This window comes from Lissotriton helveticus, chromosome 4_1 (assembly GCF_964261635.1).
Source record: "Lissotriton helveticus chromosome 4_1, aLisHel1.1, whole genome shotgun sequence".
In the NCBI taxonomy this organism is placed as follows: domain Eukaryota; kingdom Metazoa; phylum Chordata; class Amphibia; order Caudata; family Salamandridae; genus Lissotriton; species Lissotriton helveticus.
The window spans coordinates 817650856-817722944 of NC_136063.1; positions in this window are offsets into that span (position 1 = coordinate 817650856).

Consider the following 72089-nt stretch of genomic DNA (forward strand, 5'->3'; position numbering starts at 1 on the left):
AACATGACTACCATCATTGAGGCGGTCCCCCAATCCAAACCCCCTGTGCAAGCCTTCAATACATTAGGCGAGGTCACCGTGACAAGACTTTACAACGCAGGGTACCTAGTTGTGAATGGAAGATCAGCAAATGACTCCCCTCCAAACTGGACCTGGTCAAACGGAAGAGCAAAATCCTACCTGGACTTTACCATATGCAACTCGGAATTCCTGTTCAATCTGGCTAACTTCTCCGTCCTGCCAAGGCCCGAAAGGGACCACAGGCCACTGGTCATTTCCTTTGCCATAAATTTAGCTCTCCACAAAAAGGCTCCATCTACATACAAAGGAATACATTCCGACAACTTAAAACGCCTGAAATGGAGTGAGTCTAACTGTCAGTGCATCTTAAACACAAGCAAGGATTTCATCAGGGGTGTCTTAGACCAAACGGTTTCCCTAACAGCAATATGGTCGCAGCTATGCGCCCATTTGATCAGAACTTATCCAGCGACAAGGCAGGGCCCAAATCGGACACCACCAGTAGGAGCAACAGCCCTCCCCATGATAAAAACACTAAAACGAACGAGAAATAACGCACTGAGGCTGCTTTTAAAATTTCCAGAGAACAGCAGTTTCCTCGTTACATACCGTCATGCCCAAAAGGCATTCAGGAGGGCAGTTACCCAAGAGAAAAAGGCTAAGCATGGGCGTATTTTGCGGATTCGCAATCCGCGGATTTGCGTATTTGCGGATTGCGACAATACGCAAAATCCGCGAATCCTCGCGGATTTGCGGATTTTTTGGGGGGGTGTGTGTTCGCACGGGTTTCTGCAAGTTCGCGAGGGTTTTGTACAATTTCGCAAATTGCGAACTTACTTGTCGGTTCGCCAGTTTTGCGAACTTGTTGTTTCTACGTGCCCAGCCTGTTTGCAAGGCTTTCTTCATCACTGCCACCCTCTGTCACCACTGGCACTCTCTTTGGTCACCCATGCCACCCTCTGGCTCACCCATGTCACCCTCTGTGTCATCACAGCACCCTCTGGTTCACCAGTGTACATTATTGGGGCAAAGCAAAGCACTGCCATCCTCTGTCAACACTGGCACTCTGGTTCACCCATGCCACCCTCTGGCTGGCACACCCATGCCACCCTCGGTGTCATCACAACACCCTCTGATTGACCAGTGAGTGTACATTATTGAGGCAAAGCAAAGCACACCTGCTAAGTGCTTTAAGTTATGCAAACCGCAACACCTGCCCTGCCTCAACTGATATTAATGAAGGCTGGCACCTGCTTGTCTGCTCCCTTTCCTTTTTGTTGCATTGTAAAAAATTTTTTACAGGATGCAATGGCATACTTGTAACTATTCTGTGACTGCCAGAGCAGGGTCACACAATAGTTGCAAGTAGGCACCCGGATTCTGGAGGGCTCCTTCAGGAAGCACTACAGGTAAATGGTTACAAATGATGAGCTCGAACTTTTGCACCTGCTCGTTGGTTTTGCGTTTGCAAAACTCGTTTTTCGGTAATTTCGCCCTATTCGCGAGGCGCGGCGTCGTGCGAAATCGATCGTGTAAGCCGCGAACTCGTGCGAGTTACCCCTAGGTTGAGTACGGGCGCCGCCATTTTGTTTGCGTGACGTATTTCTGTTTCCGCCCGCTATGTGTAATCTCGCGCGATGAGCGCCTTGCAAATACAAGTTCGCACGAGTTCACGAGAGAAATCGCGTGCGAACTTACTTACACGCACGTGTTCGGGCGGCCATCTTGTTTTTCATTCATTCCTATGTGTCTGGGCATGGTGTTTCTATCCTCTGTATATCTCTGCCATCCTTTGCTTGTTTTATTTTTTTTTTTATCTATTAAACTTGTTTTCTAGGTCTATATTTTTGTGTTTTAGGCTACTTTTGTTTACTTTTCAACTACTTTTTTAAACTTTTATTTCCTTCTTCTCTACTCTTATTCTTTTTCATGTTATCTCCTTACCTGCCCAGAACATGGTGAAGACAGCTGTCAAGCTGCCCAAAACGGGCACCGCATCCCGTGCCCGGCTCCCGTGTGGCCGCTTGAGGGCGGAAATGGTGGTGCCCAGGGAGATCTTCAGCCCTGAGGAGGTGGGCTCACTGGTTTATTATGTGCAGCGCCGTCTCCCCAGGACCATCGCGGCAGGCGGCAGGATCGCTGCCGGTTATACCAACAGCCAGGAGCGACGGAAGCGGTGGGGGCAGGTGTGCCGGGCCCTTTTTAACATCACGGGGGTCCAGTGCACCTATAATCAGGTGACCCACCGCTGGACCGATATCCTGGACCGGGAGCACGACCTGCTCGACCTGCTGGGAGTGGAGGTCCCCGGGCTTGGTGAGTAGTAGTAGCAATTTTTTCATCACTCACTACTCTGTTTTTTCTCCTGCTCTGTATGTTATATAATATTGCAAATGTTTGCTTTAACTTTTTTACAAAGAGCAATAATGCTGCTGATTACATTGATAGGAGAGGTAAATTAATATTTCAAAATCTTCTGTGCATTTCAGGTGCACTGCTCTCCTTCTCTGTGGCGGTGCCACTGCTTATTTGTTTTCTATTTTGTGTTCATCTAATTGGGCTGAGTAATGTATGAGTGTACTTTACAGAACTGCGTAATGCTAGACACAAAGGGGCAGATTTACAAGCCCCTTGCGCCACGTTTACGCTGCCTTACCTGACGCACAGCGACGTAAACGTGGCGCATCCCTGCGAGTCATGTACAACGTGATGCTTCTAAGGACATGCGCCACGTTAAGACCTGGGCCTGCGCCACAATGGGTGCGTTCCCACGCAGCGGTCAGGCAGATGTGCGCCTCGCAAAAGTGCCTGCGTGAAATCTACAAGATTTAACGCAGGCACTTCCGCGACGCTGCTACGTCAATTCTTTATGCCTGCTTGCTTGAAGCAGGCGTAAGGACTGATGCGGTATGTTGAGTATTGGGCAGCCCTGAGCATTGCTATAGTTGCATCGCGCCTGCGACGCGACTCTAGAGATGCGTCCCTCTTTCGTCACGAGATGCGTCACGCATCTGCCTACCCTTGCGCTAGGGTTTGCCGCATTGTAATTGCGGTGCATCTGCCGTGACGCAAGGTTAGTTTTGCGTTACGCATTTGTTCTGGTGCACATCTGGAGGTGTCCAGCTCAGAACTCGTAAGTATGCCCCTAAGTGTCAGATTAGCAATTACCTGCGCATCCCTGCAAAGTGTGAGGCACGCCAGCACCACCCATGGTGCGCCGTATTTTCAATGCGGCACGCCATGGTGCCAAAACGTCACCGAAGCGTTACGCATCGGTGCCGTAAAGGCGGCTCATTGATGGAGTTGCGTTGCAACGATGGCGCAGCTCCAGCAATGCTGCGTCAAGCCGTAAGTCTGCTTCATGCAGGCGCAGGGTTTCAGTGACGCATCATTGTCCTAAATGACTGATTGAAATTTTATCTATTCCCCATAGCCACTTTTAGCATGCGTTCCTGCGCAGGAACGCCCTCTCTTGCGCTGGAACGCTCCCTTATGGCGCAGGGCTTTAGAATGGGATGCATCTCCCATATGCGTCACGTTGTTAATATACGCCACACCATGGCGCCTCTCTTGTTGTGGCGCTGCGTCACAAAAGTGACGCAAGAACGGTGCAAAAGAGCTGCAAGGGGCTTGTAAATCTGCCCCTAGAGTAGAGGCTCAGGTGCAGTCCTTCCTTTGTAGCCCTCTTTTTGGCTGAAATAGTTGGTTCTTGTTCTTTCTAAATGTTTGATTTGGTTGACAAGGACATCGACAAGCAGCAATCATCAATTTTTTCTGTTCTTTCTTTCATGTTGTACGTCAGGTCCGCCCAGGAGGGGCAAGCGGACAGAAACAGCGGATGCAGTGGCTCCAAAGGAGGAGGATGCAGGCCAGGGCGGCGAGTGCTCCTTTGATGGCCCCAGTAAGTTTTCATTTAAATATAGAGGACCTATTGTTGTCCAAGCGTTCCTAATTTAATTTTTTTGAAACAGTGTTTAGATAGGAGCAAAATCAATAATACTACTGTTGCAGGGACAATTCTCCACAAACCAAACTATGGACACCAAAGACCAGAGTAATAATATTTCAGAGTGGCGTGTTTGGCACACTGTATAAACCTGGTAGTGTCAGCGGCACGGACTCCTCCTTGCAAAAATTACAAAACCTTTCGCTCAGTCACTCTAGTCTGGAGGACCAAAAACCACAGAGTCTATTCAAGTTTAAAAGCTTTATTAAAAGTAAAAGTAAACACATATATTAAAATAAAGTTAGCTGGAAAAGGAAAAGTGCTTGGTGCTGAGTTGATGAGTAATGGAACACATTTCTTGTGGTCGAGCCGAGCTTTCACCTGGTTTAGTTGATGTTGCTCTTGTCCGTAGAAGTCCAGCGTCTGTCTGTTCAGAGAAAAATGATGTGTGTTAAAATTAAGCAAGCATTCATCAATTGTGACCAAAAAAAAGCAGCAAGACAACAGCCTTCCCTGGAAGGAGGGACATTTTTACTTTAGACTAGAGTAGACAGTCAATTATTTTTTCTGTTGTTTTCAAATTTCTTCATTCCTAAACCAAATACTAGTGAGTGGTGTAATCTAACAGTCTTAAATATATTTTTTAGGTGGAACATCTGGTGGCGGGGCCAGCTCGGACGTGATCGTGATCGACTCCAAGTCTGAGGACTACTCTGGGGATGATGCGGCGCAAGAGGACAATCAGACTGTGAGGAAGCAGGCAGTGGTGGTGGCGAGTACAGGTAAGCTGGATCATGGTACTATCTGACTCTTAGATAGCATATGATGTGTATCCAGTGCTGGCCCAGTGACAAATTACAATATGGTAATTACAGCAGGCTGGGACCGACAGACAGATAGAGGCAGAGAGAGAGGAAGACAGAAGGAGAGAGAGAGAGAGGGAGGGAGCCAGAGGGAGGGTGAGGGAGGGAGACAGAGAGAGAGAGACAGCGAGGTAGAGGGAGACACAGGGAGACAGAAAGAGGGAGACAGAGAGAGAGAGAGAGAGAGAGAGAGAGGGAAACAGACATATCGCCTGGGCCTGGTGCAGATGATACGGTTGCTGGTGTGGTTAACGGCTCAGAGGAAAAGTCACTCACTTCTGCCAGATCTCTTTCATATGAAAGAGCACCAAACCAAGGATACAAGTGAGTTGTGGGAAGGGAAATGGTGATTCAAGCGCCCCACCTTGCCCCTCCATGCAGACGCCCATGATACTGGCCTGAATAGATTTGTACTGCGCTGGCTAGTTGCTAGTTGTACTGTGACACAACTTCCTGCTGAATCATTTTGTGTTAATCATATTCTTAAAGAGCATTCGTTACAGATTATGTCTTTCTTTCTTCATATAGTTGGTAATACTAAAACTGCAAAACCGAGCAGGAGTATGCTGGCTGTACTGGCCCGGCAACGGAGGCTGGATGCCACTGTTGCGCAATATCGCCGGCTGGTGGAAATGCAGGGGGACGACACGCACTCCAGTGCATCAAATGTAACATCTTCTGCATCCTCCTCCGTGACCCCACGTTCTGCCGGTAAGCCAGTGCTCCAGCCAACCAGAGCCGTGCTGGAAGACGCCACCGCCGAGCAGCAAAGGCTGCACCTCCTCACAGTACTGTAAAGGCTCGCTTGCGCCGTGCACTCCGCAGAGTGTGTGGAAAAGTAAATTTTGCCATGTTCTGTGTCCCTACGCCTCATCCATCATATGTTATGTGTGCATGACCAATATGCATATGTTATTCCCTATGTCCGATTAATGACGCAATTACAGTTGTGTCCACCTCTAGTATGCCAGTTTTCCAGTCCTCGTGAATACTACGAATATCAGGCCTAGGTAAAGTTATGTTGCCACGTTTCTTAGTGTGCACGTTATTCCATTATAAAGTCCCCGTTTCCAGGCCTCAAAAGGGCCCGGACATCAGATTCAGCTCCTGTCTCCTGAAAGCCTCGCTGAGGAGCGATACAGCCCCCACCTGTATCCTCGACCTTTCACTTACTTCCTGCCTCGCAGTGCCCGGTGTAGCTTGGCTCTGCCCCTGAGTCTGCCAAAAGTATGTTATAGTTCCAGCTATCAGTTCAGTCCTCCTTCTCTGCATTCCTAAGCTACTGAACTGCATCAATAGTTTCCGTCATTGTCTAGCCTATTCGGCTCCACGTTAGAGAAATACTGTATTAATGGTCATTTAATATTCTTCATTACGCACTACATGTAGAATAATGCATGGTCCAGTCTTAGAGTCAAGTTAGCCTTTCCCTTCATGACTTCTAGTTTATATCAACATGTTCCCTAAACATCAGATACCAGATAGGGTTTAGGTACATGTCGCTCCGACCCTCCAGACTCTAGTCTCTGCTCCTAGCACAGAGTTCATAGCCCCCAGCTTCTCCTAGTAATACGTCATTGCCAGTTTTCGCGCACCATTAGGTTAGAGGTCCCGGCTCCTTAGGTAGCCCCCTCCAATGTTTCCGCCCCATTCATGACATATTCTGTTACGTTTGCATCACATGTCTATGTATACTCCCAGTTACACCTCTTTTTACTGTTATCTTTCGCGACTGCTACGCGTCACGCCTTCTGCTCCACCCACTGTTACGCCTACTGCAATGTAATGCTATGTGTTTGCGCTATGTATATAAGTCCATGTATTGTTATTAAAAGTTAGCGCGCTCATCCCAGATCAAGCCCCGGCAGCTGCTGGGCCCCAGTTGTCCTGCTGGGCCCTGTCACCTCTGTTCTATGCAGGTTGCCCTGATCCTGTCCTTATGCTGTAATAAACCTGCAGAAACTCCTACTACCTCGAATCTTGACTCTTATTTTATTGAGCTATCTGTTATTCATTCATTCATTCAAAAATAGATCCAGTATTATTTATTTATATACCACATAATGGCGCCCGAATAGGGACTTGCCCTTTCCCCACGCGTCGGTGAAGCTACGCCGACCCCCTGACCCTCTGCAGCCGTGACGGAACCATACCGGCCACGTGCAGATATTTCTGCTCCAAGTATCCCTCAGGCCCACGGAGGAGACGGAGGAGGCGGTCCAGCATCCAAACGAGACGGTGGAGGAACGCGGCGAGTCCCGACCAGAGCCCAAGCCAAGAGTCCAAGGTCCGAGGTATCCGGAGGCCCACCCGTAACTGAAGTCCGAAGTCCGTCGTCGTAGCAGTCCAGTCCCGTCCGAGGCCTTCCGTTCCGTGCTGCCCGGTGAGTACCATTGCTGGGGTAGTATCTAGACAGGATCAATCTAAATTGACTCCTGGTCCGTGGGTTGGTGGTGCCCAGACTCACAAACGAAGTGTTCACCTAGGTGGATACGGGTCTTGATGCGTCCCTTTAAGGGACCGGTATGTTCCGTACTGTTACAGCAGTGCATCCAGTAACTCTAGTCTGTTCCGTTCTCGAGAAAATTCTTGTATTTCTGTTCTCAGTATTCCAGGTAATATTCTGTTCGAACTGTTATTTATAATGTTCTTTATGTATTTTAATGTTGTGGTATGAGTGTGATGTGATTTCGTGTTTTCATTGTATATTGTATTGTGTCCAGATTACAGTTCAGTCATGCCTATATTTTCCAAGTTACGTCAGTTAAAAACTAGAAAGGGTCTGCTGGAAGCAGCAGTTCCTGTTCCGCCTAGGGACAGTCCAGGTCACTTTATGTATCAGAAACATGGCATAAGCGCCATATTATATCTAGATTTATGGGTAGAGTATACCAAACAGTTAGAAGAAAAGTATAGATGGCCCGTATCGGGTACATGGGATGCCGAATGTATCATGCGAGTAGAAGAAGCATTATGGAAAAAGAAAGCCAGACAGTCACAAAAGGATGCCATCGAGTTATGGCGTAAGGAAGCTCATAAAAGAACGGAAAAGGAAGTCAGAAAGTCAGAGTTAAGTAGAGAATCCCAAGAACGAGCCCAAGAAAGAGAATTAATCGAGATAGGTGAACAAGTCAAAACCGAACAGTCAGACAGACAGAGGCATGCCCTTATTAAGGGTATGTATCCTCTTCTTGCCGAGGGCTTGCCAAAAGCGACCCCAGAGGCATCTAGTAATTTCCCGCCACCATTAGTTCCGACCAAGCTACGTCACAAACAGACCGCAGCTGATATTTTTATTTCGTCCTATTTGGACGACACAGTCCCAGAATATGCGAATCCTGTTCGCGCTCCGCCAGTCCCTGCAAATCAGGCACTTCCCGCTCCTCCAGACACCGGAGTACCTGTTACGGTACCCCCGGTCCAGCCTACAGTTCCATTTCCCACTCTGCCAGGACGAAGAATGTCAGTCGACGATTCTAGTTTAGGGGCCGCAGGAGGAGGTCTTCCTCAAACCCCGCCGCCACACAAGCGTTTAACATTACTCGAATTACATGCTCAAGCGTTACAGCGCACGCCCAAACATCAGTCTGTTACAGAAATCAGGCAAACCCTTAACGAATGTGTCTATGATCCAGTTCCAGGCGAATATAATATGGTTTTATATTCCTTACGTGTAAGGAGAGTGACCGAGTATCTAGTCACCTTACCGAATATGAAAGAAGATCTAGACAGAATATATCGTTTCATCCGTACAGGGGATGATCCAGAAAGTATTGGTGAGATTATGTCCCAAAGGAAAGCCGAGATCCAGCTCATGATATTAAAGTTCCTGATCAATTGTCTAATAAGAGAACAAGATTACCCGTCTAAAGATTCCGCCGAAATGAGAATCCTGACAAGGTGGAGTGATAATATAGCCGAGGGTAAGCACAAGACCGTCGGTGCTATGGAGAGTATGTACAAGAAAATCCGTAAGGAGATAATAAAGATACACGAACAACGTAAAGCAGCACAAGTAAGCGAGAAAGAAAGTATCTCTGATCCTGAAGAGGAAGACGAGAATTCCGCCAGAATAGCGTATGTAGGAAAATCTAGATTTCCAGATCGCCATTTACGTCTAGAACACAAGTCTATTTTTCATCATCCAGCACCAGAACAAGTTTCTCTAGAACAAGTATTTCAAGCTACCGATCACATTCTGAAATCACGAATCGGTTATAGTGAATTAAGTACCATGCACGAACAAGAACTAGCCCGATCAGCAGTCCGATGGATTACTGATTCTACCACTTTTCCAGACGAAATAGTGGCACAAATGTTCCTGAAATTGCCCCCAGCCGAGCAACGACTGGTGGGTATGTATATGATCCAGTACCTCATTACTCTGTATGAGGGTCAACATTCTGATCCAGGCCCGTTACACGATATCCTGAACGAGTTACTCCAGTATAGATGGAGAGGTCTAGGTACCGATTTAATTAGTGTCATTCTAGAACAGCGCCACAAATATAGAACGTTCCTGAACCCGCATTTTGTTCATGTCTCACCCCCAGAAAGTAAACCGTTCTACATAGACAGACAGAATCCGTTACGAGAAGTCCACCCAGTCCAAGGGGCGGGTGGCGAAATGCAACGAGTGTTTGTATACACTCCGATTTCAAAGATGGAACTTCTTGAAATGAAGAAATTAATTCCCTGTCATGACAAAGATCCAGCGGGGTTCCATAGAGAATTAAAAGACATGCTCCGTATGGGAGAATACACTTACCCAGATATCATTAAAATGTTAAAGGTCCTGTTACCCGCAGGGGTGTATGAAAAGTTAAAAGAAAAAGAATGGGAGGTGGGAGAGAAAAAGATCGATTGGACAGCTCTAGAAGCTGAAGACAAGGCACGAGTACCAGGTACCGGTCTTGGAGATAAATGTAAAGAATTACCAGAATTACTGATTCAAGTTTTACCCAGATTATTGACAACTAGGAAGGAAGACTGGGATGCAATCTCAGCCTGTAAACAGAAACAAGACGAAGATATTAGTGATTTTTATTCTAGATTTGAAAAATGTTTTAGTATTAACAGTGGTCTCAAGACAAGTAGTGAGTCATACCCTCACCTTTTCGTTACTAAATTAGTCGAGAATTCAAGTCCACAAATTAAAAACCGAGTTTTGAAAGTCGAAAGCACCTGGCAAGCTAATACCCCGTCCCAGATGCTCCAGATGCTCCAGTATCACCAGAATAGAATCAGGGAAGAGCAAGAGCACGAAAGAAAACGTATGAAAGACACGAAAATGAAAGTGCTAGTTGCACAATCTGTTCCTCAAGACAGTCAGAAGAGGGGTCCGAATCAAGCCAGTCAAGCCAGTCATCCTGCAGCTCCCGTTAAAGGGAACTGCAATTATTGTAAACAGCCAGGTCATTTTATAAACGAGTGTGCAGTTCTGAAACACAACATAGCTACTGGTAAGACTAAAGAAAGACCACGTCCGCCGAGACAAGAACAAGTTTCACAGACTCCTCAGTCACAGAATGCACAGCAGACAGTTACAGTACCGCAGCCTATTGCTGCAACACAGCATGTCACATCACAGATGTACCAGTATGCACAGTCTGAGTATCCGGAGTACCAGCAGTATTCATGAAACAGCCTAGAGAGGGAGGTAGGCTTGCCTCTCATCGAGATACCTGTAGATCAAGAAGGTCCCTATGTTCACAGTCAAGTATTAGGGAAAGACAGAAAGTTTTTGATCGATACAGGGGCAAGTAGGACCACAATTAGTCATGCCGAAGTTCCAGGGGCTCCGCTCTCAGGCTCAAGAAATGTTTCCCTTGGATTTTCAGGAAAGCCAATAGTTAATGAGATATCTAAGCCAGTTACTCTAGAAGTAGGTCCATTGTCCCGTACTACTGATCTGTTACTTACTAAGTCATGTCCAGAAAACCTATTAGGTATTAAGACACTGAAAGAATTAGGTGCAGTTATTTGCTGTTCCCCAGAGGGAATACGTCTGTTCCTACGTGACTTTAAGGGTCACTATGTATTACGAGATTTTGATTCAAGATTGTTTAATGTTCCACAGCACTTATGGGCGCAAGGTCCAACTGATGTAGGTTACATGCAAATCACACCCCATCGTGTGACTCTCAAACCAGGTGTAGTGTTACCCCGAATCAGACAGTACAGATTGCCACCTGAGGCTGTAGCAGCCTTATCCAAAATTATTGACGAGCTCATGGCTCAAGGAGTAGTTGTAGGAACTGACTCCAATGTATGTAATTCTCCGATCATTCCAGTCATGAAACGTACTGATCCAAATGCACCCCCAGTATATCGATTAGTGATTGATTTACGAGAGCTTAATAAATGTATTATTCCTCAGTACCCAGTTGTCCCAGACATCTCTTCCCTATTAACAGCCATTGATTCCGAAGCCACGTTCTTCACTGTCATAGACCTCAAGAATGCATTTTTTAGTGTCCCAATTCATCCAGACAGCCAGTTTCTTTTCGGATTTTGTTTAAATGGAAGGAGCTATATGTTTACACGCGCTCCTCAAGGTTTCACAGAAAGCCCTAGTATTTACAGTCAAGCACTTAAGAGACAACTAGACAATATTCATATGCCAACTGACACTGCCCTGCTCCAGTACGTCGATGATTTACTGATCACAGCCCGTTCTGAACGTGCTTGCGAGCGAGCATCACTTACAGTCCTGTATTTTCTAGCCGAGATGGGGCACAAGGTGTCACCTTCGAAGCTTCAATTCTGTGTCCAGCAAGTGGTATACTTAGGACACTTGCTGTCCAAGAGGGGTAGGCAGTTGACACCAGACCGTATCCAGTTAATAGCGAGTCTTCCCCAGCCCAGAACCCAGAAGGAGGTACGTGCTTTTATCGGCCTTACTTCTTATTGTAGACAATGGATTCCCCAGTATGCATTTCTAGCCAAGCCACTGATACAGTTAACGACACAGGAGGCAGCCGTATCGACTGTCCTCCCTTGGACATCTGAACATACACTTAGTTTCAATGAGTTAAAGAAAGCCCTATGTCAAGCTCCAGTTCTAGCTACACCGAACTACAGTAAGCCTTTTACACTTTTCGTTACTGAACGCGAAGGTACAGCATTATCTGTTCTCACACAAGATCAAGCAGGACAATACAAGCCCTGTGCTTATTTTTCGAGCACATTAGATCCAGTCGCCCAGGCGTTGCCTGCGTGCCTCAAGTCAGTTGCAGCCACAGCACTAGCTATCAGACAAAGTGATTCCATAGTTTTAGGGCATTCCCTGACAGTACAAGTCCCACATTCCGTGGAAGTTCTTTTAAACCGAACACAAACTCAGCACTTGACAATTGCACGTTTAACAGGTTATGAATTGACACTGTTCCAGCCACACATAGAAATTAGACGCTGCAACGTCCTGAATCCTGCTACACTGTTACCATCAGTTAGTTCAAATTCTGACCCACATGACTGTGTGGAAGTAGTTAACATTACGACAAAGCCAAGACAAGACCTGACAGACATTCCGTTACCAGATCCTGACCTGACACTTTATGTGGATGGTTCATGTATGAGAACTAGTACAGGAGAACTAGTCGCCGCGTATGCAGTGACTACTGACACCGAAGTTATTGAAACACACCGTATTGATACCCTGTCCGCTCAAGCAGCAGAGCTAGTCGCTCTGACACAAGCCTGTATACACGCCAAGAACCTGAAAGTCAATGTTTACACAGATTCACGTTACGCATTCGGAGTTGTACACGACTTCGGAGTGCTCTGGCAGGAGAGAGGTTTCATGACTTCTCATGGAACCAAGATTCAGCATGGTCTCCTTATTCAAGTTCTGTTAGATGCCATACATTTACCGACATCCATTGCTATCATGAAATGTAAAGCACATACGAAAGTTACTGACATTATTTCCCAAGGTAATGATCTAGCAGACCGCACAGCCAAGCTTACAGCACAGACTCCAGACACTCCAGTTAACCTGACACATACTCCAGATCCGACTACATGCATGACAGTTAAGGACCCTACACAAGATGTCATAGATATCCAGTTACATGCTACTCCCGATGAAATCAAGAAATGGTCTGAACAAGGAGGGGTCCAGACAGATCAAGGATGGTTAACGAAGGGTAGAGCCACATGGTTTCTCCCCGATTCTATGGTTCAAGTCATTATCAGTACCGCACATAGTCCAGCACATTTAGGAGAAAAAGCTATGTTAGATAGTATCCAGAACATTTGGTTCAATAAGCATTTACGAGCTGCAGCCAAGCAGAAAGTCCGTACCTGTATGATATGTTGTCAGTTTAATCCAGGTAAAAGTGTCCCGGTGGAACAAGGTGGTTTCCAGCCCCCTGACCACCCTTTTGAGGTCCTCCAGATGGATTATATTCAGATGGAGCGATGTCGAGGTTTCAAGTATGTCCTTGTAGTTGTATGCGCTTTGTCCAGGTGGACAGAAGCATATCCAGTCCCAGATTACACAGCCGCGACCACTGCCAAGCAGTTGGTTCGTGAATTTTTCCCTAGGTATGGACTCCCTAGAGTCGTATATTCTGATAACGGCCAGCCATTCTCATCTGAACTGATGAAGCACGTTTCCCTGTTGTTAGGGTACCAGTGGAAGTTCCATTGTGTACGCCATCCTGAAGCAGCCGGTCTGGTCGAGAGACATAATCAGACTCTGAAAATCCGCATTGCAAAAGTCTGTCAAGAAAAAGGTGTGGACTGGCTAGTAGCTCTGCCAGTCGCTTTGTTTTATATGCGCATGGTCGCACATTCCAGATCAGGTCTGTCCCCGTATGAGGTCGTATTCGGCCGCCCCCCTAACATGTGGGGTACTCCTAGACCCCGAAGTATTACCGATGTTTCATGTAATATGCTGACAGATTACCTAGCTTCCTTGATGTCTGCCCTCAACTCATGTCGTTCACAGGTTGCTGCCGCCTTTCCAGACAACACCGAGGTGGCACCGCATGAAATCGTTCCAGGTTCCCTAGTGATGGTCCGAAATTTTGACAGATCAAGTCCGTTGGAGCCTCGTTGGAAGGAGCCACGTCAGGTCCTCTTGACCACCCGTACCGCCGTCAAGTTGGAAGGCAGAAAAGGATGGATCCACCTTTCTCATGTTAAACTTTTTAAAGGACTGAAATCCGTTTCTAAAAACATTTCCCAGGATTTGAAAGACTGCCAGAATATTGCTCTTAAGGACTGTCCCGCAAAAGACATTATTACAACCCCTCCCTTGTTAGAGAAAACTCCGCAACAGGAGTATAAGTTAAAGCTCAGGTCTAGTAAAATAAGTCAGTCAGTTTGATTGTATAAGTCCTCCCCTAGGTGAAACGGTTAGACTGTTTCTGACATGTATAAAATAGACCCCCATAGTGAGAGAGTTAGTCGAAGTTCAATTCAATGTATCGTTTTTCTGAGTTTCGTATTATTCATCAGCATTTTGATTTCCTGCACCAGCTATGCGTTCTATCTGTATTTTCCAGTTCCTCATGTAAATATGTCTGCTAATGCTACAGTAGAGCACACGTTTAGTGATCTGCCTCCTCACGAATATTCTTACCGCCTCGCTATGCGCAACAACACATTTATCCGTATGTTACATTACTCACACCAGACCAGCAATGCCACTAATTGTTGGGTGTGTGGTCGACTCCCCCCTTTCCAGACCTCGAAGGGAGTTCTGCCACTCTTTCCTTATCCATTTTCACATAATGGTTCGTGTGGAGCATGGTCCACGTTAACGTCATCCTCAACAGATATGTCTTTTCTTAACAGTACATGTTTCCCAGACAAGCAAGGTCTTCCCCACAGAACAGGGTTAGATCTAGAAAATGAAGTATATAATTTAGGTAATTATTCGTCGAATTTCATGGTCCTGAATGTTCAGTCTGATACTACTCCAGACTTACCTGCTATTTCAGTATTACCAGTTAAAGGTGAATTATGTGTCCGTAATTATGGTTCCATACATGTAGGTCATAGTGAATGTACTACTGTTATCCAGTATAGTGACAGTGGGAAATCTGTTTTCAAAGCTTCACGTCATTCTTATTTTGTTTGTGGTCAAACTGCATATGTTCGTCTGCCCCTCGATTGGGAGGGAACCTGTTACATTGCCTTCCTACTGCCACCTGTTTTCCTAGCCCCATCTGATTATCACAGAAACACACATCTAGTACACATTAGACATAGAAGGGAGTCCCCAATTGTCGATTATACTGAAACTACTCTAGAACAGTATACAGATTTCAATAAAGGTTTCTTTTTCTTTGTAGGACCTGTCCAGAATAGTAAACTGATCCGTAGGTTAACAAGAACCCTTGAAGCTGTAGTAAATGAGACTGCCTCTGCTCTAGGTAACTTAACCGAAGAACAATCTGCTATGAGATTTGTCGTTTTGCAAAATCGTCTCGTCCTTGACGTCATACTGGCCGATAGGGGCGGGGCCTGTAGAGTCATCGGATCTAGTTGCTGCATTTTCATTCCAAATAACGCGCCGTCTGTTTATTCGGCTATAACCAGACTCCATAAAATTGCCCATCTGTTACACCAAGATCCAGGCACCTGGACATGGTCCGGTTGGTTCTGGAATATAATTTCTGCATGGGGATGGAAAGTCCTGTCCTTTCTAGGTATTGCAGTAGCGATCATATTTAGCTGCTGCCTCTGTATACAATGTGGCCCTGCGATTTGCAGCATGTGTGCTACCTCTTGTATTCCTAGTCCCAAGCCCCGTTCTAAATCCCGTTCCAAGATAATTCGAGACGAGCAAATGGTACTGTATGAAATGATAGACGGTATCATGAAAATTGATGTTTCCTGATGGAAACGTAGTGACAAGGAGGGAATGTGGAAAAGTAAATTTTGCCATGTTCTGTGTCCCTACGCCTCATCCATCATATGTTATGTGTGCATGACCAATATGCATATGTTATTCCCTATGTCCGATTAATGACGCAATTACAGTTGTGTCCACCTCTAGTATGCCAGTTTTCCAGTCCTCGTGAATACTACAAATATCAGGCCTAGGTAAAGTTATGTTGCCACGTTTCTTAGTGTGCACGTTATTCCATTATAAAGTCCCCGTTTCCAGGCCTCAAAAGGGCCCGGACATCAGATTCAGCTCCTGTCTCCTGAAAGCCTCGCTGAGGAGCGATACAGCCCCCACCTGTATCCTCGACCTTTCACTTACTTCCTGCCTCGCAGTGCCCGGTGTAGCTTGGCTCTGCCCCTGAGTCTGCCAAAAGTATGTTATAGTTCCAGCTATCAGTTCAGTCCTCCTTCTCTGCATTCCTAAGCTACTGAACTGCATCAATAGTTTCCGTCATTGTCTAGCCTATTCGGCTCCACGTTAGAGAAATACTGTATTAATGGTCATTTAATATTCTTCATTACGCACTACATGTAGAATAATGCATGGTCCAGTCTTAGAGTCAAGTTAGCCTTTCCCTTCATGACTTCTAGTTTATATCAACATGTTCCCTAAACATCAGATACCAGATAGGGTTTAGGTACATGTCGCTCCGACCCTCCAGACTCTAGTCTCTGCTCCTAGCACAGAGTTCATAGCCCCCAGCTTCTCCTAGTAATACGTCATTGCCAGTTTTCGCGCACCATTAGGTTAGAGGTCCCGGCTCCTTAGGTAGCCCCCTCCAATGTTTCCGCCCCATTCATGACATATTCTGTTACGTTTGCATCACATGTCTATGTATACTCCCAGTTACACCTCTTTTTACTGTTATCTTTCGCGACTGCTACGCGTCACGCCTTCTGCTCCACCCACTGTTACGCCTACTGCAATGTAATGCTATGTGTTTGCGCTATGTATATAAGTCCATGTATTGTTATTAAAAGTTAGCGCGCTCATCCCAGATCAAGCCCCGGCAGCTGCTGGGCCCCAGTTGTCCTGCTGGGCCCTGTCACCTCTGTTCTATGCAGGTTGCCCTGATCCTGTCCTTATGCTGTAATAAACCTGCAGAAACTCCTACTACCTCGAATCTTGACTCTTATTTTATTGAGCTATCTGTTATTCATTCATTCATTCAAAAATAGATCCGGTATTATTTATTTATATACCACAAGTGTCCAACCTGGAGGCGGAGGTCAAGAAATGGGAAGAGTACCACAAGGTGATGGAGGGCCTCCGCTTAGATCACGCCATGCTCCGGGAGGAGTACGATGCCCTGGCCCTAAGGCATGATGCCCTGGAGGCCAAAGTGAACAACCTGCATCCGTAGAGTGTCCCTTGCCCCTTTTTAAGAGACTTTTGGGGGGTGGGAATTGGGAGTTGGGTTTTTGGGGACTTTTGATGGACTATTTATTTGGGGTTAGGGAGGGTCTTGCGGGAGATTATTTTGTTAGGGATATAAAAATATACTTTTTCAAACTTTATCTGAGCATACCTGTTTTTTACTACTTTTGAGCCTGGTGGGTGGTGGTTTTGCAGTAAGTTCGTTTTACTGAACACTGTCATCGTGTTGGTTCACGTGTAATAGGCCAAATGTTTTCCAAAGTAAATGCCTGTCACAGAGTTTGTTAATTCAAGAGCCCTAGGACTTTACTGCTAGTACCACTGTCACTCTCTCGCCTCTCCTAATACTCCATTATACTACCTCCCATCCAAATGCTTATCTTACCTGTAATTTGTGTTTGAGGGCTGGCTCCACATGGAATTCACAGAGTCCTAAAGCGTTAGGGGACTCGTCAACGTAAGTTTCTTCATTGTGCAGAATCCAGGCATCAGCATTATGGGTAATGGATAGGGTGAGTCTGGAGGAGGAGGACTCAGGATAGACGACCAGGACTGAGTTCTTGTCAACTAACTGTTGTGAACCTGAGGAATGCTGCGGCATCAAAATCAAGACAGTTCTGTTGATGGGCTTGTTGTTTTATTGGTTGATTACAGTTTTGTTGGGAATGTGATGAAGCACTTGCTAAACAAAGAAAGACAGACACACAGGAATAAAAGTGAATAAGGAGGACTAAAATTAAAGGTTATGAATCATTGACTCATTTTCAGAACTCGCTGTCAGGGAAGCAGAACTCGTCATCATACTCTGCAAATTTAGTCGGTAGTACTTCTGGTAACTGAGGAGAACTTTCCTCAGGTAGGTCGGTGTCCTCTTCTTCCTACGTGGATTCTCGTACTCTGTAATCTGGTGGTATGAAGTGCTGGTTCATCTTTATCAAGGTGAGCCGCTCCACATTTGCGGGCAAGAGGCGGGACCTTTTGGAAGTCACAATGCCACCAGCAGAACTAAAAACACGTTCTGAGGACACGCTTGCGAGTGGGCAAGACAAGTAATTGATAGCCAGGTTGGTGAGCTCTCGCCATATTTTTCTTTTCCCATGCCAATACGCCAATGGGTCCTCAGTAATATTGACCTCTGTTGAGTCATCCAGATAGGCCTGCACCATTGAAAGAATGTCCTCCCGGATTCCTGTACTTTGCACTTCTGTGTCCTTTCTAGGACAAGGAAACCCTAGCTGAGTTAGCCAACCCGCTTCAGACATATCGCCTGGGCCTGGTGCAGATGATACGGTTGCTGGTGTGGTTAACGGCTCAAAGGGAAAGTCACTCACTTCTGCCAGAGGCACAGATGCAGAAGTGCTTTTTTGGGACGCCTGATGGCCTGCTGATTCACTAGTAGTACTGTCTTCTCCTACAGTTTCCTTCCGCTCTCTTTCAAAACGAATGGCTGACTGAGCTAGCCAACCTTTGTACTCTGTAACATCCGATGTTTCAAAAGGAATTATTACTTTGCCAAACAATGCCTTTTTGTAAAGTGCTGTTGTTTCTTGATATTTACAAGCCGTTTATTGCTAACTAGGCGTTGTAATAATCTCTGCGCCAACTCATGTGCTTCGTTCTTTCCAGCGTCCTTTAATTGTGAAGACACCACCTTGACTTGGTGCTCGAGCTTCAGCAACAATGGGATAGCTTTCTCAAAGAACAGTCCTCCCTGCTGACGTCACGCGTGAAGACCTCAAAAGGACGAAGCATGTCTGTCAGGCTTTTAACTAGCTGCCATTGCTCCACCGCTAGCATCATTTCTGTCGTATCACCACCCAGGTTGTAGAAATACTCATTGACTACTGGAAACAGCTCATGCAGACGCTCAAGCATGTAGAAGGTTGAGTTCCAACGTGTTGCCACCTCCTGGATAAGTGCTTTCACTGGCATTCTACGTTCATTTTGCTTGCGCCTCAGCTCCTTCCGGGCCTTAAAAGAATGGTTGAAATGTGTGCATATTCTTCTGCAGATGGTCAGTATTTTGTCGACTGCAAGTTCTTTTTTCAAGAACTTTTGCACGACAAGGTTCATACAGTGCGCCAAACACGGCACTCTGAAATAGAAACCGTCCTCCATGGCCCTAACTACATTGCTGCCATTATCAGTAGAAACATAACCAACCTTGCAATTTCTTGGGGGCAGCCATTGCGAGACCTTTTTGTTAAAGTCAGCCAAAATGTTGACTGCAGTATGACTTTTCTCCATGCCAAACATGGCTAATGTTGCATGTTTACGAGCACCCTTAAAAATCTCGACCAAGTCACCACCTGCATTTATCTGTTTTGTAACCCCTGAAAAAGAGACCCAGTGTGCAGTGATGCACATGTAATTAAGGGCTTGGCAACTGGTCCACATGTCTGTTGTCAGGTGTATAGTGTGAACAGCACTCTTCTGCAAAGCTGCCCCCACCAACTCAAGCACCTCTTTATGTAGTGCTGGAACAGCAACCCTGGCAAAATAGAACCGGCTAGGAACCTTCCATTTAGGGGCCAATGTTGCCACGAGTTCAAGGAAACCCACACCTTCGACAAACGAAAAAGGGAGAAGGTCCACCGCTAGCATTTTTGCCAGCTTAGTGTTATACAGGCGCACAATTGGGTGGTTGCGTTGAAATTGCACATCCGAGGAGAACATGGCTGTAATGGTGCGCTGGACAAATTTACTGGCTGATGCCTTCTTCGACCCACTTCTGTTCAGTGTTGACATTTTCCGCATTGGTGTGTCTCCCAGACTCTCAGTGTGCCTCCTATGTGTTCCAGAGGGTGTGGTGCTGCCAGGGGTACTGGGTGCAACCGGACACATGTCTGACGCTTCTTCTACCTCCCCGTCATCTTCAGATGAAACACCTAGTATGGGTATATTTTGTCCACTTGCCCTTTGGGATTGCTTTCCCTTGACGTTTGCTAGGTGCGGAAACCATTCGACAGCGTGCTTTCTTTCAAGATGACCTATCTGGCCTCCGGTTCCATAGTTGGTACCAGTCTTACCACGGCTAACTCTAGTCTTACAAATGCAACAAACGGCTATGTTATCATACTTTTCATGGACACTAAAAAGTTCCAAACTGGGGACTGGAAACTTCTGGTTTTGCCGCACGAGGTGATACTGCCAATGCCAGATGAAGCAGTGGTGGATGAGCCTTGCAGACATCTACTGGGCTGTGCAATTATTGCAGCAACCTTACTTGAGGGAGTCGAGCTGGATGGAGTCCCCCTCTGGGGAGAAAATATGGGAGCTGTAGGTTTTGTTGAACTTGTTGTACTACTTGACTGCGTTGGTGGTGCTACCAGTGGCACGTCGCCAGGGTCACGCTCAGCATGACGTCGGGATAGGGTATAAATGTCTGTCTGCTGCATGGCCAGTGTGGCTGGACTGACATGTGTGATGACTAGGTCATTACTGTCATCCTGTTCAACAACATCAGAATGCACCACTTCATCAAGTCCGACGTTCGGATCCATAAGTATGAGCTTTCCGGGGCCCTTCCTTTTAACATTTGATACCTTTCGCAGCTCATGGTGTGCCTCCCTCTTAGACGTCGGAGATGGTTGCCAATCTAGATCCAGATCATCATCTGATGGAGCGGGGCTTGAAGAGGAACTTCTACACACCCTCCTTGATCTTTTCCTTGCTGGGGAGCTGGGAGAAAATGAATCATCAGGAGGAGTGGCTTCGTCTTCCTGACATGATACCCCGGCTCCAAAGTCAATTTCTTCCTGTGCCCCTACTTCTGGAAGAACAGCCATTGTGGGCACTTGCACCGCTCCATGCGCCGCTACATGGGCCTCTTCACTGACCTCTACTTGCAACTCTCCATGGACCTCTCCTTCTCGGTCTTCTCCTTCTCGGTCTTCTCCTTCTCGGCCTTCTCCTTCACGGCCTTCTCCTTCTCGGCCTTCTCCTTCTCGGCCTTCTCCTTCTCGGCCTTCTCCTTCTCGGCCTTCTCCTTCTCGGCCTTCTCCTTCTCGGCCAGCTCCTTCTCGGCCAGCTCCTTCACAGCCAGCTCCTTCTTGGACAGCTCCTTCTCGGACAGCTCCTTCTCGGACAGCTCCTTGCGCATGTACTTCTGCTTGTACTAGTAGCCCATGCAGTTGTTGCTGCGGCTTTGGTTGTTGAATAGTACTTGTGAGATGAGCTACAACCTGTGTTGATGGTGTGCTGCTACTTTCTTGCGATGAACCAACATCACTGGTCGTTGGTGATTCAACAACTAAACAGGCTACCTGTGCAGCACTCATGGTGGGCCTTTGTTTTTTTTGTGGTTTTTCCCCAAAAAATTTAGTGGTTGAGCCACCAGTCTCCTTGGTAAATGGTGCCACTTGCTTCTTCTTCTCCTTAGTAGAGACATCTTTCTTGCAAGAGGACCTACGGGCACCTCTTTTTGGAGCCATCTTCTTCAGATGTCGGAACAACAGGCCGCAGCAGGACTTCTTCCTGGCACTGATGCTCAACGATGATGCAGAGTTTTGTGCACCTAAAAGCAAACGAAGACAGAGGAACATCAGTAAATATATGTTGCATATGTAGCGCTTCAATAAATAGTTTGCAAGTAGGCATTTATGAATACACACGTGCACACCACACAATATGGAAATTTCAAAATTAGGATTTGCTAAATTTTTGGGAAACAGGAATTTAACATTGATCCAAGAGAGCACACACAGGGAGGGTTGTACTTTCATGTACCCCTGACTCCGCCTGGGCACAATGGGTGAAAGCAAGGCACAATGGGTGCAGGCCTATGTCTCAAAGCTCACTGCCTGACTTCAAAATGGCCGCTTGACCCCCATCCACATGGCCAGGACCATGCCTCAAAATGGCCACCACCAACATAGCCAGCCCCCAACCCCTACTCCAAAAAGTCAAAAAACACAACACGAATCAAATCACCACAATCCAATGCCATCCATCAAGTTTCAGAAGGCTTATGCTGCCTGCTGGTGGTTTTCCGGTGCAAAATTGCAATTTTTACAATTTCGCGAGTGCGAGATTGTTGCTTCACGGCGCGAACGTGGCGAAAAACCAGCAAAATCCGCAAACAGACCGATTCTGGGCCCCCTGGGCATAATGGATGACATCAGAGCACACTGGGTGCAGGCCTATGGCACAAAGCACACAAACTGGCTTAAAAAATGGCCTCTAGACCCCCACCCACACGGGACCAGGCAATAAAATGGCCCCCACCCACATAGCAAGCCCCCAACACCACCCCAAAAAGTCGTAAAACACACAAAAATCACTACAATCCAATGCCATCCATGCCCTGGCCAGAATCATGTAAAAAAAAAAAATCAACAAAACAGTTGTATCATGCATGCACCCATAACTAAGCCTGGTGGTTTTCAATTCATGTGCAGAATTGTAATTTTTACAATTTCGCGAGTGCGAGATTGTTGCTGCGCGGGACATGAGCAGTGCGAACACAAGCAAAAACATCCTCAGCTCACGAACTTGCAGATTTTCCCCCCAAAAAAGTCAAAAAACAAGCAACACACACAAAAATCACCACAAACAAACAACATCAACTTACTTCCTTGTGAAATCAAATTTCGAATCCAAAAGTAATCCAAAAGGCCTAAAATCCAAATATCCAGCAGCAACCACAAAAAGTAATCCTTCCCAGTCAAGATCGAAATCAAAGTGGCCAGGAAATGGACTAAGCAATGGGAGGAGCTTGCTGGACAGGAACAGGAAGTTGGAGACTGGGGCACTTCCTTCACCCCACCCCTATGGGAGGAGCTTGCTGGACAGGAACAGGAAGTTGGAGACTGGGCCACTTCCTTTACCCCTCCCCTTGTAATTTTTGTACTTTCGCGAGTGCGAGATTGTTGCTGCCCGCGCCGCGGACCGCGAGCAGTGCGAACACAAGCAAAAAATCCGCTTCGCGCGGATTTGCGTATTCTCGCCACATCCGCGAGAGTTCGCGGATTGCGGATTTTCCGAAAATCCGAAAAATCCGCGAGCGTAACGGATTTTACGCCCATGCTTAAAAAGGCCCAGGAAACCCAATTCTGGGTCAAACTGGTATGGGAAAGTAAACAACAGAATTCCAAGATATTTTGGTCTCTTGTCAACAACATCGACCGAAACACAACATCTTCTGGATCTGCGAACATCCAGGAAGCAGACTGGATCACGTATCTGACAGAGCATTTCCAGGCACAAGATTACAACGACTGCCCTGGATCAATATGGGCTTCTGACACTGGCGCGGGTAAAACATCGAACCTCCCACCCGATCATACGCAGGGGCTTACCTCATCCGAGGAAATGTCTGAAGATAGAGTTGTCAAAACACTGACGAAAGGGAGACAAGACGGAGCACCAGGCCCGAATGGCCTGCCGCAAAGGCTATTCAAGTCCGACGTCCCCTTTTGGTCCAAGGTGCTATTGAATCTCTTTAATTACTCCCTGCGCTATCAAACCATTCCGGATTCTTGGAGAGGTGCCATTATCCATCCCATCTATAAAGATGGATCACGAGGCAACCCGAACAACTACAGATTAATTGCCTTGCTGGACATAGAGGCAAAGCACTTTGCAGGCCTCATTTTGGAGGATCTCAGGAAATGGGCAAAGGACAAAAATCTGATTCCCTTGAATCAGACAGGGTTCACCGCCAAATCAGGAACAATGACAAACTTATTGGCAATCTCTACCATCATTGACAAAGCCCTTACAAACTCCAAGTTGATTTTCTGCTGCTTTGTCGACTTCAAAGCAGCATTCGACAGGGTGCCTAGGGCTGCTCTGTGGCAAAAACTGAGGGAGTGGGGAATCCCAGACAATATCCTGAATCCCATCATCATGCTGTACTCCAACACATGGGTTCGAGTGAAGTTAGGGTCTGGCACACATCTCTCTCGGAAAATCAGGACCTATCGTGGTGTCAAACAGGGATGCGTGCTGACCCCCCTTCTCTTCAATCTATTTATTGCTGACCTATCAAGCACGTTGGAGAAAGTAATTAGCCATCCACCAAAAGTAGGAGGCCCGGCATTAAGCAATCTCCTATATGCCAATGACCTGGCACTGTTCAGTCTCACCAGAGTGGGGCTTCAGAGACTCCTTGATGCCCTAATGCATTTCACGGTCAACAACCAGTTAGAAATTAACATGAAAAAAACGATGGTTGTTCCGTTCGGCAAAAAACGTTACAGCGGTGGAGGCTGGACAATTAACAAAGAAAGCATCTCAATTGGCCAGTCGTACAAGTACTTAGGGGTCCATTTGGATTCCAGGGGCAGTTTCACCAAGCAGAGCACTGTGATTGCAGCCAAGGCCACTGCGCTAAGGGTATCCCTGGCTAAGCTATCGAGGAGACTCTCAGGCCCCACGCTCTTGCCTTTACTGGATGTGCTTAGAGGAAAGATCGGCCCACACTTTCGTATGGCATTGAGATCTTTAAGGGTAAAATGAACAATTCCTTAAACAAACTGACAATCAAACTCTACAAGAAACTGCTCCATCTGCCGAGTTCCTCCTCGCCAGCTCAGGTCAGGCTAGAGTTGGGCTTAATTAACTATGAATTCTCTAACGTTGGCTCATATCTTAACCTGATTCACAAACTAAGACAGGCAGAAGATGGCACCCTGGAACTCTTGGTTTGGAACGAAATCAGTGTGAGCAACCCGGGGGGGTCATTTGGTCGCCTTCTAAATGACTACACCCAACAAATGTCTGCTGCGGACCTTTGGGCCCTTAATCCAAGCCAGACCGCTTTCAAAATCACAATTAAAAAAGCTATAAGACTTAAATCCCTGATTACGGATAAAGCTCTCCTTGCGAAACGCAGCCATGCTTGGGCAGTAGTCAACTCCTACAAATGATTATCCCCGGCTAACTACCTTTCGACTACTTTTTCTTATCAGTTAAAGCGATGTCTGATCGCCCTAAGACTGGGAGACTGGCGCTTCCTTCAAAATCTTCCTGTATGGCGTTGAAAAAGGGATGATCAAACGTGCAGAGGGTGTAGGTCAGCAGATGAAACTTTTTTGCACGTGCTTTGTACATGCCCTTTTTTTATTCCCCAACGCAGACGCCTTCTCAGGCCAGAATGGATCAGGCTGGGAGGTCGGACTTGTAGACATGCCACTATTGCTGCTCTGTCCTTAGAGAACACTGTTTTAAATATAAAATTAGCCAAATTCATTCAGCAAGTGTATAGTCTCTTAGAAAAATTGGACAATTGTGCAGACAATCATGTACTTTAATCTCATATGCATAGTGCGGGAGTGCTAATTTCTAAATTGATACGCTGCAGTAACCACTGATAAGAAGGCCAAATTTTACTCTGTTTTTACATTTCCTTTTTCTCAATTTCTTTTAATATATAAAATTGTGTTAATGTGCTGGAGGAATCTTTTAAAGATATGTTTTATATATCTAAATAAAGAAATTTATTAATATTACACTTCTATCGGTTTATGTGCCCCCCCGGCCTACAAGCCACAACCTTTAGGGACTTAAGGGCCGACACTGTTAGCTATTCCGGAGGGTCTGTTAATTTTGGGAGGGGACCTGAATTCAGTTGTCTCAGTTACACTAGTTAGACATCCACCCTGTGCAGTTAGCTCTTCTACCTGTTGGCTCCCCGACTTCCTTGAGACTATGGGGTTGGTAGATGGTTGGAGGTCCTATCACCCAAACACAGTGCAACACACCGTTCATTCCGGGGTCCATGGGAGCCTATCGCATATAGACTATTTTCTCATCCCGTGTCCCAAATTGCCCACATTCAGGAAATTAAACATCTTGCAAGAGGCATTTCTGACCACTCGCCAATTTGTCTCCACGTGGTTCCCAGCTACAGACAGGTGGGACCGGTGGCCCCCATCAGCCCGTGGTATTTTTGAGATCCAAAAATCCACAAGGAACTCCTAGCGGCCATAGATAACTATTTTATTGACGCTGAGGGCTCTGTGGAATCCTCACAGCCCTTGTGGGAAGCCTTCAAAACCGTGATTCGAGGTCTGGTCCACTCTCTAATCTCGGGAAAAAAGAAAGCGCGTCGGAGGGAAATGGAAGCCATTGAGATGGAGATTAGCCAATTGGAGGCTGACCTGATTTCAGACGACGCACCTGATAAACTTCACCAACTCACTCTAAAACAGCGGGAATTTAGAGCGTTGGCGACTGATCAGGCTTAAGCCCTGGGGAGAGCTGCGCAGGGACGGTTGTATGAGATGGGAGACAAAACCGGGAAACTGCTAGCGTGGTTAGACAAGAAAGAGTGGGCCAGCCGGCTGGTGCCCGAGCTCCATGGACAGGGGGGTGAGGCCCTCACGGATCCCCAAGACATTGCAGACAGGTTTGCAGCCCACTTCGGAGCTGTTTACTCCTCAGTGACACCTTATTCCGTGGAGTACTCCCGCCAGATGTTGGTCGATATAACGTTGCCCAAGCTTTTGGTTACTGACTGCGACTTTCTAGTTAGTGCTATATCCAATGAGGAAATAGCCACAGCAATCAGATCCCTCAAATCAGGTAAAGCCACCGGCCCTAATGGATTACCGATCGAACTCTACATACTCAAACCAGACAGGCTAGCCCCTTATCTTAAGACCATGTATGAGGATACCAGAATCAAAGAATGCCTACCGATAGACCAGAGGACGGCAACCATAATCACTATACACAAGGAAGGGAAGCCCAAGACTGAATGTGGGTCGTACCGGCCGATATCCCTTTTAAATGCGGAACCCAAGATCTTGGCTAAACTGTTGGCTAACCGGCTGATCACAGTGATCGAGGCGCTGGATTATTCCACATCGAAACACTGCACTTAACTTGTGTAGCGTACATGGTGTTCTGGGCAGGGCAGCTTCCATCCTGGAGCCAACCATTATAGTATCTCTCGATGCCACCATGGCATTCAACACCGTTGAATGGCCGTATCTTTGGGTGGTGTTGGAGAAGATGGGATTTGGTCAGAAGTATATTCAATGGATACAACTTTTTATATGCTCAACCTCATGCCCAGGTGGTTGTCAACAACAAAAAGTCTGCAACCTTTGAGTTAAGTCGAGGGACCCAGCAGGGATGTCCATTGTCCCCCCTCCTGTTTGCTCTGGCACTAGAACCGCTGGCAGGCTGGATACGGAGAGACCCAATGATCTGAGGCATGCGCTGGTCTCCGGAATGGGAAGATCGAATCTCCCTGTACGCAGATGATATTCTGCTTTACCTGACGTATCCGAGGCGGTCCCTGATTGTGGTCCTAGATATCCTCACAGTCTTCGGCAGATTTTCTGGATACTCTATTAACTGGAGTAAGTCCCTACTGTTTGTGGTAGCGGGAGAGCAGCCGGTCCCACTGCAGGGGTGTCCAATACAGATACGCTTCTAGTACCTGGGAATCTTCCTTTCCCTGGATCCTTCACTTCGTTATACCCAGAATTTACACCCCCCCTTTACTTAGGCTGTGAAAAGACATAAATAATTGGAAGTCACTTCCCCTTTCCCTACTGGGAAAGGCGGCCCTTTTTAAAATGATGTCCCTGCCTCGGTTTTTATATGTCCTGCAGAATTCCTTAGACCCGGTCCCGGCCTCCTACTTCAGGGAGGTAGAGGGCCTCCAGCGTGATTTGCTATGGGATGAAAAGCCACGTATCGCTCTTGGCAAACTCTCCCTGAATTGGTATGATGGGAGTATCAGCCTCCCCGACATTAAAATTTTTTATTGGGCTGCTCACTTGGCCTCCATTAATCACAGTACCTACGCCCACCTCGAAGATCAGGCTATGACATGGATAGGTGGCTGCTCTCTGGTGGAAATTACAATAGAGCCCTTTATTCCAAACCACAACGCTTTCCACTAACAGGCCCCACCAAGCACTCAGTACATGTCTGGCACACAGCCTCTAAAGCCCTGGGATGGGAACGCAGACTTACACTTGCGACACCGTTATGGGACTCGGAACAGCTGGGTAGTTTGTGGAAAAGTAAGGAGTTTACAAATGGGATCTAATAGGCCTTTCGCGCATGGGTGACCTGTGGGATAAGACGGATGTTAAATCATTCTCAGCGCTGCAACAACACTTTGAATTGGCTGACTCAGAACTTTTCCGGTACTCACAGGTTAGGCATGCCTTATACCCTCACTGGCAGTGTGGCACTACCCATCCTGAATCCTCCCCACTGGAAGATAGAGTCCTAGGTGGCCATATCCCAGATAGGACTATCTCTCTGATATATAAAAAAACTTAAACATAATATGCCAGATCCTCTTCGGACACTTCGAGAGAAATGATCCCAAGATGGTATTGAGATGGATGACGAGGAATGGCAGGACGCCGTTTGCTCGCCCAGAGCCGTGGCCATACCTGCTCGCCTCCAATTGGTCCAGCTTAAAATCCTCCATAGGGTTTATGTGACAGGACCTCATCTGGTACGCATGGGAAGATCGGACAAGGGTGAGTGCACACAGGGCTGTTGCCAGGTTGGCACCTTTATGCATATAATTTGGGAATGCGAGTATATACAACATTATTGGTGCCTCATACACGATACCATTAATGCAGTCTTGTCCACTCATGTTCACCTAGAAGCCCGTAGATGCTTATTAAATATATGGGAGCCGACTGACCTAAATTATTACAGAACACAGTGGGTAACTTTGGGGCTTATGATTGCCAAGAGAAATATTGCCCAGCGATGGGGAGCGCAACTCCCACCTACAGCGCGAGATTGGGAGAAAGATTTGGACTTGTCAATGTTTTGGGAGAAAACAGTGTATGTGGCCCGAGGATGTCCTAAGAAGTGGACTTGAGTGTGGGGTTTGTGGAATACCTATCGGGAGGATATATGTCAACCTCCTCTTGCCGCAAGTAACGAAGACCCCCCTTCGCCCTAGACTTTCCAGGCTATATTCTGTAATGTTTTCTGTGGCCTATTGTAGTAGTGTTGCCAGAATTGTTACTTCCTCTGTAATGTGATTGAAATGCTGATTTTTGTATATAAAAAGTATTAAAAAAGAAGAATTCCACATTTGTAAAATGCAAACTTATCACCCCGAAGGGCATCGAGGTGCTGGGGGACCATCAGGGAGATTAGGTGAGCTATTGTCCAGAGACACATGATGCTGAGCTGAGCTGCTGCCGGCAATCGCACAGTGACCCCCGTGCTCCAAAGTCAGACTCCCTGGCCACTGCGCCACCCCTGTCCCTCTAGGTTATGATGTGGCAACTCCTCCATAGCTCCTGGAGCAACCATACAGGGCATTTATCCTAGATGCCTTCGCCCAGAGCATCCATATGTTGCTCTCTGTCTCTCCTGGGTAGTCACTAAAGAGCATTACTGTAGCTGTGTCCTACAGTGCATGCCTCTTTGCTCCTTGATTGGTTTGGATCCTTTATCATGGCTGTCTCTGCATAGGGCATAGGTTGCTCTGAGGGGATTTTACATGGAATATGACTTGACTGCCTGTATCCATTGCGTGCTGTGGGCAACTCATCTGTCTCCCCTGGATTATTTAGATGACATAAAAGAACAAGTGAGACGATTATTATAGAGCTTAGCTCAGTAGTGCCTCCCTATTTAGATCCATAACCGCAAAAAGGACTGGTAGGTTTTACATCTTTCCAGGAGCCACGATTGTTGCTCTAAGAGACAGTGTTTATGTGATTGATTCAATTAGCTGCAATGGCACATTGGTGCCATCACACCAACAGGCCTATCAGTCCATTTTGTGTTTATGGATTCTTGAGAGATCTGGGGTTTTAACAACAAATTCATGCAAATGTTCTTCACTCCTGTTCCTACAGTTACATGCCTATGTGATGTGATCAAAGACAGGATGAGATCACCACTCTGGTCACTCACGTACGGTTGTATGATACAACCATGAATGCCTAAACCATGCATGCCTAAAGAACGCGGTCTGAACCACGACTGCGTCTTTACCACACATGCTTTTACCACGCATACAACAAATGGTGTTGGAAAGGCATGATTGCTAAAGGGATATGCATGGTAATTTGCACACCACAGCCCCCTACCCTATGCCCTAACACCTGATACCCCAGCCCTTCAATCCACTACGTCCCAGAAATTAAAACTACCTCTACTCCTCACCCTGAGCCCCAACACTCGGCCCCTACCCAACAAAAGACCCTACCCCAGCAACATCAAGCCCTAAAACTGACCACCAGCCCTGAAAACCGCCTCTTCCTCCTGCCCTGAGGCCTAAAACCCGGCCCCAGCCCTTGAAACTAACCTGACCCCCAGACCATGAGCCCTAAAACATTGACCCCTGCCAAAAAAACTACCCTAACCCCGTGCCCTGAGCCCTAAAACCGACCCCCACCCTAAAAAGGACCCCGGCCCCAAAACCTACTTACCAGGTCGTGTCCCGGAGCTTCCTCTCTCGCTTTTTTCTATTCACTTCCCCACCCATCTGCACATCTAGACCGCAGACTGCCTGAACCACGCATATACGTGGTTAAGGTATATGTTTGGTTAAGGCTGATGTGTGGTATAGGCAAACGCTGTTTTGCATGCATGGAAACGGCACACGTTGTTCAGTCTGCGTTGCAAAGGCCGTTTCCCCTCACGCACAACACTGCAACCCTCATAGGTTGCACTGCAGTTCAACACTCTTCCAACCAAGCACTCACCCAGGGTGCAGTGTGCTACCAGAGGCATACCAGGCCACTAATGCGTATAAGCATCTTGTGATAGGTTCAAAGTGCTTTGCAAATGCAACTAAAATACTACTTAATCCCATGCTTTCTTCCTGGAGTATGCTACTTTCTATACACGACATAATATTGATTATGCTTAAGGGGTGGGTGATGTACCATGTATAGCTCGATCTAAAATGAGAGTGGGGTTGTAAATCTAATTTTATCGGAAGAATCTCTGTTTTAAGTGTTTTTATGATAAAAAAATTGTACTGTGTGCTTTTGTGATTTTGATTGACTGACTGACTGATTATTCTGCCAACATATATTCCCTACTCTTTTATGTAGTTTCACTTTCTGAATAATTATTTCCCCAATTCATCACTATATCAGTAACACTTGATTTAGTGTAATTGTAAGGTCCTAAAATTCTATTATACTACGAGATAAATGTGCATGTTATATTTTGCTGATAACATATACGCATTGCCCTCATCTATTCTAGGAGACCTGAACAATTATATATGAATACATTGGACAAATCGAATCTGTTTTTTGGCAGCTTCATGTTACGTTATTAATCAGTCATTAACCCATAAATAATGTACTTTATCAACCCCAACTTCTCTCACCTTCCTCCATTCCTGCACTTTCAAAAATGTTTGTGTCAGTATTCTATTATTCCACAATGGAGTGTATAGTGAGGTCATTATTTCATATTTTGTAGATTACATTTTTTAGCCCTTATTGTGTGCTTATGCCTGAATTTGATCTGTGACTTTGTACGCAGTGTGAGTCCTCTGGGCAGGCCCGGACTGGTCATTCCGGGCACCGGGCAATCCCCCGGTAGGCTGGATGGGGTGGGGGCCGGTTTTGTAGCGTGGGGCCGATTTGGACCCTGAGGCGTGACCGAGCAAAGAATTAGCACAAATATCTGCATAAAATGCAGCTGCTGGTCCATGATGTCACCCGATTTAATTTTATTTCATTTAGCCTAGCCTTTTATTTATGAAAATCCACCTGTGACCTTGACCTGGGTGGCTGCACGCACCGTAATGCGTGCAGTAGCCTCTACTCGCAGTCTCCACCGCCGTGTCTGTGCGCCGCTGTACAGTCATTCACCCTTAGGGTGGGGTCTGTAGTCAGTGGACCAGGTGATCATGCGCAAGCGCACTTGGGGGGTCGCGCAATAACGTGCGCGTGACTGCGAGGCAGAGGCCAGAGAAGACTGAAAGAGAGGCTGGAGCGGAGCCTGGTAGCACCCATAATTATTTCTAGCCGCCCTCGTCGTGTCTGTCAACAGGGAGTGAGGGGCCGTTCCTTCCCTGCGTGAGTCTCCTGAGCAGTCGTTTGCATTCAATTATTCATGGCCAGGCTCTGTCTGGGCCCGGGGGCATCACGACTCGCAACCGGACCGGGCCGGACTTAAAAGCAAAAGCCTGGTTATTAGTTAAACTTAGACCCCGGCCCGGGCGGACAGCACAGGCTCGTCCATCAAACACAGAGGTCTCGGCGCAGCGCACACCGTGAACTTACCGATTTGACGGCACTACTTTTAGAAGTCAGGGTGTGATAGCCCACTTGTGGTCTGGATCCATGAATGAAGCCGTGCCATGTGAGGCCTGGTGTGGGCAGCTGTCAGGGTGAGAACTCTCAGCAGTGCAAACAACGAGCACCTGCCTCTGTGTCCAGCTCCTGAGTGTTGCAGTACCCAGGGGAGTTCCTGACTGCCCTTCAAGAGTGGGATGCACCCGGGCGCTGTCTGTATTCAATGAAAAGTAGCGCCTGGAAGCCAGGAAAAGAGCTGCGACCAAGGCGATCGAATACAACCCTGCCAATAAGGTAATTCCAATCTTACCTCAGATGGGAAACAACTTTACACATGTGTTACATGATGGGTTACACAATTCCTGAACATTTACCCACCAAGCTATCCGACGGAAGGTATCTGCAGGGTAAATGTACTTGCTGATTTAGGTTAAAGTTAATGTTCAGTAATGGTGTTGAACCTTGATAGCTGAATGTAATTCCCTGAATAAAAGCTCTTCAGAAATGTTAAGGTCACGGATGTGAATGATCAGAATGCTAAGGGGCTTTAATTGCAAGCTGTACTTTGCAGTTTAACATACTACGCATGTGGTATTTGTGTAGCGCCTACCTGGCTGAAAACACGGAATACCGCTACACAGGGTCAACAAGAAGAATAAAGTTAGGGGGTGATAGGGGGGTAGATGGTTCTGGGAGCGCGGCTGGATCCTCACTGCATCGTAATGTGGTCTTCTCCAAAAAGAAGCGTATTTAACCTTTCCCTAAACTGGTTTGGGGACCGTGCGGTAATAAGGGAATGTTTCTGCATCCTGAGTGCACAGATGGACAGGATCTGTGCCCTTGAGTTTTCTTTTTTCCCACTTTTTTAGCCTTCAGAAGGATGGCATCCTTGCTTCGGGTGGGCAAAGGGCCACCGGAGGTGAAGAGTCTATCAGATAGGTCACCAGCTGGCAGGCCTGGCTCAGCTCTAGAGGCTATAAGGTTGGTGCGAGCGGCACGGACCACGGCAGATAGTGTACACAACACATCGATCCATGGTAATTGGTAAATCAGTTGTGAAGTTATTTCACAACTGATTTACCAATTACCATGGATCAGTGGTCGAAGTGGGCAGGATCGGCGGCCGGGGCACGGCGTGCCCCTACTTCTTTTTTTCAGTAGATTCCGTTCCCCTACTTCTTTTATTTTTAACATTCATCCCATGACAGCAAAATGGCAAAGGGCTGCAAAGAAGGCTTGGCCACATTACGGAGACGGGCGTGGGGGGGCAGAGGAGGAAAAGGACTCTTTTACTTCTTGCCCAGAGAAGACAAGGGCAGTGTGCACTTCTGTTCTGCCTTTGGCAGCTGCCCCCTCTCTTTCTTTCTCTTATTCCCTCTCTTTCTGTCTTGCTCCTCCTCACTTAGTGAAAACCGTGACTTCAAGAAACGTTTTTCACCCTCTCTTCTTCCCTCCTTTCGTTTATTTGTTCCCCTGTGAAATGGATCCAAAAACAAAAAGAACCCTTTTGTCGTCTTTTTCTGACACTTTTGTTTTCCACAGTGCAGCCTCAGGAATAAAAGGTTCAAACTATGAAAAAGAAATAAAAAAATAAAACCAGCTAGACAGTGTTCGCAAAGCGGCCAGATTGATTTTATTCACACCCAAACACATTAGCGCCACTTTACAGAGTTTGCCAGTGAAGCGCTACTTTTGTTTGCTTGTCTTTCTTTGAACAATATTGTTTTCCCCAGGTGGGGAAGTGCACCAAACCTGAAGGTACTGAAATACCTGGTTGATGGGTGGATTGGTAACCATGTTGTTCCTGCTTACATCTCACATACTTTATTTTGCTTTTTCCAGATGTTGGTAAAAAAATTTTAGGCAGAATATTGCTCTTGTCTAGTGCGTAATTTGAATTGAGTTACATCCAGGTGTTTATAGCGGGGCACAATTGGGTTGTAGTTTAAGGCAGTGCAAGTTTCTCTCAGTGGGGCAGCATGGTGTTCAGTGGGGTAGAGGATGTGGCACTATGGTTAGAGCTGCCATATTTGGAACTGGGGAACCAGGTTCAGCCTTAATGGCCAGTCCCCCAGACCACGCTCCAGAGGGAGCACATTCCTGTGCTAGACCATAGATGGCCCTGCTAGACCTTAAAATCTCTGGTGTCTTAGCACCAAGGCCGGACTGGGAACTGAAAGCAGCCCTGGCAAATTTTGCCAGACCAGCCCCCGTCCGGCGCGTAGCGAGCGAGCATAGCGAGCGAGCCCGACCGCCACTAGGGGGGTTTGGGGGGGTTCTACCCCCACGAAAATTTTGGAAAAAGACAGACCAAAATGGTGAATTTTACAGCACATTTTTCATTACATATTCAATTGTATCAACTTTCAAAGCAAAGTAAATAGTACATGATGACCCTAAAGAGCACCAGGTTACCCATCCAGTCATATGTACCCATAGATATTCTTTCAGAGAGCATCAAAAATAGACAAAAGTAGTGAATCAGAGAGAACAAAGTAAAAGTGAGACCAGCTCCCACATGGTGTGTAGCGAGCAAGCGCAGTGGGCAACCACTATTAGGGGGAGTTTGGGGTTTTGTACCCCCTAGAAAATTTTGGAGACAGAAAGGCCAAAACAAAGCATTTTTCAACATATTGTTCATTACATATTAGATTGTATTCACTTTTAAAGCATAGTAAACAATTACCTTATGGAGCACCAGGATACCCAGTCACAAATCACAGACATTCCTACATAGCCTCCAGGTCACTGAGGCCAGAAACTATGGAAATAGCACACATAACCACACAGGCTAGAAAGCATGGAAATATCACACAAACACCCAGGCTGCCAGAAGACATGGAAATATCTCACATGGCACCCTAGCCAGAAAGCAAGAAAAATTCACACAAATGCACCCAGGCCAGTAGCACTGGAACACTTTTCAGAGTGTGGGTGCAGCCATCAATGTTACATCACTGTAGTCATGGGATTGTGAAAAATTCAAGAATCACACAAAGAACAAGGGTAGCAATTAAGCCTTACCTATTACAGGACATATAAAACTTAAACGTATATGCCAAACCATTTAAATACACTGCATACTGCACCCTGCCTTATGGAAAGGGCTTGTACTAATGGTGACATCCTGGTGACATATGTAGTAAAAGGGAATATTTTTAGGCCTGGAAAAAGGTTCCTTTTGTCAGGTCAAAATGACAGTTTACAACTGCACAGGCAGACTGCAATGACAGGTTCTGACTTGACACATGTTTAACCCCTTCGATGCTCATGACGAGCTCAGCTCGTCATGGAGTTTCCATTGATTTCAATGGAAATTGCATGAAGAGCCTGTAAGAGCCTTAGCATCCAAGTGGTTAAATAGGCTACGTACGTGGGTGGCACAATAAGTGTTGCAGGCCCACTAGCAGCATTTAATTTCCAGGCCAGGGTACATGTAGAACCTCATTTGTAGGGACTTACGAGTAAATTAAATTTGCCAATACGGTGTAAGCCAATTTTACCATGTTTAAAGGAAAGAACGCAAGCACTTTAGCTCTGGTTAGTGGTGGTAAAGTGCAATGAGCACAAGAGCAAACAAAAAGGGCCTTTTTGGATGTAATAAAGCAGTTCAAACCTGAATTTAATCTGAAGGAATATGAGGCCAACAAGGACTTATCTAACCATGTCTCAGCAGTGAGTATGAACAATAAGTATCTAAAAGAACTTCACACGGGAGGCCTGTGGAAGACTAGTACTACAGTTCACCATCCTTGAAGAGCATCCCCCCATGAAGTCCCAGTATCATTTTGAATGTTTAACACAGGGGAGAATTTACGGATGCATATTCTTTAAAGTTCTTTTAAAGTATTCTGAGTGTTATGAGAAGCAGATTAGCAAATCTGTATGTCCAATTACTTTGAGGAGTTCATAATTGGCATATCCCACTGTCATTGTATCAGCTGCAAATAGTTACAGACCCTAACACCAACCATTAAGTCCAACCGTGAACATGAAGCATAGGCTGTCCTCAAGGGCACTTATGTGGCAATTCACTTGTGTGACAACTTGTAGGACACTTTATGACATGCATGTGCATTGCATGTGCGCAGCCTTTTGAGTCTCAAAAGAACCTGGAGGGGACTATGGGAAAGTAATCCCATTTAAATTGATGGATATATGGATGGCTGGGTGGATGAATGAATGGATGGATGGATGAGCTTTGATGAGGACAAAGAAGTCTGCGAAGGACATTGTAAGAGTTAGGCCCGACATATTGATCGCAGTTTATCTAAGATAAGCCCTTGCAGGTTCAAAATAGAAACAGTGCACCACCATATATTAGAATCACACGGCCTATGCACTCATTGTGTTAATACATTAAATTAAAAAAATATGCGTTTACAATCAGGTATATCTGTTCCATCTCCCACCCATACAAAGCCGAATAAAAGTGTAGTAGCCAGCTCCACTTCTTGTTAGGATAGACACAATGCCTGCGCGCACCAACTCAACATTTTTTATTATGATGATTCTCACATTGCCAAGGTATTTAAAATGATAATTTGCTCTTAGAAGGGTAGACACACTATCTCTACGTCTATATGGTCACCTGCTATCAGCATATACATAGTTTTCTCCCATTTAACTAAGAATTCAGACGTGTCCCCACATATATCCCATATATGCATATCTGGGCAAAGATCGTTCAGGGTCTTCTATGCTTATTAAAATATTATGCGCATTTAGCAAAATCCTGTCTTCCTTAGATGACCCTCACCGAAACAAATGATCTACAAAATTGTAACGACACAAGCCTTATTAAAAGCACTAAGCTGTAAATGTGTCCACAGACGTCATTTGCCAAGTATCACAAACATAAAGCAATCCTTTCTTTTCGATTAAGCATTAATAAAGTGCCCAGAAAGCCTTTACAGTAAGGGTCAAGGGACTTTCCCAAGCAGTTCTCTCTCTCTCTCGCTCTCTCTCCCTCAGTGACATATTTAAATTCCCAAAGATAATTCTACAAATAGAAAGAGGCCATTTGCAAGCAAAACAAACTGGAAATGACACAAGACTGAGATCTCTCTGGGTGAATTCCTGCGCCATCCATCTTAACAGAAGCTATTAAAACTTAGCCTTATCTCTTAATTCAGCACAACTTCGGGAGTCCTTTTTCATACCTCAATTGGTGAATCTATAACTACCTCCTTATCTCTGCCGTCTGCACTTTGTTAAAAAAACAGGTGTTTTGAACCAGCCTGTCCCTGCTTTAAGTCAACTTGATGCAGTTCTACTTCGAATTTAATTTAAAATAAAAAGACATGTTAACATCTTCCCTAATCCCTATGCTTCATGCTGCAGTCTGCCCAGTGCTCTTACTGTGAAAGGGTCCAGGTTTGGTCACACAAATGACACAGGGACGGAGGGGATGACGGGTGGCTCGTCATCTATCAATGTGACGCGGCTCTCCGTGCTGATTAAAGGCCGGGAGTTGGTGTTTAGGGCAAAGCAGAATGAAACTAGGAAAGCCATTGAGGCCGGCAACGCCAGAGTTCAAAGAAGCAGCCTGATGTACATGCAGTGTGACGTGGTGGATCTGTGATTCATAGATCCACCACGTCATTCTGCATGTACATCAGTCTGCTTCTGCTGCAAAGTCATTCACACCCTGCCAGGGTGTGAATGGTGACCCTGCACTGCACTGACTCCACCATCACTAGCAGCAATCAGGCCTGACAGCCAGTAATGTCATGGTTAACTGCTGGCTGCTCCCAGATAAATGGGAGGTATCACGTCAGGCGGCAGCCCACGAATGATTTACCCCCCCATGGTCTGGATAGGGGATATGTCCACAAGGATTTCGGACACCAGGCTGCATGGGACTTTACACATCGATCCATGGCAGTGGTCGAAGTGGGGAAAAAAAGTAGGGGAACTGTGGGCAGAGAATCCATGGGACGTTTCCAATCTCAGAATGTCCCAAATATGCTTAAAAGTGGAAGCACAAGCCATTTGTCTCGTAGCCATGCAGTTTCTGTCATACTCACTTCTCCTCCCTTTTTCCACCAGAGCAGTTCCAACATGAATAGCAAAATGTCCTAGTTTGAAAATGTTTTCTATATAATTATGGCTCTGCCATAGTTGACACATAACACAACATCTGATACATAATCTGACAATTGTAACTAATAAATTGTTTGTAGCTCAAACAGATCAAACGTTACAAAAAAAGTGACTTATGTTGCTGCGAAGTGGACAGCCCTTCACAAAGGTTGACTGATCACCTTGCTCACTGCTGTATTTGTATGTTACACTGGTACTAATAAGGCAAAATCTTTCCAGAGACTGTTAGCATGTGTAAAATGTCAAATAATAAAGTTTCAGAAAATATACTGCGTTACGCTGCAGCCTTTTTTGCTGCATAATGTAGTCAACACTGTGGCATAATTTTGTCCTCCTTTGCTGCATAATTCCAGTGACCCCAAAGCAGGCAGAACATGTTAAAAGGGCTTGTGCATGAAGCAGAGAGACTGTGAAGTTTACAAACTTAGTATGGTGTATGTGCAAATCCTGCATTGCCGATCCCTGGTGAGTTTCAGCTACTACTGCTGAAACAAGGCCAATGGAAGTACCAATGGGTGGCATCAAGTGCCAGGCTGGCTTTAGCCCTGGTGGCGCCCTGTGCAACAATGTTTGTTGGTGCCCCCAATGACCACCTCTGCCGTGGATTCCCTCACTACCACCCTTTAACAGGGCCCCTCAAGTCTCCATAACTACACTCTCTCTCTCATATGCATTTAATTTGATTTACAGCGTCGCTCATACCAGTGTAGGGCGTCCGAGTACTTTACATCACACACATTAAAAAGAGACAATCAATTATACGTGTATACACCACTGTTTAGGATATGTTACATAAGACAAAGGACTACAAGGTGTAGGAGCCACATGACAACCATACTAGTAAGCAATACAGTTTAATAGTGATTGGTCTAGAGAAACACAAATTGAGAATTTAAAACGTAATACCATGTTTGGGCGTTCTCTTTAATAATCAGAATTGAATCCATCTTGAGTGAGCACCTTTTGCAACATTAGGATAATCAAACACTGGGGGAAAAAAACATAACGCTCTAATTTATACCTTGCAGTTTGCATGCTGCTCTTAGGTGACAGTTAATAGCTCACTGTTCTATGTTAGGATTCTAACTTATAAATTGCAAGTAACAAAAGGATCTCTCTGACAAAAGCAGTGACCCACTGACCTATTTACATTATATACACTTTGTGATCTGCATGGTACATGTTCCTTGCAGCAGGCACATTAACCCTGTACGCTACCTTTCCATGAGTCAAAACTTCATTTAGACAAAACTCTGACCTCTCTCTCACTCTCTAGGAAGAACATTAACTACCAGCATTATCATGACATTTTTATTGTCTCTGAAAATTGCTTGAGGCCAGGAAGGTGGCAGCAAGTCATTTTTAGAACCATAATATACTTGCAAACAGGACGGCCCCACTCAAAGTCAGTGCCCGGTGCGGTCACACTGGTCGTACTGCCCTGGAGCCGGCCCTTCTCAAGGATCCTGTGACCTCAGTGACAGAGTCAGTGTTGCTCTAGGGTGTGCTGCTTCATAGGCCTGCCTGCAGGACTGGAGGTGAACTTCAGTATGGATTGTGGTGGACAGGCATCAAGGTTAACCTACACTTGCCACCGCTAGGGTCCACCTGCTAGTGCTAAGACACCAGAGATTTTAAGGTCTAGCAGGGCCATCTATGGTCTAGCACAGGAATGTGCTCCCTCTGGAGCGTGGTCTGGGGGACTGGCCATTAAGGCTGAACCTGGTTCCCCAGTTCCAAATTTGGCAGCTCTAACCATAGTGCCACATCCTCTACCCCACTGAACACCATGCTGCCCCACTGAGAGAAACTTGCACTGCCTTAAACTACAACCCAATTGTGCCCCGCTATAAACACCTGGATGTAACTCAATTCAAATGACGCACTAGACAAGAGCAATATTCTGCCTAAAATTTTTTTACCAACATCTGGAAAAAGCAAAGTAAAGTATGTGAGATGTAAGCAGGAACAACATGGTTACCAATCCACCCATCAACCAGGTATTTCAGTACCTTCAGGTTTGGTGCACTTCCCCACCTGGGGAAAACAATATTGTTCAAAGAAAGACAAGCAAACAAAAGTAGCGCTTCACTGGCAAACTCTGTAAAGTGGCGCTAATGTGTTTGGGTGTGAATAAAATCAATCTGGCCGCTTTGCGAACACTGTCTAGCTGGTTTTATTTTTTTATTTCTTTTTCATAGTTTGAACCTTTTATTCCTGAGGCTGCACTGTGGAAAACAAAAGTGTCAGAAAAAGACGACAAAAGGGTTCTTTTTGTTTTTGGATCCATTTCACAGGGGAACAAATAAACGAAAGGAGGGAAGAAGAGAGGGTGAAAAAGTTTCTTGAAGTCACGGTTTTCACTAAGTGAGGAGGAGCAAGACAGAAAGAGAGGGAATAAGAGAAAGAAAGAGAGGGGGCAGCTGCCAAAGGCAGAACAGAAGTGCACACTGCCCTTGTCTTCTCTGGGCAAGAAGTAAAAGAGTCCTTTTCCTCCTCTGCCCCCCCACGCCCGTCTCCGTAATGTGGCCAAGCCTTCTTTGCAGCCCTTTGCCATTTTGCTGTCATGGGATGAATGTTAAAAATAAAAGAAGTAGGGGAACGGAATCTACTGAAAAAAAGAAGTAGGGGCACGCCGTGCCCCGGCCGCCGATCCTGCCCACTTCGACCACTGATCCATGGTAATTGGTAAATCAGTTGTGAAATAACTTCACAACTGATTTACCAATTACCATGGATCGATGTGTTGTGTACACTATCTGCCGTGGTCCGTGCCGCTCGCACCAACCTTATAGCCTCTAGAGCTGAGCCAGGCCTGCCAGCTGGTGACCTATCTGATAGACTCTTCACCTCCGGTGGCCCTTTGCCCACCCGAAGCAAGGATGCCATCCTTCTGAAGGCTAAAAAAGTGGGAAAAAAGAAAACTCAAGGGCACAGATCCTGTCCATCTGTGCACTCAGGATGCAGAAACATTCCCTTATTACCGCACGGTCCCCAAACCAGTTTAGGGAAAGGTTAAATACGCTTCTTTTTGGAGAAGACCACATTACGATGCAGTGAGGATCCAGCCGCGCTCCCAGAACCAGCTACCCCCCTATCACCCCCTAACTTTATTCTTCTTGTTGACCCTGTGTAGCGGTATTCCGTGTTTTCAGCCAGGTAGGCGCTACACAAATACCACATGCGTAGTATGTTAAACTGCAAAGTACAGCTTGCAATTAAAGCCCCTTAGCATTCTGATCATTCACATCCGTGACCTTAACATTTCTGAAGAGCTTTTATTCAGGGAATTACATTCAGCTATCAAGGTTCAACACCATTACTGAACATTAACTTTAACCTAAATCAGCAAGTACATTTACCCTGCAGATACCTTCCGTCGGATAGCTTGGTGGGTAAATGTTCAGGAATTGTGTAACCCATCGTGTAACACATGTGTAAAGTTGTTTCCCATCTGAGGTAAGATTGGAATTACCTTATTGGCAGGGTTGTATTCGATCGCCTTGGTCGCAGCCCTTTTCCTGGCTTCCAGGCGCTACTTTTCATTGAATACAGACAGCGCCCGGGTGCATCCCACTCTTGAAGGGCAGTCAGGAACTCCCCTGGGTACTGCAACACTCAGGAGCTGGACACAGAGGCAGGTGCTCGTTGTTTGCACTGCTGAGAGTTCTCACCCTGACAGCTGCCCACACCAGGCCTCACATGGCACGGCTTCATTCATGGATCCAGAGGACAAGTGGGCTATCACACCCTGACTTCTAAAAGTAGTGCCGTCAAATCGGTAAGTTCACGGTAAGCGCTGCGCCGAGACCTCTGTGTTTGACGGACGAGCCTGTGCTGTCCGCCCGGGCCGGGGTCTAAGTTTAACTAATAACCAGGCTTTTGCTTTTAAGTCCGGCCCGGTCCGGTTGCGAGTCGTGATGCCCCCGGGCCCAGACAGAGCCTGGCAATGAATAATTGAATGCAAACGACTGCTCAGGAGACTCACGCAGGGAAGGAACGGCCCCTCACTCCCTGTTGACAGACACGACGAGGGCAGCTAGAAATAATTATGGGTGCTACCAGGCTCCGCTCCAGCCTCTCTTTCAGTCTTCTCTGGCCTCTGCCTCGCAGTGACTCGCACGTTATTGCGCGACCCCCCAAGTGCGCTTGCGCATGATCACCTGGTCCACTGACTACAGACCCCACCCTAAGGGTGAATGACTGTACAGCGGCGCACAGACACGGCGGCGGAGACTGCGAGTAGAGGCTACTGCACGCATTACGGTGCGTGCAGCCACCCAGATCAAGGTCACAGGTGGATTTTCATAAATAAAAGGCTAGGCTAAATGAAATAAAATTAAATCGGGTGACATCATGGACCAGCAGCTGCATTTTATGCAGATATTTGTGCTAATTCTTTGCTCGGTCACGCCTCAGGGTCCAAATCGGCCCCACGCTACAAAACCGGCCCCCGCCACAAAACCGGCCCCCACCCCATCCAGCCTACCGGGGGATTGCCCGGTGCCCGGAATGACCAGTCCGGGCCTGCTTAGCACTAGCAGGTGGACCCTAGCGGTGGCAAGTGTAGGTTAACCTTGATGCCTGTCCACCACAATCCATACTGAAGTTCACCTCCAGTCCTGCAGGCAGGCCTATGAAGCAGCACACCCTAGAGCAACACTGACTCTGTCACTGAGGTCACAGGATCCTTGAGAAGGGCCGGCTCCAGGGCAGTACGACCAGTGTGACCGCACCGGGCACTGACTTTGGGTGGGGCCGTCCTGTTTGCAAGTATATTATGGTTCTAAAAATGACTTGCTGCCACCTTCCTGGCCTCAAGCAATTTTCAGAGACAATAAAAATGTCATGATAATGCTGGTAGTTAATGTTCTTCCTAGAGAGTGAGAGAGAGGTCAGAGTTTTGTCTAAATGAAGTTTTGACTCATGGAAAGGTAGCGTACAGGGTTAATGTGCCTGCTGCAAGGAACATGTACCATGCAGATCACAAAGTGTATATAATGTAAATAGGTCAGTGGGTCACTGCTTTTGTCAGAGAGATCCTTTTGTTACTTGCAATTTATAAGTTAGAATCCTAACATAGAACAGTGAGCTATTAACTGTCACCTAAGAGCAGCATGCAAACTGCAAGGTATAAATTAGAGCGTTATGTTTTTTTCCCCAGTGTTTGATTATCCTAATGTTGCAAAAGGTGCTCACTCAAGATGGAAATCAATTCTGATTATTAAAGAGAACCCCCAACCATGGTATTACGTTTTAAATTCTCAATTTGTGTTTCTCTAGACCAATCACTATTAAACTGTATTGCTTACTAGTATGGTTGTCATGTGGCTCCTACACCTTGTAGTCCTTTGTCTTATGTAACATATCCTAAACAGTGGTGTATACACGTATAATTGATTGTCTCTTTTTAATGTGTGTGATGTAAAGTACTCGGACGCCCTACACTGGTATGAGCGACGCTGTAAATCAAATTAAATGCATATGAGAGAGAGAGTGTAGTTATGGAGACTTGAGGGGCCCTGTTAAAGGGTGGTAGTGAGGGAATCCACGGCAGAGGTGGTCATTGGGGGCACCAACAAACATTGTTGCACAGGGCGCCACCAGGGCTAAAGCCAGCCTGGCACTTGATGCCACCCATTGGTACTTCCATTGGCCTTGTTTCAGCAGTAGTAGCTGAAACTCACCAGGGATCGGCAATGCAGGATTTGCACATACACCATACTAAGTTTGTAAACTTCACAGTCTCTCTGCTTCATGCACAAGCCCTTTTAACATGTTCTGCCTGCTTTGGGGTCACTGGAATTATGCAGCAAAGGAGGAAAAAATTATGCCACAGTGTTGACTACATTATGCAGCAAAAAAGGCTGCAGCGTAACGCAGTATATTTTCTGAAACTTTATTATTTGACATTTTACACATGCTAACAGTCTCTGGAAAGATTTTGCCTTATTAGTACCAGTGTAACATACAAATACAGCAGTGAGCAAGGTGATCAGTCAACCTTTGTGAAGGGCTGTCCACTTCGCAGCAACATAAGTCACTTTTTTTGTAACGTTTGATCTGTTTGAGCTACAAACAATTTATTAGTTACAATTGTCAGATTATGTATCAGATGTTGTGGTATGTGTCAACTATGGCAGAGCCATAATTATATAGAAAACATTTTCAAACTAGGACATTTTGCTATTCATGTTGGAACTGCTCTGGTGGAAAAAGGGAGGAGAAGTGAGTATGACAGAAACTGCATGGCTACGAGACAAATGGCTTGTGCTTCCACTTTTAAGCATATTTGGGACATTCTGAGATTGGAAACGTCCCATGGATTCTCTGCCCACAGTTCCCCTACTTTTTTTCCCCACTTCGACCACTGCCATGGATCGATGTGTAAAGTCCCATGCAGCCTGGTGTCCGAAATCCTTGTGGACATATCCCCTATCCAGACCATGGGGGGGTAAATCATTCGTGGGCTGCCGCCTGACGTGATACCTCCCATTTATCTGGGAGCAGCCAGCAGTTAACCATGACATTACTGGCTGTCAGGCCTGATTGCTGCTAGTGATGGTGGAGTCAGTGCAGTGCAGGGTCACCATTCACACCCTGGCAGGGTGTGAATGACTTTGCAGCAGAAGCAGACTGATGTACATGCAGAATGACGTGGTGGATCTATGAATCACAGATCCACCACGTCACACTGCATGTACATCAGGCTGCTTCTTTGAACTCTGGCGTTGCCGGCCTCAATGGCTTTCCTAGTTTCATTCTGCTTTGCCCTAAACACCAACTCCCGGCCTTTAATCAGCACGGAGAGCCGCGTCACATTCATAGATGACGAGCCACCCGTCATCCCCTCCGTCCCTGTGTCATTTGTGTGACCAAACCTGGACCCTTTCACAGTAAGAGCACTGGGCAGACTGCAGCATGAAGCATAGGGATTAGGGAAGATGTTAACATGTCTTTTTATTTTAAATTAAATTCGAAGTAGAACTGCATCAAGTTGACTTAAAGCAGGGACAGGCTGGTTCAAAACACCTGTTTTTTTAACAAAGTGCAGACGGCAGAGATAAGGAGGTAGTTATAAATTCACCAATTGAGGTATGGAAAAGGACTCCCGAAGTTGTGCTGAATTAAGAGATAAGGCTAAGTTTTAATAGCTTCTGTTAAGATGGATGGCGCAGGAATTCACCCAGAGAGATCTCAGTCTTGTGTCATTTCCAGTTTGTTTTGCTTGCAAATGGCCTCTTTCTATTTGTAGAATTATCTTTGGGAATTTAAATATGTCACTGAGGGAGAGAGAGCGAGAGAGAGAGAGAACTGCTTGGGAAAGTCCCTTGACCCTTACTGTAAAGGCTTTCTGGGCACTTTATTAATGCTTAATCGAAAAGAAAGGATTGCTTTATGTTTGTGATACTTGGCAAATGACGTCTGTGGACACATTTACAGCTTAGTGCATTTAATAAGGCTTGTGTCGTTACAATTTTGTAGATCATTTGTTTCGGTGAGGGTCATCTAAGGAAGACAGGATTTTGCTAAATGCGCATAATATTTTAATAAGCATAGAAGACCCTGAACGATCTTTGCCCAGATATGCATATATGGGATATATGTGGGGACACGTCTGAATTCTTAGTTAAATGGGAGAAAACGATGTATATGCTGATAGCAGGTGACCATATAGACGTAGAGATAGTGTGTCTACCCTTCTAAGAGCAAATTATCATTTTAAATACCTTGGCAATGTGAGAATCATCATAATAAAAAATGTTGAGTTGGTGCGCGCAGGCATTGTGTCTATCCTAACAAGAAGTGGAGCTGGCTACTACACTTTTATTCGGCTTTGTATGGGTGGGAGATGGAACAGATATACCTGATTGTAAACGCATATTTTTTTAAATTTAATGTATTAACACAATGAGTGCATAGGCCGTGTGATTCTAATATATGGTGGTGCACTGTTTCTATTTTAAACCTGCAAGGGCTTATCTTAGATAAACTGCGATCAATATGTCGGGCCTAACTCTTACAATGTCCTTCGCAGACTTCTTTGTCCTCATCAAAGCTCATCCATCCATCCATTCATTCATCCACCCAGCAATCCACATATCCATCAATTTAAATGGGATTACTTTCCCATAGTCCCCTCCAGGTTCTTTTGAGACTCAAAAGGCTGCGCACATGCAATGCACATGCATGTCATAAAGTGTCCTACAAGTTGTCACACAAGTGAATTGCCACATAAGTGCCCTTGAGGACAGCCTATGCTTCATGTTCACGGTTGGACTTAATGGTTGGTGTTAGGGTCTGTAACTATTTGCAGCTGATACAATGACAGTGGGATATGCCAATTATGAACTCCTCAAAGTAATTGGACATACAGATTTGCTAATCTGCTTCTCATAACACTCAGAATACTTTAAAAGAACTTTAAAGAATATGCATCCGTAAATTCTCCCCTGTGTTAAACATTCAAAATGATACTGGGACTTCATGGGGGGATGCTCTTCAAGGATGGTGAACTGTAGTACTAGTCTTCCACAGGCCTCCCGTGTGAAGTTCTTTTAGATACTTATTGTTCATACTCACTGCTGAGACATGGTTAGATAAGTCCTTGTTGGCCTCATATTCCTTCAGATTAAATTCAGGTTTGAACTGCTTTATTACATCCAAAAAGGCCCTTTTTGTTTGCTCTTGTGCTCATTGCACTTTACCACCACTAACCAGAGCTAAAGTGCTTGCGTTCTTTCCTTTAAACATGGTAAAATTGGCTTACACCGTATTGGCAAATTTAATTTACTCGTAAGTCCCTACAAATGAGGTTCTACATGTACCCTGGCCTGGAAATTAAATGCTGCTAGTGGGCCTGCAACACTTATTTTCTCACCCACGTACGTAGCCTATTTAACCACTTGGATGCTAAGGCTCTTACAGGCTCTTCATGCAATTTCCATTGAAATCAATGGAAACTCCATGACGAGCTGAGCTCGTCATGAGCGTCGAAGGGGTTAAACATGTGTCAAGTCAGAACCTGTCATTGCAGTCTGCCTGTGCAGTTGTAAACTGTCATTTTGACCTGACAAAAGGAACCTTTTTCCAGGCCTAAAAATATTCCCTTTTACTACATATGTCACCAGGATGTCACCATTAGTACAAGCCCTTTCCATAAGGCAGGGTGCAGTATGCAGTGTATTTAAATGGTTTGGCATATACGTTTAAGTTGTATATGTCCTGTAATAGGTAAGGCTTAATTGCTACCCTTGTTCTTTTTGTGATTCTTGAATTTTTCACAATCCCATGACTACAGTGATGTAACATTGATGGCTGCACCCACACTCTGAAAAGTGTTCCAGTGCTACTGGCCTGGGTGCATTTGTGTGAATTTTTCTTGCTTTCTGGCTAGGGTGCCATGTGAGACATTTCCATGTCTTCTGGCAGCCTGGGTGTTTGTGTGATATTTCCATGCTTTCTAGCCTGTGTGGTTATGTGTGCTATTTCCATAGTTTCTGGCCTCAGTGACCTGGAGGCTATGTAGGAATGTCTGTGATTTGTGACTGGGTATCCTGGTGCTCCATAAGGTAATTGTTTACTATGCTTTAAAAGTGAATACAATCTAATATGTAATGAACAATATGTTGAAAAATGCTTTGTTTTGGCCTTTCTGTCTCCAAAATTTTCTAGGGGGTACAAAACCCCAAACTCCCCCTAATAGTGGTTGCCCACTGCGCTTGCTCGCTACACACCATGTGGGAGCTGGTCTCACTTTTACTTTGTTCTCTCTGATTCACTACTTTTGTCTATTTTTGATGCTCTCTGAAAGAATATCTATGGGTACATATGACTGGATGGGTAACCTGGTGCTCTTTAGGGTCATCATGTACTATTTACTTTGCTTTGAAAGTTGATACAATTGAATATGTAATGAAAAATGTGCTGTAAAATTCACCATTTTGGTCTGTCTTTTTCCAAAATTTTCGTGGGGGTAGAACCCCCCCAAACCCCCCTAGTGGCGGTCGGGCTCGCTCGCTATGCTCGCTCGCTACGCGCCGGACGGGGGCTGGTCTGGCAAAATTTGCCAGGGCTGCTTTCAGTTCCCAGTCCGGCCTTGCCTCTGGGTTCAGTTACTGAGTCATTTGGGTTTAGTTTCTGAGGATTTAATGCTAGGGCACAAGGTAGGAGCCTGAGAAATGTAATCAGCTCACCACACACAATGATTCAAAGTCTCAAAGCTCCTATTCTCCTTCCATCTGAGATCTGACTAATTTTGTATGCACCGTCTTTGAATGCTGTTATTCTAAAAACATATTGTTAACACTGATTTTAGCATGGAAAAAATTGTGTGCAATGTTGGAATCATAAATGGTGTAAAATTATAAGTTCAATCTGCAATACTGGATCATGAAGGATTGTAAATTATTAAGTACTATCTGCATTGATTTGATTTCTCTAGGCTATTTCATGAGCTGTAATAGCTTCAATGACATGAGTTTGCACTTCTGTATTAGGTAAAATACCACTTTGTTCATTGTTTACACCCTCTGATATTTTGATATAGAATAATATAATTTGGAATCCGTTTTAAGTAAATAAACTGGTTGGTACAAGCCTCTTTACTCTTAACTCTTTCCAGGTTTGAGAAAAATACATGGGCCTTATGACTTGGCAGGCTCAGAGTGCTTCGAGAACGCCAAAGCCATAAAAAAACGCCCGCCAGTGTACGACTTTTAAAGTCTCTGGCGAGAGTTCTTTGGCGGTCCCACAGCGGTGTCTATGAAGAAGACACCGCAATGGGAGTATCAAAGGTAGTTCCTGCAGGGCATCGACTGTCAAGTCCATGCCTTACGGGAAATGGGGGTGCATGCAGACACGGGGGGGCACAACATGTGCCACCCTGCATGCACCCCACGGCGCAGAGGCACAAGGTTTCCTCACCGCCACACTTTTCATGGTGGTCGTACCGCCATGAAAAGTGTGGTGGTGAGGAAACTCGTTATTTGCGTGGCGGGGCAACAAGCATATTATGGCCTAAAGACCACTGCAACACGACCAGTGATCTCTGACCCTGATCTCTGCCAATGTGGTCCGTCTTACCAAGGTTTAATGGGGCGCTTGGACCGCTGGTGCACTGGTGCCTGTAACGACACCGTAGCTATAGCGGTCCAAAGGACCGCCGTAGTCATAATAAGGCCTTAGGCAGGAAGAATCACAAAGCTGGTAATGTGTGGGTATCTTTTATTTAATGAGAGACTTATACTGATATAGGTGTTATTTCTCTGTAATTTCTTCATAAGGTTCCAAACACGTCTGGGCTAGGGACTTTTCGATTTTCTGAACCACAACTATCATAGCGGTCTTCTTGAATTGTAGCACCTTCTTCAGTTTCTATAAGTTGGTTCTTGTAGTTTGAGAGAAGTTAGTAGAATCAAGATATCCCTCAGTTTTGTATTCAGTTGCCTTTGTAATTTCCTTGCAAATATATTGGTATTAATTGAAGAATATGGTTAATATATATGTATATTTTTAAATGTCCTTGTGTTTGCTTTGTTCGCCCTAGGTTGGCAGGGTATGCCCAGACGTGGGTCCCTTGCTCACTTTGCCACTGGAGTCAAGCTGGCCTGGCTGATGAAGGGTGTTACCCAGAAACCGGTCCCAGGATGCTTGTTTCCGGTTCAGGGAAGACCTGGCTTGGCAGTTCAGGCTGGACTGTTCCCATGAGGCACAGGGTCAAGACTAATTTGCATATGGCTGGGTCTGAACTGAGGTGGCGAAGTGAGCTAAAGAATGATGATGGATTCAACGCAGATCTGTGACTGGGGGTGAGTGTCTTTAAAGTTTCAGCACTCCGTCCATCATCTCCTTGTGTTTGCTCTGATTAGTCATATTCATGCAAATTTTCTTACAATACTTTTCCATTCTACATGTTAATGCTAAACATTTACAAGTTGTGTTCCTCCGCATAACTTTCTTTTTCAGTCCTTTTCAGTCTGCTGTTTGCCTTCAACAGTATGCATCTGCCTGAGTTGGATTTGCTGTTCAGGTAATTGTCATCCTGGGGGATCATTTATTTGGGATGCAATTTTTTTATAATACTCCCCCACGTTTTAGACCATGCACAACTTGTTATTATCAGGGACACTTGAAGTATGCAAATCTATTCTGTGTAATTATGAATTTGCTGCATGTGCCACATACTCCATCTTCTGCAGCATAACCTGCAGATTGAACAAAAACAAGTCAAGTGTTTCTAGCTCAAACTGATCAAAAGTTACTAAAACCATTGCAACATGTGTTCCCTCATAGTGGAAGGCCCTTTGCAAATGTTGAATGGCCTCCTTTCATTTGGGTATTGCTTTAATTGGTTGTTAAACTGATACTAATTAGATGAAATCTTTGCCTAGACAGTGCTTCCATGAGTAAAAATGACAATATAAAGAACTAATACTATCACAAAATGTACCGCATTATGCTGCATAATTGCCTTTTCTTGCCACATAATTTTGTCAACCCTGCTGCATAATTTGGTGTCCTCTACCACATACTTTCCTTGGCCCTGGTTAAAATACTCTGGAGGTAAACTTTTACGGTATCCCATGCTATTGGTATTTCAGGAGATTTTCTATTCAAATCCAAATCCTCTCTTCCCTGCTTTTTATGCCACATGGTTTGGATCCTGATTGAAGCTTGCGCTCACACCCTATCTAAATTGGGATTTATTTCAGCCATCAATACAATGGAGTTCTAACTCTTGCATGGTCGCATACTGTACCTGCATTAAACCAAAATGTACTTACATTCAGTTAGAGTTCATTGTCAATTAATTAAAATCATACAATCGAATAAATATATCACAGTTCATCTGATGAAAGGCTGCAAGAAGGGATCATCCTGTTTAAAAAGAAAACTGAGAAAAACGCAAATTAGGTGCTTTCATGACATTATTACACATTAATGTGCTAATATGGAAATCTCGCATAAGAATAGCATAATAATATTGCATGTGAAAAAACTTTTGGTATAAAGAAAGAAACCAAATCTATACAAAAAGTGAGAATCATTCAACAGTCCCTACTTATTATAGAAGGATTTTTTAATTCTGCTAAGGCATTTCCAAGCTTTTTTGTATGCATACTCATCATCGGAATTTGGGACATAAATCCTATACAATAGTTACTATTTCTAATTCTATGCGTGCCTCTGCTATTGCCTGTTTAACTTGATAGCTTCCCAGTTAGAATATCTGATGCCTCATTTCGTGCTATAGCAATCTCTTTTGTTTTATTATTAGTGGTGTTGTAATGGCCCAATTATTGCCACCTTGTTGTTATATATTGGTTTAGGGGAGATTTTGAACCTATAAAATGGGTGTCTGATAAAATAATTTGCTCTGGTCCCCCTGTGAGTTTGAAAATCATTCTTTGTTTTCTGCCGAAAAGAAGCCAATTTACATTCTAAGATAAAGCAGTGGCAGAAAATATATATAGTTACCACCCAGACCCCATTACTTAAGACAAGCGTTTTTTTGCTTGCCTTTCGGAGATTAATTACATTTAATACTCCTTTATTAAGAATTATGCTAATGCTGGTTCTCAGCCCTTCTGCTGTTTACCACAAGTCCCCCATCCCGCATATATTGCCCCTTACAAGACCCAAATGGGACTGACAGCAGGCCCCAAGCCAAAAATGGGCCACATTAATGGATGGCGACCTCACCAAACCAATTCTTGCTGAGGATTGATTTCCCATCGCAGCAAGAGCCTTACATTTTTTTTTTCAGTTTTATATAGCTCAAACTCCACTCGAAGGTATCAGAGCGCTTTACATGAGCACTAGTTGCATTACAAAATGACAAATTGATTTTTAGGCACAGGGAGATAATGGGCCCGATTCACAAGGTAAAATGAGACGAAGGTCTAACTTTACGACGTTCGGTATTTACAAAGGGCATTTACTACACGTAAATGCCCTTTCTGAATATCAAAAGTCGTAAAGTTAGGCTTTAGGCTCAGTTTGCCTTTGTGAATCGGGTCCTAAGTGTTTAGTCGAGAATCATAAGATGCTCAAGCCTCCTGCCAGATTCGAACCTGGTTCCCCGACTTTAATGTCGGCCGCTATCGCTGTTAAGACACACTCCCTTCCTTCCTTCAACTCCCTTCCCAACTTTCCATCTCTCATTCTTCCTTCTGTCAGCCCCCAATTCACCTCTCATTTTCATCTTCCCAGTCCTTCTCCATTCCCTCCACTAACTCTCTTTCCTTTTCTCACTTCCCTCTTTTTCTTTTTTCCCTCCCCAGGATGTAGGGATGCTTGCACTGTTGCTACCTGCATAGTGATTCTGTGTGTCAGAAGCTAGCACCACTACTGCTACTGCCACCTCCCCTTTAACTCATTCTATGTGTTAAGAAAGTTTGTAGTGTTGCTGCCAGAATTACATCTAAATATTTACTTTCTGAAGTTTGCAATATATCATTTCATTATGAAAACGGCAAAACGATTGGCATCACCAATGCATGTTGCAAATGAGTGCATCTCGTACAATGGAGTGAACTCCCATACAACAGACCTTACTCTTGTGTCTGGCATGTGAATGAAATAGTCAGTTTTTGACATGGACTAGTTCACCTTGTAAATTTGCAAATGTAGCTGCCAAGTGGCTGTTGTATGTTGAGACTTTTGAGAGCACGAAGACAATTAAAAATATATATTATAAGCACCAGAGCGCTGATGTGCTGTTGGTGGTTGTTCAACATTATATGCTGCTTCTTGGTAGCAGTATAAAATGAGGATTAAAAGCTGGAGGAAAGTGGTGTATTATGTAGTGAGGCTGGTTAGGAATCGCTATGCAATACCTTCACATTACCCCAAATTGGTCCTTTGGATTCACGCTAATAACTCCCTATCTCAGTCCTGGTAGTGTGATACCAAGCAGTCAGGCTTTACTAGACCTACGTGTTAAGCATTTCTGAGTAACAACATGGACGATAAGTAATTGACACGACTTTTTATATAAATTTAGACACCAAACAAAGACCAACGGATGAGTATAACCAGAGTTATGGATTTTTAAAGGAAACATAAATCAGTGCATTTCACTCTTGCAAAACTTTAACTTTACGGTCAATAGGGAAAAGATACTAGTGACAATCGGTCACTTGCAGGTCGAGTTCAGTGGAAATCACTTGGTGGTAAGGTGATGTCGGTCCCAGAACCAGGGTCCGACAGTCAGTTGAAATTCTACCTGGCTCATAGAGCTGGGGTGCCTAGTTGTCCTGGCTGTCCCTGGTTCTTAAGAGGGAGCTGCGGGTTTTGCTGGTTTTACTGCTTAAATGGTGTTGGTAAGGAAAGAGGTGCAAAATCTCCACAGTGGGGCCAATGAGGCATCGGGTTGAAGGTGCTACAGGATTCCCTCGAGGCACATTGTCTAACAAAGTTAGTGGTAGCCGGACTGTCCACCAATAAGCCCTGGCAGTGGCAAGCTCAGTTTGTGTTACTTCAACGACCTGGAGTCCAAGGAAAAAATGGTAGCCGCCTGAAACTTGCTGGAGGTTAGCACTATGTTTTCCACAATGCACCAGACCATTTACATGTGGGAAATCCATCGGCAGGCTCGATAGCCAGTAATTCTTTGGTTCCAGGAACCTCCTTCATCTGCGGGCTGCAGAGGACTTGTACCTCTAGTCCAGGGGAGTTCTGGTGTTGCCTATGGTTGGCAGAGGGATTTCTCTTTCCTTTAAAACTGGTCTCTGGTCTGGGATAAGTCATAGTTGTGCAGTTGTAGAGTGATTGCCACTGGTGCAGGGTATTGTACCTTTCCTTTGTGCATGTCCTAAAGCCGCTGACTCCGGTCTCTTCTAATTCCTTGGTTGCCAGTCGATCAGATCTGAGGCTCTGGTGCCAGGGGAGCCTCTTAAATCTTAGATTTAGGGGCGTACGGTCATGGGGAGGGTGGCACCTTTCATTCCCAGAAGTCTCTATTGTACCACTTTTAAAAATGACAGAACGCTTCTTTGGCTGTTCAGACCAGATAGCCCACTCTGCGTACGGCTCCTGACTACCTAATTTTCCTACCTGCCTGGGTCGCAAAAGTGCCTGGGGAAGGGGGTTTGGCTTTTTCCCCCTCTGGGAGAAAGCCTGATTGCATATCAGGGGCGTTGAGAGCTTTGAAGCTCACCACCTTGATGCGTCACTTCACTAGCCACTCTGTCAGGGAGGGAGGTGACACCTCCCGCCCATGCAAGCATTTGTTTCTGCCTACTTAGAGAATTCACACCCCTTGGCAAGGGGTCAGATTCCTGTCTTGGTGGTGGCAGCTGTAGACAGTCAGCCAGGGCACAGGAAAGTTTGGGGCAGCCAAGTGGACATTAAATCCAACTTTAGAAAAAGGTCAGTTTGATGAGACAAGTTATTATTTTTAATTATACAGACCTATAATATGCACATCTACCACTCGGGGTTTCCTGGCGCATGACAGAAGGAAAGGATGCAGAGATCAAAGTGATCTCATTAGAAAAGCCAGGCCCTTGTGAAATGCAAGGAAAGACATACAGTTCCTCAGTGAATCTAGGAGGGAGTTTCAAAGCTTTGGACCTAAATATGCGAAAGAGCGTCATTTCATGCGATACTAGCAGAAACACGGTAAAATAAATAGGACCTGTTGTGAGGACCTCATAGATCGAGATGGATGGTACGGGTGAACCAGATCCATAACGTATTTAGGTCCAGCTCCAGCTCCAGCTTTCGCCTTGAACATATTGCATAGAGCTTTAAATTTGATGCGATCCCAGATCGCAAGCCAATGCAGCTCATGAAGGAGCTTTGAGCAGAGGTAAATTTGGGCAGCCGATAAAGAAGCCTGGCAGCAGACATGTGCACTAGCTGCAGTCGACGAATAGTAGTTCTATCGGCACCCAAATACAGCATGTTACAGTGATCAAGTATAGCGATATAAGAGCTTAAATTACTGCCCTTGGCGCAGAGATGGGGATCAGCCAAAGGATCTTTTCTAGCCATTTAAGCACTGAAAAGCAGGTTGCCGTCACCTTAGCCCCTTGCAGCTTCATGGATAACGAATTATCCACAAGGAAGTCCAGGTTCTTAAACTTAGAAGATGGCGTGAGTAGAGCACCTAAGGAACCAGGCCAGTGACGTGGGCCCCTAAGAGCAGGGTTCTTGCCCAGAATCATGATCTCTGTTTTATCCCCATTGAGCTTGAATAGGTTGTTGTACATCCAAGAGGAGAGATGACTCAAGCCCATACTGAGGTCTGACAGCCCATGGCTCTGCGCAGATGATAAAGTAAAGATGATCTGAGGGGGTGACTACAATGGCGGATGGACTTTAGTCCATCTGCCATCGTCTCGGGAAGTGGGTCCCACCGCCTAAAAGGCGACGGTTTGACAGGGGATATTAGGATGGGACTGCCACAGTGGCAGTTGCAATCGCCGTGCTGGCTGCAGCACCCGCCGCAATGCGAAAAAGGCACTGTTTACAGTTTCCTGCACTAAGTGACAGGCACCATGGGGTGCCTGCTACATGGTGCAGGGAAATGTAGAGGGTTGTCCCCCAGCCCCAAAACAAAAGCCCCAGGTGAAAAGGGGCCCCACTACGGGCCCTCAAAGTCCATCCCCACCAGCCTTTCCATGGTGGGTGAACAGCCATGGAAAGGCTGTCGGGGATGGACCATCGTAATCCCAACGGCCATTAATGGGAATACGAGGGCCTCCACTGCACCGGAGGGCTCAAGGAGCCAGTCAGATGCATGGCGATCAGAGTTTCCGACTGCCACAGCACCACCCGCCATTATAATATGGCCTCACGATGGCGGTGTACCCGCCACCGACAGCCTGTTGATGGCAGTGAACCCGCCGCTGACAACCTGTCGGTGGCAGGTTCACCGGCATCGTAATCAGCCCCTGAGTGTCATCAGCGTAGGAAAAAAGTAACAGCCCACCATTCTCTTCCACATCTGCTAAAGGGTGAATATATAGATGTTAAATAGCACTGGGCTCAACACAGAGCCCTGCGGAACTCCTGAAGAGAGTATTGGTGACTTGGACCTGGCAGTCAAAGAAATATTCTGAGAAGACCAATCTTTCAGAAAAGAACGGAACCATTCCAAAGCCACACCGTCAAGATCAAGTGCCACTAGTCTTTCGATCTAAATAGAATGATACACGATGTCAAAGGCAGTAATTAGATCGTATTGGATGAGAGCAGCTGTTTCTCCTTTATCCAAGCGCTGCCTTAGAAGCTCAGTTACCCCCAGAAGAGTGGATTCTGTCAAATGTTCAGCCCTAAAGCCGGACTGAGAGGGGTGAAGACAGTTCTGAGCTTCCACAAAAGAAGTTAACTGGCTGTTGACATGTTTTTCCAAAATCCTGGAAAAGATAGGCAACAGAGAAATAGGGCAGAAGTTAGACAGGTTAGCTGGGTCCAGATTAGCTTTTTTTTAGAAGAGGAATGACCATAGCGTGTTTCCACTTCTAGAGGACAACCCCTTCATGCAGGGATGCATTAAGAAGATCATTAGTAATAAACTAGGATCCAACTGTCTAAGCATGTAAGGAGGTAGAGGATCCAGCAGGATCCTGACTTGATGTACTGAAGAATACAATTAAAAGATGTGGTGTCCAGAGGGGACCAAATATTAAGTATAGATAAATGACTGAGGGTTAGCTGAGAATCTTGGTAAGCATCAAAAGAAGGGGTCTGAGTATCGGATATTACATCAGTATAGTTCGATTGTACTCCCTGTGGAAGATCACTAGTCAATTGGGAATAAATATTTGCCACTTTTTGAATGAAAACTAGAGCAAGCTCCTCACATTGAGTGTGAGAAAGGGAAGGACAGGAGGGCAGCTTGCAGGGGTCAGATAATTCTTTCTCAACCTTAAAAAACTTTTTTGCACAATTTTGAGTGTTTCACATTTTATTAGACAAAAAATCAGCTCAAGGCGATTTACAGAAGCCATGATATTTTTTTAATGCTGTTCTCTAGTTGGTTTTGTTGTCCTCTGTGTAGGACTTTCTCCAAAGCCTTTTCAGGACCTTACATTGTCTTCTCTCAAGTTTTAACCTTTCATTAAACCAGGGAGCAGGAGGCGTGAACTTTTTGTAGTGACCGGTAAACTTGTTTTCATGGCCTCCTTAAGCCAGTAGTGAATCTGAGCATGATCCAAAACCGACGGTTGTTTAATGTCCAGTCTGGTACAATCAAGTAGATTATTGAAATTCGGAACGTTCAACTTGGACCAGGTCCTTGTTTTAGCCATGGAGTCCTTATTTTAGCCAGAAGATACAAATCTCAATGTAAAAGGGACAGAAAATGGTCGGACCAAGGTAGCGGACAAGGGGGAGCAGTGACCAAGTATAGCAGATTGGAAAAGACTGGGTCCAAAAGATGTCCTACAACATTCATGGGGTTAGAATTACACAAATTCAAATAGAGGACCCCAAGATACTCTATGAAAGTTGAACTGTGTGAACATTTGGGATTCTCCAGGTGGAGATTAAGATCACCCAGGATCGTCAAATTGGTTGCTTTTCAAATGTGAGGTGCACCAATTTCCTGCATGGCCGGAGGGCGGTACACCAGAACACCAGAGAGAAGAATTCTAGTGACAGTTAAAGTGCGATAAATAGTGCTTCACAGGCTTTCTACATTGAAAAGCCTTTTTTAATACAATGGCAATTCCTCCACCGTCCTATGTTGTGTATCTTTCCTGACTGTGGAATAGTTGGGGGGAGAGCCGCAATTATATCCGGTGTGGATCCCTCATCTCTCAATAAAAAACGCCATATTTGGTTGCACATCCCAGAAAAAGGGACCAATAGTTATTATTAAAAAAGTGGAATTCTCTGACATAGGTAGGTTCCCTCAATGATGTCCCAGAGGGGGTTGCCTTTCTAAATAGAATGTCCAAGGTACTATTCGAGGATAAAGGCATATTATTATGAGCATTGTACTTCGATGAGGTTGAGCAAGTAAAATTAGACCCACTATAGGTAGAAAAATTTATTCCAGGAGCAAGTATTTGGCAGTTAGTGAAGGGATCCTGCTGTAGTGCTTTCAGTTGGTTTGCAGAGTACCATTGACTCTCTCAAGAAAAAGGACCAGGTCTTGTGACCCCTGGCCCTGGCGGGAAGTGGAAGGGTGCAGAACGGTTTGACTTTGGCACACCAGCGGCGTGCCCACTGTGCACGTCCATTGCATGTCCACTCCCCAGTTATCTTAAAATAGGGCCCTAATGTATTGTTTGAAGTTGTTTAAACATGACATATTTCAGTGGGACCATAGTAGAGCTGGCAACCTGTGGCCTCCTGAACCCTTAAAGTAGCCCCTAATGGAAAGAGGCTACTATAAGGACATATAACCTTGCACTTAATTGTCCACTCCTTTCATATAATGCACCTAGTCTACTGGGCTCATGAGGCCTAGGTTAGGAGTGACTGCCATATATTAAAAATAGTCCTGTAACCTTGCCAGTCATGGTGAGGGCAAAGTCGAGTTTGAGCAGTTCACACTTCTCCTGCAGTCTGCAATGGCAGGCCTGCTGTCATCTATTTACATGGGTCACTCAGGGTGGCACAATCAGTGCTTCAGGCCCTGGGGAACACTTTAACTCCCATGCCCTGGGTACCACTGGTGTCACTTACTAGGGACTTATAAAGGGGTTAAAGTCCTTGCCAATTGAGGTTGTGAATTCACATTCATTGTATTTTAAAGAGAGCATGCTGGCACTGGGGCCTCGTTAGCAGGCCACAGTGCACTTTCAGAGTCAAAACCATCAGCATTGGAGAAAAAAGTGTGGGGGTGACAATACCAAAAGGGTACTTACTGCAAAAGCAGTTTGTGATTTTGTGTTTTTTCCTCCCACCTCCCAATTGTAATCAGTATATTTTCAATCAATCAATCAATTTTATTCAAGTGTTTGGTCATTTGGGAAAACCATTACACCAAGCAACATGTTTTACAACATTAAAAAAACATTCATAAAGTTTAAAACAATTACTCCTAGTTCTATGTTCAATAGACATTGAATACAATTTCGGGTAAAATTGAAAAGGACCCATATCATAATAAAAAACATGTATAGGACTGTGAATCTATGGCAGCTCATTATCTTATACGTTTTTTTAGTTTTCCAGTAATTCTAAAACAATGTTTGGAATTCCACAGGATTCCGACCAATTTCCTTTAAATACAGATTTAAAAATGTTACCCCCCTGCAGACTAAGGGGATTGCGGTCCTACCTAGCCAGGTGATTACTGCTTCTCTACTTGTTCGAATGTTCATGTTATTAAATGTTTCTTTTAATATTAACTTTATTTCTTTATTAACTTTGGGCATGTGCAGAATATATGTTGGAGAGATTCATATTTATAATTGCACAATCTATAGTCTTAGTTGTGCCTTTGATCTTTCCATGTAGTTATGAGACCCTTTGTTTCCCACATGCCAAAGCGTAATTTCATGAATTAATGTTTTAAAGCAGATGAAAAATAAGCTAATACCTATTCCTGAGGTTTCCTTGTACCATATGAGCTGATCACCGTCCAAGTGTGAAGTCTTTGCAGTAAAATATTCTCATCTGTTGTATGCGACAGACGTTTTGTTGTTGAGCTATTTGCTTTATTAAAGGCCTTTTACCCGATGCCGGAGTTCCAGATATCTTGAGCACACAGGTACTCAATCACCTGATTTAGATAACAAGGCCAGGATCCTTGAGTTTTATTTCCTTTTTGCCTATCAATTTCTTACCCGCACCGATTATCGATGGAACCGATTTCAGATCCACGCAGCCTCCCACATAATTTTATGAATGCCCCTGTACTCCGAAATATTTGGTTGGACAGACCAAACTCAACTCGGACTTGGGCCGGTGATGCACTTTGCTGGTTTCGGAAAACATTTTTGTAAACTTTTGTTTGTATCTTATTCAGAACTGGGATTTCTCGACCCCTCATTATTTCTGTTCCATAGGTCACTCCTAGCATTAGCTGTGCAAGCATAACGGATAATAGGTTGCCATTGGATGGACAGCTTAATTTCTTTTTTAGTAGTTTAAAGCTGTATATAAGATTTTGGGCTTTGGCCTGCATTGCGATGAGCTGTGATTTGTTACTCAATTTTTGTTCGATCTTTAATCCGAGATATTTATATGAAGGGATTGCCTCTACTTATTTTCCATCTAGGTGTCATGTGTATTTCTTGTATTTGGCATCCACTAGCCGCACTACCTTTGTTTTTGATAAGTTTAATTCTAGCCCTTGCTCTACCATGTCCTTGGCTAATGCTCTCATTCCACGTTGTAAACCGACTGGAGTTTGGCTTAATAGCACAATATCATCGGCATACTGGAGGCACCTAATTTCCTAGTTGGCTAGCGATGGTGGATGACTGTTAGCTTCCCAGAGAGCATCTTTGAGATCAGATAAATACAAGTTGAAAAGACTGGGGACTAGCACGCACCGCTGCTTTAATCCGTTGTGGGTTTCTATTTTCTTTGATATACATGAGTCATCCCCTATTTTTTCCTCAAGCCCAGGTACCTGTGTATAGGTCTTTGATGGCGTTCAATCATTTTATTGGGCCGCCCCAGTTGACCAGTTTTTCCTATAGGCGTCTTCGGGGCACACTGTCGAAAGCAGACTTAAGGTCCACAAAACAGGTGAACAGTTGGTTGTTCTTGTGTTTGGCCTTCTCGGCTAATAGCGTTAGTGTAATTTAGATTTGTTGGGTATTTTTTTTAAATGGGTTATAAAAAGTAATAATTGCTCATGATCACCACCCATATTGACTAGATCCACAACTGGTACTGCTTTTCTGTTGTGCTTGCACATGATGATCCACTAAGAGCCTCCTGGGCCCTGTCGTTTTCTAGCAGGGATAAATTGTGGGAGAGGCAGAGGTGGTCTTTCAAGTGTGGATGCTTATACCTCACTACTAATGGGAAAGCATCAGCACTTATCTGAAGCAAAGGCACATGCTAACAAATGAGATTGCCCAGAGACAGCATTACTGAAACCTCACCTCTCATCGGATTATGATCTGTTACCTGCAACTAAATGTGTGTGATGGGACACTAGAAAAGAGAACCCCTGTTCTTGAGCTTAGAATTGACTTTGTTTTGCTTCAAGGCCTGCGCCTCTAACTGTTCTGTAACATGTAAATGTCTTCAAAATGTGCAAATAAGGTTGCAGGTGAAATACTGTCCTGTGTTGTGTGGGTCTATGGTAGCAAGATCCAACAGGTGCAGGTAAGAGGAACATTAGCTAGCTCTTTCCACAGGGTGCCCATTAAGCCATCTCACTCCACACCCACTGATGACTAGGAGATTCAGAGAGCGAGGTTATAGCAATAAAACTATCCCACAAGCCATTGCTAAAGTTGACACCCTTTCAAGATCCAGCTTAGAGGGAGCAAAGAAGATGCTGAACAGGACCAGATTTGATATATTACGACTTTTTCTTTCATTCAAAATAAGGAAAAATTTTAACAAAAACTGTCACATCTTAAGAACTGACCAGATCCTCGAGAAATACCTACACAATACACCCCAGATAACATTCAGGAGGAGCAGATTGCTTAAGCAGTAACAGAGAATACACTATCAAAGGGAGCTTTGACTGAGATACTGATTTTTGCATCTACTGTCTTATGTGTCCCTGTGGTAAGTACTACATTGGCAGTACTAGCCGCAAAGAAAAGAGTGCTGGAACACAAATGAACAATAAGATGGATTGATCAGCCCTACCGAGTAGCCAGACACTTTAAAGAAGTGCACAACCAAAATGAGAAAGTCTTGCCTTTTGTGGTGTTAGATTCTGCAAGGCCACAAGAGAGGGATGGAAACAGGGAACGTAGACTCAGGGTCCTTGAATTCAAGTTTATAATGGACTTTGAAACACTGACACATGTAGGCCTCATTTCTAGTGAAGAATTATCTGTACATCTGGGGTAGATATGGTCACTAACATTGCTGGTTTAATTACAGTGTATGCTAGAGTGTATCTCAAACCAAAGATGACCATCTGAACTATGACATGATTACCTTTAGAGCTTTTTAACTTTTGATTTTATCTCTTTACAGTTTTGATTAGGTATAAGGTATAAACTTTATTGTTTAGTTAATTGAAACCATAACAAACAAGTGAAAGAAAATTGTCCTTTACAATAAAACTAGTAAAATTCTTCAGGATATTTTTTTAAAAGCAAGATTTAAAAGGGATATAAAACTTTTTTTTTTAAATTCTTTTTTTTACCCCCCTTTCTGAGGTAAACAAGAACTTTATCAGATTGCACATCAGTAAGACAATTAGTAATATAGAAAACCCTTTCGTTTTAAAATTTCATATAGCTTTCAAACGCTTTTCAAAGGCTATCAAGAACTTTATCAGCTTGCAGTTGATTATGGGGGCTGTTGAGTCCAAAGCACCAATAATGGCAGACCTGCAGGTGCGTAGTCTCTTGATCCTAAAAATGTTCTTTAAAAAATATGTGCGCTCCTGGTTCAGAGTCTTACAGTGGCATATGATGTGAATTATATTTTCTTTTGTGGTGCCGCATAGTCGACAGATGACTGAATCTGATCGTTTCCAGGCCGGTTCGTCTGCCAGAGTTGGTAATTTTCCCAATCTTAGGGCCATCAGCCTTTTTTTTAATGAAGACAGAATATGTTGTTTCTAAATAGGCAGCCGGGGTGAGTTTTTTGTAACTGTTAATCACAGACTAAGAATGGGAGCTGTCTGAAAAGGTGGCTTTATCAGTAATTAGCGAATGAAATTTGGCCGTCTTATTTAGTGCCTGTTTGAAGGAGGTGAATGGCAGGTTTTTGACCCATGGGTTGGCGGTGCATGTTTGCTCCAGGGCACAGGTCAGATATTTATTAGCTGCTGAGTTTTGTTGGCTTTCTAGTTCCTGCCATAAGAATCTGTTCATGGTGTTATTTGTGGCATTCATTTTAATTCGGTACCATACTCTGATGCTTGTGTAGAGTCGTCCCAGTGACTTATTCATTAGGCCAAATTCTAGGCGCGTCTGAGCTGGTGAAGCTGAGCTTGGGAGTTGTAAGACCTTCTTATAGATTTTTATAATAAGATTGTTTAAAATAATAGCATCCTTGCCTTGCATTGCTACACTAGCATACGCTAGGGTAGGAAGTACTTTGGTGGCCATCACTGTCAATAGAGGTGTAAACGAAGGACCTTCTAGTTTTTTTGACAGCGTACTTAGTGCAAATATTAATGTTCCAGCTCTGCTTCATGTATTTTTTTTGGGTGTTTAAGTTAAGTTTGTCATCGATATAATATCCTAGATATTTATAATTTGATACTCTTTCCAGCTGTTTTCCTTCAAGACTGATGCTAAGATGCGCTGATCGGCGGTTGGTTATTAGCATTGTTTTTGTCTTGGACAGATTGAGAGCAAGGTTATTTGCCTCCAGGAATTCCGACGTTACTGCTAGTAGTCTAGTCAGGCCCACTTTAGTTAGACTCAGAAGCACAATGTCATCAGCGTAAGCCATATGAGTAAGTTGAAGGTTACCAAGTTTCGGTGCGTGCGCATTACAGTTGTTTAATTTGCCCGAAAGGTCTGATATGAATAGATTAAATAGTTGTGGTGCTAAGACGCAACCCTGTTTTAATCCAGTCGATGTATAGACCTTCCTTGATAGGTGTGACCCGTCCCCTAGCCTGATTTGTGACCAGGTCTCAGAGTAGAACAAGAGTAGGCCCCTAAGTATACCCTCCGGTAAGGCCCGTCCTCTCAGCTTCGCCCATAATAGCTTGCGATCAACACTGTCGAATGCCGCCTGCAGGTCTATGAAACAAAGGTTAAGTTCCTGTTTAGCGCGCTTTCTGCTATCATGGTTATTGACGATATGTTCGACGTAGTTCTGATTCCGGCTCTAAATCCAGTTTGGTTAATTGGAATCATTGCTTTATCTTCTGCCCAATTTACCAGGTCTTTTAGAAGGAGAGAAGCGAAATATTTAGCTTCTATGTCCTGGAGTGTTATTAGACGATAATTTAGAGGATTACCTCTGTCTCCTCCTTTATGTATAGGCGTGATGATCGAGCCTTTCCAGCTTTCGGGTATGCGATTACATTTTTGAACGTCTGCGAAAAGTTTTTCAAGAGGTGGACCACAAAATTCTAGAGCGATTTTGAAGGCGATTTGCGGGATACCGTTTGGTCCCGGTGCCCCGTTGCTTTTACCCTTTCTAATAATGGTAATTATCTCCTCAGTTGAGTAGGGGCCGTCTGTAGTCGCAGGATGTGCCGTAATCCTTAAGTCCTTTGTTGTTGGGTGGCTACGGCGTTGTTCTTCACTGCTGTTTGTATGGGGATCCGCCGGAAGGAATTGCTGCCCAGGTGCCTTCCTTGGGTTTCTTTAAATTTTGTTGACAGAAAAGTTGCCCATACAGTTTCTTGGATGTTTGATGTTAAAATGTTTCGCGGTCTTGTTAGCTGGTTTATGATTTTCCAAAATTTATTTGAATGATGGAGCTTAGAGCTGGCCAGCAAATTGGTCCAGAACTCGTCATTAGTCTCCTTTTTGTGCTCCCAAATCCTTTTTATATATAATTTTCTTTGAGCAAGAAAGGTTTCCAGATAGCTCCGATCGTTAGCGTTTAGTTGCAGGTTTTTTTGGCTTCTTCGTAAAACTCTTCTTAGTTCTTGTAGCTCCAGAGGAAATTTCTTTGTTGGGTTCTCTCTCTTAGCCCCTGTTTTAGATGGTTTCATTTTTGTCTTTAGTTTCTCTAGAAAAAGAGACCAGGCTTGTATCTTGTCCATTGTTGCACTATCCAGCTCTATTATTGTAATCCACTTCTCTTTATTGAAGCTGTTCCAGTATATTCGTTTTAGATTTGTTGTACCTGGTTGGCCCTCTAGAGAATACACAGGTTGCAGTGTTTCCGTAAAGAAGTTGAGTTTAAGGTGTTGCATCCCATGATCACTCATTGGTGTGTATTCTATATAGAAGGTGAGTAATAAAGGGATCAATGGAAGACTTACAATGGTAAAAATCCAGTCTTGATTGGGTGTATGTTCCGTAGTAAGTTTTTTTCGGTGGTCTGTCTTCCTCTGTCCTACCATTCAGAACTCGCATGCCTAGGTACTCTAGTTCCGTTACTAAATGTATGGCTAAACTGTCCTTTCGACTCTTTGTTGCTCCATTTGACTGCTGGGGGACATTCTAGTGCGTGTTCTCAGCAGTTACTATCTCGTCTTCCTCTGGAGTGTATATCAAGTTGGAATTGAAGTCTCCAGTTAATATAATGTTCCATGTTGGCTCTGTACTATGTAAATTTAATATTTCCTTGCATAGCATATCATTTTTTATCTTTTTTGCTTGAAGATTTAGTTGAATATAGTAATTAATCAAAATAGTTGTTTTATGGCCGTATGGATTTTGACCTGATAATTTGACTAGTTGAATGCTTGAATCTGGAGATTTAAGTTGTTCTGAATTGATTTTTAAAGCAGTAGACACGTAAACCGAAAGACCTCCAATTGCTCGGCCATTGGTTTTCCCTTTTTTCGCAGGTACCGTATAATGAACGAATCCGGCCAGAGCAATGTCTTCCTGCAGCCATGTCTCTTGCAGCGCAATTATATGGGCATTGTCCCATTCGTCCAAAGCTAGTCCGTCCTCCAACAGTCTTTTCGCTCCAGCTATATTCCATGAGATTATATGTATATTGTTATTTACTGCTTTATTTATTTCTGGACCGTTCGGTCAATTCTTCTGTTTGTTATTCAGCATACTGGGAAGCCATTTCCAGGCATCAGGTGGTGTTAACGAATCTCCCGCTCTCTCTGTGTCAGGAGCTTCACATATGGTATCTGCCTCGCTTCTGCCTTTGGCGTTGTGTAAAATGGAAGAGAATGGTTTTTTCGGGACAAAGTCCACCGGTCTCCTAGTAAGCTGTGGGCAGCTGTTTTTCTTTAGTGGCAGCGGGTATCTTGGAGTAATTGGCTGCGATAAATGGATACCCCACGTTTGGAATATATCCGATTTCCCTAGTATTAATTGCACTATCGAGGTGGTTTTCCAGGTTGTCATTGTTTGTTTGTTCGTTGATTCATTTGTGCTACTTAAGAATTTAACCCGAAGTAGGTCGGATGATTTGATGGCAGTCAGATCCTTGATTTTCTCCATCAGTTTTAAAATATTGCTCCTGTTTTGGATGTCATGACGGCCTTGAGTCACGTACTCCGGAGTGAAAATAATTTGGAAATTGACGTCGCCTAGCTTAATGCTATCTGGCACTGGCTTTGTTGCCGCCTCATGCTTTGACTGCGTATTGTCGTTGTTCACAATGCAGAAGCTCAGTTTTGTCTGGACCAGGTTACGCTCAGTGTCTGATGTTGAATTCTGAGGTATTGGCCCGGAGTTTTGTGCAGTGTCTTGTATTCCCCATTGGTAAGCTGTGTTTGGGTTATTAGCTATTAAGCCTGGTTTTTCCGCATCGCTCTGGTAGGCCTTTTGTGGTTGACTGCTAATGCGTTCTTGAGCCTCTTTATATCCCTCATGATGTGCTCCAGCTTGAGCGTTTTGGGGAATTAGTATTGGCGTTGTGGTGATCGAATAAGTTTGCCATGCTGCGTTTTTAGTTACCAGGACTGGCACCAGGTCTTGAGATATCAACCCGTTCAGAACGGTCTTAGACTGCTCAGTATCCTCTTGATCGGTAGTATTGATGTTGTCCCTTATCGCGGGAGTTTTTTGTTCTATGCCCATTGGCGGCAAGCTGATCAGTTTTACGGCGGCATTTAGCTCGGTTGTTGACGTCAATGGTCGGTTTGTCGGACTTCCTGGTAAACATGGGGCCTTGGGTTCCTTTATTGTCGACGTGTTAGTAGTAAGATGCCTACTGCTGGCATTTATGGCTAAATCTGGCGAACGTTGAGCCATGGGTTCCTTTATTGTCGACGTATTAGTAGTAAGGTGCCTACTGGCTCCTCCTCTAGCATCTTGACTAGATCCCCTTATGTAGGCCTCTGTCGTTTTTAGTGTGTGATGGTTTGACAATATTGGATACATACAGGTACGTGGAAGAGAGTCATCTTCTGTTTTTTTGTTTCTCGCTTTCCGTTCTTTTTTCCTTTGTCTTTTCGTTAATTTTTGTTTTGTTGGCTCAGCAGTAGTAGGCTCAGTCATTGATTTTTCCATGCTGTCATCGCTAGTTAAATTGTTCATGGACTTAGATGGCTGTTCTTCGATCATTTTTTCTACGCAGGACTTATTACTGCCTGTTTGTTGAAGCTCCAGTGTGGCGATATTTGGGCCGTCTGTGTCTCTTTCACGGCTAATGGCTCGTTTATTTAGATTAATGATCTGTTCTAGGACCGTTGGTAGGGTACTCATTTTGTCGAGAATTGGGCCACAAGGGCATGATGGTTGCAATTCGATGGTGTTAGCTTGGGCTCTTTTAATTAAGGTGTTCAGTTTATCTATTTTTGTATTCATCCCAGCTATGTAGGAGGCAATTATGTTCATTAGATCGATTTGGATGTCCAACTTATCGGATTGCATTATTAGCTTAGCCGTAGCTGTTTGTAGTGCTTGCAGGAGGGGGGCTACGAAAATCAGGGACCCTTCGCCTTTGCGGGAGTTCATGTCTGCTTCACTTATTGACGGTTTATTATGCTGCGTAGCATTTTCTAGTGGAGCATGTTTTCCGGCCGGGTCGTTAACCTGAGTGAGAGTAGGTTTTTACTCAGATCTAGTGGGTGTAAGGCATCGTCCTCCTTGAGCTTTGCAGTCGCTGCGTTAAGCTCCATCTGCTTCAACCCTTGGTCAGGGCCCGTTTCAGTCAATGGATCACTCTCATTAGATTTGTCATGTAGTGAGCTAGTGTTAGGCCATAGTTGCGAGAGCTCATCAAAGCTTGATTGGAATAAATGAGTATGATTTTGTTGTAATATGTCCGTGCTTAGTCTATGAGGTCCTCTTATTTGCTTGTCTTGAGGCTTTTGTTGTTTGGAGGCGTCTAAGTCTTCCTTGCAAGCATTGTGTATTAATGCTGATATGGTTAAGCTTGTTTCTCTATGAGGCAAATTTTTTTGATTGCCGTTTAGTAGGTGGTCTTGAGTTCTGGTATCAAGGCATTCTTCACTGGACTGAGCAAGTAGATTCACAGGCGCAGTCATGCACACTTTGTCTACCTGGTGGTCGTTAGCTTCAGGTTCTTTTGCTGGGTCCAATGGAGTTAATAATCCCCCAACGTCTGCTGTTGAAGAAAACAATGCTGAGCCCGGATCTTTCAGGAAGTGGAATCATAAATCCTGTAAGGAATTTTTGTTCGCTATTGACTTTTCAAAGAGAGTGGCAATTGGTGAAATTAAGGTTTTTTTTAAGGGGTTATTAGCCTTATTTGCAGTTGTTTTTTTGAGTCTTCTCCGTTTAGCTGTGCCCGTAAGTGTTGTTGATTTATCGCCAGGGGCTTTTCTTACTTTGCCGGACCTCATGTATAGGCTGGACGCAGCTGCGGCTAGTGAGCTTGCGGCTTGTGGACAGTTTTGGTTATTATTTCACTGTGGTTTTTACTAGAGCTGTTCAGCTGAATTTTTTGCATTTTTAAATTTTATTTTCATTTAATTTTCTGCACACAGGCATAGAGCACTGTTGGATTATGGAGAGTCGCGCAATAACAACAACCCACACCTTAATATACTTAGCAAAAAAGGTCACTTTATTAGGACAGGCAAACAGAATATTACTTCAGCAAAAAACTTGTCACGAGAGAGAAAGAAACACACTAGCAACATTTCAAAAAAAATTTCCTCATAAATATATAATCTAAACATTCCCAACAATACTTATCAATAACACCCACATACTGTACAATCCCAACATTTTCATTTTCTCCTCTTTATATTTTCATACCCATCTTTCCGTCTTCCCTCTCCCACCCCAGAGGGAAAGGATAAGCCAGCTTTAGACTATCCAGACCCCCCAACAAGCGCCTAAAACATAGAAAAAACAGTGAAAGTAAAAAACTGTTACCCGTCCTAAGTGACCTGATTTATTTATTTATTTATTTTTTAAAACAAAATAAATGAAGGAAAAACCATAGTGGTGGGTGGGTGGGACAAACAAAACGCTGGCTGACGAATCTCCTCAGAGTGAGGCGTTGCCGCCCAAGCACCTCCCCACATATCCTCCCCTAAGTCCCGCCCCCTTACCCGACCTTAGCCCATCGCGCTAGATGGATTGTCCCATCGCGCGAATCATCCCAGGGGGACACCGGCTCGCGCCAAGGTCCCCCTGGGTCCAATGGCGCAATAACAACAATCCACACCTTAATATACTTAGCAAAAAAGGTCACTTTATTAGGACAGGTAAACAGAAAATTCCTTCAGCAAAAAACTTGTCACGAGAGAGAAAGAAACACATTAGCAAACTTTCAAAAATGTTTTCCTCATAAATATATAATCAAAACATTCCCAACAATACTTATCAATAACACCCACATACTGTACAATCCCCACATTTTCATTTTCTCCTCTTTATATTTTCATACCCATCTTTCCGTCTACTCGACCTAAGGCGGGAAAAAACAAAATTAGACAGACATACCTCCAAAGATACCACATTCAATAATTTCCTGACATAATGAGAACAACAATCTGATTTCCATCTACCAATTCGTTGGATATCCTCCCAACCTGGACGCTTCAGTAGCAGCCCCGATTCTAAAAGAATAGGTCCCAAAAACGATAAGGGGTTTTTGCCAACCAGAATCAAAGCCTTCCTTAAAACGGCCAAAAGCTGATAACAGGTCATTCTGCCCCCATGACAGTGACGAAATATCACCCCCTGTCGAAAATCAGGAGAATTCAAGAATGACTCCCATTCGCCCAGAGGACAGCAACCCCGCACACCACTTCCACTCAAATGTATCCATGCACCCTTGCCCAATTGATCAGTTTTTGATTTCCTCATCAAAATCCTCAAAGACCCCTGTTGAAAATGAATGTCACTAGTCTGTATGCCCAATTGGCCCCTCAACCCCAGCAATTCAGACACTCTGAACGCACCAAAAAACAACCATATCATACAAAGCCTAAAATGTGCAACCTCCCACCCATTATAACAACAACTTGGCAATTGTACCAACAACTGCTGCAAAGTGTAAAAGTTATTGGCTCACGCAAAGGCAAGGAATGAACCCTCTCCCTAGTGAAACCTTTTAACATTCGACGTACCAAACCACCCCCCTATGTCTAGCCCCCACAATAATTGACCAAAGAAGGAAATACCAGAAAGTTTACCAGCAATGGTCGTATGAGATAAACCCTTGTCCATCAAGGACAAAAAAAACTGTAACATGAAACCTTCATCACCAACCGATGTAGCATAACTAAAAACTCAGACCAAGCTTGGAGATAACTGCGTCTGGTGGAAGGAGCAATAGATTGTTCAACCAGCTCGATGATCCTCAATCCCCCAGTGCCCAGATGTCTTGAGGAATCGTAGTTTTGCAGCTGTCTGCCCCTGGCGCCTAAGTGCGGAATTTTTGCTAATTAAAACGAGATAAAGCGTCTGAGATTGCATTATTAACACCTGGAACGTCTGTTGCTCTAAAGACAATATTTAGTCTGAGACTCTGTAACATAAAAGATCTCAAAAGGTTCAAAACACGTAAATCCCTTGCTCTTTGTCTATTAACAAGATCCACCACCGACATATTATCGATATGAAATAGCACACATCTGTCTCTGAACTCCTCACCCCAAACCAACAAGGCTACAATGAGAGGAAAAAATTTGAGAAAAGCAATACTGTGTCCTTGTTGAAGCCACTGCTGAGGCCATCTCTCCGCACACCAACGACCTTCCCAAAAAAGACCAAAACCGAGAGCCCCAGACGCATCTGAAATATTTGTATCTGCCATAGTGTATTATCTTCGACAAAAAAGAGAGAAACACCATTGAAATCGTCCAAAATTTTTAGCCAAATCAACAGGTCATCCTTGATGGCTTTAGTAAGTCTTATTCTATGGTGAGGAAGATAAGCTCCCAACATTGCCATACCCAATCTCCTGCAAAATGTTCTGCCAGCCCTGACCACCCTACAGGTGAAAGTCAAATAACTCAGCAAACGTTGGACCTGTCTGAGTTCAATTTTGTTCCCTGTCCAGAACTTCCAACAAAAAAGACCTGATTTCATCCACCTTAGCAGCTGGTAAACGAGCCATCATATCTTCAGTATCAATCTCAATACCCAAAAAGGTAAGTTTGGTAGAGGGTACTTCTGTTTTCTCAGGAGCTAATGGCCCACCAAAATCTGACGCCATAACCTGGAAAATGCCTAAAACTCTGCGACATTGATCCAGCTTCGCCTGTCCTATGAACCTAAAATCGTCCAAATAATGACAAACAGAAGTGTGACCACTTTTTTGCACCAAACGCCAATGTAAGAAAGTGCTAAAGGTTTTAAACAAAGCACAGGATACTGAACATCCCATAGGTAGTACTCTATCCACGTAGAATGCACCATTAAAGAACATGCCTAACAGCTCAAAATCTGATGGGTGAATAGGCAGCAAACGAAAGGCAGACTGGACATCACATTTCGCAAGCTCAGCTCCAGTTCCGGCCAAACGCACCAATCGTAAAGCGTCATCCACAGAAGTATAAGACACGTTAGAGT